General features: G+C 40.2%; 4 protein-coding genes across 7 annotated transcripts; 2 read left to right on the forward strand and 2 right to left on the reverse strand.

Annotated features, from left to right (window-relative positions):
- The first annotated feature begins 14,945 nt into the window (after positions 1 to 14,945).
- LOC134203589 (molybdenum cofactor sulfurase 2-like) lies at positions 14,946 to 34,790 on the forward strand. 3 transcript variants are annotated; one of them, XM_062678467.1, is made up of 3 exons: positions 14,946 to 15,226; positions 32,509 to 33,142; positions 33,205 to 34,790. In XM_062678467.1, exons 2-3 carry the CDS (start codon positions 32,520 to 32,522, stop codon positions 34,775 to 34,777), a joined length of 2,196 nt encoding a protein of 731 aa, XP_062534451.1. In that variant the 5' UTR covers positions 14,946 to 15,226; positions 32,509 to 32,519; the 3' UTR covers positions 34,778 to 34,790. The 3 variants fall into 3 exon arrangements, with proteins under 3 accessions (XP_062534451.1, XP_062534450.1, XP_062534452.1); XM_062678466.1 differs by having other exon boundaries at positions 14,946 to 15,148; XM_062678468.1 differs by having other exon boundaries at positions 15,142 to 15,165.
- A 16,653-nt stretch (positions 34,791 to 51,443) lies between these two features.
- Positions 51,444 to 52,184, reverse strand: LOC134203595 (mannosyl-oligosaccharide alpha-1,2-mannosidase IA-like). The gene is made up of 2 exons (XM_062678476.1): positions 51,567 to 52,184; positions 51,444 to 51,473 (listed from the first exon to the last, which is right to left on the reverse strand). Exons 1-2 carry the CDS (start codon positions 52,182 to 52,184, stop codon positions 51,444 to 51,446), a joined length of 648 nt encoding a protein of 215 aa, XP_062534460.1.
- Positions 52,185 to 56,599: 4,415 nt separating this feature from the next.
- On the forward strand, positions 56,600 to 68,457 carry LOC134203583 (migration and invasion enhancer 1-like). The gene is made up of 2 exons (XM_062678447.1): positions 56,600 to 56,774; positions 68,118 to 68,457. The coding sequence occupies exons 1-2, from the start codon at positions 56,722 to 56,724 to the stop codon at positions 68,377 to 68,379; spliced, it is 315 nt and encodes a 104-aa protein (XP_062534431.1). The 5' UTR covers positions 56,600 to 56,721; the 3' UTR covers positions 68,380 to 68,457.
- On the reverse strand, positions 68,410 to 72,023 carry LOC134203582 (molybdenum cofactor sulfurase 3-like). 2 transcript variants are annotated; one of them, XM_062678445.1, is made up of 4 exons: positions 71,600 to 72,023; positions 71,382 to 71,479; positions 70,107 to 70,719; positions 68,410 to 70,043 (listed from the first exon to the last, which is right to left on the reverse strand). In XM_062678445.1, exons 2-4 carry the CDS (start codon positions 71,449 to 71,451, stop codon positions 68,438 to 68,440), a joined length of 2,289 nt encoding a protein of 762 aa, XP_062534429.1. In that variant the 5' UTR covers positions 71,452 to 71,479; positions 71,600 to 72,023; the 3' UTR covers positions 68,410 to 68,437. The 2 variants fall into 2 exon arrangements, with proteins under 2 accessions (XP_062534429.1, XP_062534430.1); XM_062678446.1 differs by having other exon boundaries at positions 71,562 to 72,023.
- Between the last annotated feature and the right edge of the window lie 66 nt (positions 72,024 to 72,089).

Here is a 72,089-nt window from a genome sequence, read left to right on the forward strand (position 1 = left end):
TTTGCGACCTTACAGCTTCCCGGATTTGAACCAGGCATTGCAATATCATCTGAGCACAGGATATCATCTTTGCTGGTGCAAAGATATTATCCCTAATAAACGAGCACTCTGGAAAGACATTATCATTTGAGCATTTGATGATGATCCTGATAGCGAGCGCGGTTCGGGGTTTGTTCACGTTGCGAGGGCGTTGCTACAACAAAAGCAGTGAAAAAACTTTTCTCCATGGCGAACATTGCACTTTGTTTACTGAGCAGAACTAAGATCGATATCCCAGCATATCATCAGTATCTTTGCTCAGAAGATCGAATGATGGGATAACTTGCAATGCCTGATTTGAACCCTCTTAATTTTCTTGTTTGGTCCTTTATTTATTATGTTAAAGCTGTACGAATACAAGGTCAGTAACTTGGACCAGTTCAAGACGTAATTCTCAAAATCAGGAACGAAATGCCCATGCAGACCGAAGCTTGTGAATAAGTACAAAATAGAGGTCATTCCAAAAGAAATGTTACAAACGTTCCTTATAAACAATACTTCCAATGAAATGGAACCGGGGAAAGAAATAATTTAAACTCAATTTTTAAACATTTTTTGAAAGTGTATTCGAACTTATTGAACACCCTGTACAGCGCTGTCTTGGTTCTTTAGGCCCCTAGGAAATTCCGAAGAATTTCCCAAGGAAATTCCAAAGAATTTTCCAAAGAAATTCCGAAGAATTTCTCAAGGAAATTTCGAAGAATTTCCCAACGAAATTCCGAAGAATTTTCCAACGAAATTCCGAAGAATTCCCCAAGGAAATTCCGAAGAAATTCCCAAGGAAATTCCGAAGAATTTCTCAAGGAAATTCCGAAGAAAACTCCGAAGAATTTCCAAAGAAAATTCCAAAGAATTTCCCAAGGAAATTCCGAAGAAATTCCCAAGGAAATTCCGAAGAATTTCTCAAGGAAATTCCGAAGAAAATTCCGAAGAATTTCCAAAGAAAATTCCAAAGAATTTCCCAAGGAAATTCCGAAGAATTTCCCAAGGAAATTCCGAAGAAAACTGGTGAATAAATTAAACGTTCTGATGAAAGAAAAAACGCCGAAGCTAGGGACAAAAAAGCGTTGGTTACAATTAGCTTTATTATTATCTAGCGAGTACGCTCCACAGCGAAAAGAATCTCGCCCTTACAGAAAATAAATATTTTTATGACATTATGTAATTATAGTAATCGTATTCGGCTCCGTAAAGTTTTCATGGAACATCTGAGCCATAATAAATAAATAAAAAATGGGAAAAATCAAATCAATCAATTGAAATACAAACTTTTAACCCCTTTCTTTGGAATTTCCTAGGGAAATTCTTCGAAACTTCCTTGTGAAATTCTTCGGAATTCCATCGAAAAATTCTCCGAAAATTCCTCAGGAAATTCTCCGGATTTTCTACAAGAAATTATCCGGAATTTCCTCGGGAAATTCTCTGGAATTCTCGGGAAAATGTTTGGAATTTCGTCGGCAAATTCTACGGAATTTCCTCGGGAAATTCTTCGGAATTTCTTTTAGAAATTCTTCTGAATTTCTTCGGAAAATTTCCTTGAGAAATTCTTCAGAATTTCGGTGGGAGATTCTAGAGGGCATTGATTTTATTTGTGCTTCTATCGAACTGGCTTAGGATCACCTCCTGCTTCCAGGCAAAGTTGGTAGAGTTGAGCATCTAGCTTCCAAATTCGGCCAAGATTACATGAATGTAATGCTTTTTAGAAGACTGATCGTGCTGCGTAGATAGGCGTTGTGAATGATTTGGAGTTTCTGGCTGTTGATCTTGGCTCAGGGTGTCCATTCAAAATCGATTTTAAGATTCCCAGTTTTTTCCGGTTGCAGGAACTGATACTAAAATATCATATTAGCGGATATATACAATAAATCAGATAACTTTTATGTTTGTTTCGTTAGAGGGAGGACTAGGAAGCTCTTAGACCCGTTTAATATGAATCAATCCCAATTTTGTCACATGCGGAATTAAAGGAATCAGAATCCACAAGAATTTCTTGTTAATTCTAATCATAGAACAGAGAATCTACAAAGATGACCTAGCGAAGGGTTGCAAGTTCCTTCAATAAAGATAATCAATCAATTAATTTAAGAAATTCTTATAAAACTTTCGATATTTACAATAGAAAAAGCAGAAGCACAATTTCATCTTGAGGTGACTTAGGCTTAGATTAGCCTCTCAATTTAAGAAGACAGGATTAATCTCAAATAATCTTCTAAAAAACTATAGAATCCCTTGGAATTGCTTCAGAATTTCATTGATTTTAAGAACTACAACCCTCTAAGATCCTTTTTTTTGTTTTCACTCCTTAAAAACACTGTCTTAAATCGATGTTACCTAGTGCGATAAAATTTTGAATCTTTAGAATTTCGTTTTTCAAGATTGATTATTCATGTCGATTTTTTACCATATAAAGTTTGAAAATTTTCATCCAATATTGCAATATTAGAACTTTCAAAGTTATGTATAACTTTCTCTTTATTTTCTATGTAAAAGGTTAGAGAAATATTCTGGATTATAAAAAATCGCAAATTAATTTAAAAAAAAAATCAATTACAAAAACATCTTTCAGAACACCAGATGGAAAAATCTGAAATTTTTTGACATAATTTGAAAATTTTAAAGATATTCCTCAACAAGTTACATTATAAACTTTTGAGAATGCCTTGCTCTTCGACTTCTTCATTAATTTCTAGCAACTAGTTCAGGCCGAGGATGAAGATCTTTTAATTTATGGTGTGATTCACTTGAGTATAAAAACCGGGCATTCAAAAATTAACGACAAACAGCTCAATGGAAATAAAATAGATGTTAGAGCAATATAATCCACCTAATCAAATCACAAAACATCGACATGGTTAACAATTAATACTAAGTTTAGAAAACAATTAAAACTTAAATATCAGTTATTTTGAAAAAAAAATCAAAACCTGTCCATGTGGTATAGGGACAGCCCCTAGTAAATTTCATATTCGTGGCGCAATTGGTGATGTGAGTTCTGTTGGTTACTACTCTCCCTTTTCAGGAATGTGAGCTCGATTTCAAAGAAGGGAGAAAATCAAAAAAATCAAACAATAAAGCATCACCTTCATTCAGTGCTGCCGAATATTAACAACCCTGCTCAGGGCACAACAGTATTTCCAGAAGTCAAACGATGGAAGGGGATACGGGTTCCCAATTCCTGCCATTTCGTGCAATCTGCTGTTGACCATCGATTTGATTAGCTTGCGATTGACGTTCACGGGAGCGATGGGGCAGTTTGATCCGGGGTTGAGTGGGTCATAATTATTTTGGGAAATTGGCTTTATTTTCCGAATATTTTCGGAGTTTCTCCGAACCACTGGATAGACACCTTTGCGTGGTGTGTTACGGTGTAAGATCTACCATGGTTACATTATCAGCTACAGGCAAATCCTGACCCAACGAATACCTTCCCTAATATCCAACTCCGTGGTACTTATGAAGGTGTTGCTAAGTCGTGGGCCTTTCATTAATAGATTGAAATCAAGGATCACACCCACTTTGATTTCTGATAGTAATCTGAATGGAGATTTCAAAGGAAAAACATAAGTATCCATTGGGTTTTCCCTAACCTCAATCTACCTGTGCACTGGATTTAAATTTAAGCAATTGGTAAGCGAAAATGCATAGACTAACTAGAATTTGATTCTACCAGTGGCCCTTTATGGACATGAAGCATGCACGCGGTGGAATTGGACCTGGGGATCTTAAACGATCGGGGAAACTGGAGGAACATCGCCCAAGGCCGACGATTATGGAGCTCTACAATAAGCCAGGCAAAGGTGTATCGACGCTGTAGCCAATCAGGTATCCAGGTAGGTAACTACACACTTAACTCATTTCACAGTATTCGGTAAATTTTACCGAAATCTCAACAGCAGATCTGTTCGGTAATTATTTTACAGATTTTTTTAATTTTTTCCATTGTTCAACTGACGAATTTCGCGCCAACCCTTCTATGGGGCTGGCAGCACCATCTCAGAATCAAATGAAACTTGGTAGGCATAAAGATATGGTATTTCTAAGCCACTCTGCATACTTAGTTTTTCAAAAATTGTCAAGAGTAACATTTGATGAGGGCCTATTTTTTTTCATGAATTTTTTATTAATCGATGTAACTCTAAAATGACAAGACCTACAAAAAAGTGTTGTATGGCAGACTGTCGTGAAATTCCCAGAAGTTTTTTGGAAAATATCCAAAAAACTCAAAGGTTTAGCCCAATCGAGTTGTACGCAAAGGTGACGTTGAACTACGTAGCTGTATGTAATGTACAGGTTTTCGACTATTCTGTGCGATGAGACCAAAGCAAGCGTTTTTCAAGCCCAGCCTGAATCTACTTTCGATGTTTATCCTATGCTCCTGAGATTGAGTGAGCATAACTGGTGATGTATATAATTTTTGGACCAACATTTGAAAATGAGGATAAAAATAAAATTTTCAAATAATCGAGGATGAACAACACTCTCAAGCGTTCACATATCCAAATTACCAATTGATAAAAACTCGCTAGAGAGTAAGAATCATTCAATAATTGTATCTCTATTCGAAGCATTGGTAACAATGCCAAACATCCGATTGAACTTCATTGTTGACATTAAATTGGTATTAATTAGGTTTACATTATTTTAAATGATAATCGATTACACAATTTGAAAAGCACAAGCCTGGCTGATAGTGTACAGCTGCAACCATCTCCGACGCAAACTGCTACAGAGACTTACCACTCGTCAGTAAGTCAGTCTAACCCCCTGGTGGCTCATTACAGAAAAACCCATTGCGAAAGCTGGGCTGTCAACGACGTTTTTGATAATAATAATTATTCCTTCACGTGATTTGCGTCGGACTTAGCGTTTACTCCGGCAGACACCTACGAATCAGCAAAAACGAGCCAAAGAAAGTTTACCAGAACGCATTTACTGCAACAGCGAAGAAGATTCCGAGCCCCTCTACTGGCATCAACAGACGTAAGCAAGAAGCTACCGTCAAACGCCTCCAAGCTTTCCAAGGAAAACGCACGTTTAAGTTAGCATAAACGAACTGCACCAGCTAAAAGCCCTGCAATGGCAGACATAAAAAAAACATTCAATGAATAACTAAAGAAATGCTTATAAATTACTAAGTTGGAAAGCAGGCCAAGTTCTAGTTGGAATGTAGTACTATGGAAGATGAAGCTTGCGATGCACTTACGAGATTGACTGATTCACCGAAACCAAGTGCTAAACTATTAGCAAGTTTTTAATAGTAAATATTATCATTCATAGATATTGTAGCACACTAGAGTCAGTTTTTACGCGGAAGATATGGGCCGCGTAAATTAAAACAACGTATAAAACCACGTAAATCCCGAAGTATGTCTGAAGGAACCGCGGAAATCCAGAAAATCACGTGAAAAAAATCGCATAAAAAACGATTCCTGTAAAAATAATCGCGTAACAAACGACTTCAGTGTACAACAGGTATGAAGCGTTGACTCTTCCTTGATCGAATGCTCCAAGAAAATTGAAAATCCATCGAGAAACGGCTGAGATATTAACGATCGAAGTCTATCATATTTTCGTGACGATTTTCAATTTTTTGCAATCGTAAAGTGTACCCCAATATAGAAAAGACAGACGTAGTTCTACGTCAAAATAAAATACCGATTTCTACACTGAAAAAAAAAATAGTTTTAAAAATTAAAATCGATATTACAAAAAAAAACTCATCTCAGAAATCGATGAAATTTTTTCTGCAGATAGTTATTTTAATTATCTAACTTTTCTGGGAATAATGTTCCTGTGACATATTTAAGGAAAAAAACTTTTTCTAACAAAAACTTTTTTCATGACCATATTGAGTGAAAATTTATCAGCGTGTTTTATGCCTACAGCGCCAATTATAGGTTCAGCAGCCTATCATCAACCAACGACACATTTTGGACGTATAAAAATTTGTTTGGGAAACAATTTAGCATAATCTAACATAATTGTGGACCAACATTTGAAAAGGGTTTATGTTTTATTTGCCTTTTTGTACCGAAGTAACTTAAAAAGAATTACAAAAAAATAATTACTTTGAAAACGGGCAATGTTGCCGAAACGAAACTGAAGTGATATTTAATTGTAATAGTGGAAAAGAAGAAGTTGTTTTTCAGCAAAGGCTAACCACTGAACGGTGTAATTTTGAAACCGTTATAAAGCCTGTAGATGATTTTGTATCGTTTTTTATTGAAAAAATAGATAAACTTATAACTTATGACATTATTTGCAAACAGCAATACACTCGTACTGTTAGATTTCTCTAAAAATTATTCATTCATTATCCAAAATGCTGCTCAAGGTTGGAATAACTCCCAGCCAACAATACATCCATTCGAAGTTTACTTTAAAAGAAACAGTTAATTAGAAAACGTTAGCTTTATTAATCAGAAGTAATGACCCATGACACAAAAGCTGTTCACGATCGATATTACAAAAATTACTTTTGTGCCTGGGTGAGCTGCAGCACATTTTAAAAATAAAAGGAACTTTGCAAGTCTGTGTAATTTAAATTCAAAACATGGCTTAGAATCAGAATGGCACTCTCAAACGAATGGCAAAACGAGCAACTCTTGCCAAAGATTATGGAAATACTATCAAGACTCGGAAGTTGTACGAATGGGCGAATGGGTACGTTTTCAATCAAACAAAAATATCACTATATTACATTTCTGTTATATCACGAATGAGCAATACCGCCATCGGGGGTGGCAATGGGTCTGGGGGTGAGAATGGGTCATCGCAATTTAAAAAATGCGGAAAATTTATTATTCTTTAAATGTGCATTTACCGGAAATCCCCCTAAAGAAATTACCTACCGAGCTTCATCGTTTGGAATCAAAATGTTTATCTGATAAAAAAAATCGACCTTAAATTTTTTTTTGCTACACCAATTTAATCTTTACATTCATTAATTTATTTTCTCGGTGAACGAAACGCTCTTTTATGTTTCAGACTTCATAGTTCAGACAAATTTACAATAGTCCATCAAACATCACAATTTTGTGAATCTGGTCATTTGTGTGTAACATTGATATAAGCAATCTAGGAAAATATACGCCCTTTCCAAATGTTGGTCCACAATAATGTTAGATTATGCTAAATTGCTTCCTAAACAATTTTTTATACTTCCAAAATGTGTCGTTGGTTGATGATAGGCAGCTGAACCTATAATTGGCGCTGTAGGCATAAAGCACGCTGATAAATTTTCACTCTATATGGACATAAAAAAAAATTTGTTAGAAAAACTTTTTTTCCTTAAATATGTCACAGGAACATTATTCCCAGAAAAGTTAGATAATTAAAATACCTATCTGCAGAAAAAATTTCATCGATTTCTGAGATGAGGTTTTTTTGTAATATCGATTTTAATTTTTAAAACTAATTTTTTTCAGTGTAGAAATCGGTATTTTATTTTTTGGATATTTTTCCAAAAAACTTCTTGGAATTTCACGACAGTCCGCCATATAACACTTTTTTGTAGGTCTTGTAATTTTAGAGTTACATCGATTTATAAAAAATCCATGAAAAAAAATTAGGCCCTCATCAAATGTTACTCTTGACAATTTTTGAAAAACTAAGTATGCAGAGTGGCTTAGAAATACCATATCTTTGTGCCCACCAAGTTTCATTCGATTCTGAGATGGTGCTGCCAACCGCTGGTCGAGTTGGCGCGAAATTCGTCAACTGTCAAAATTACCGAAAATCAGTAAAATTAGGGTTTCTTACCCCATTCCCGGCCTAACATGCGTACGACTGCATTATTCAATTAATATTTATGACAGGAAGCAACTTTTCCTGAAATTTGTGGGCTGTATAATACTGCATTGGGGTTCACTTCTGCTTAAAAAATAGCTATTCGTGCTAAATATCGTTCAAGAAAGCTTTTATTTGATTTAAATTAACGAGGTGCAGCACTCATTTCAGTCATAGCGATTTCCATTCGGCATATCACAAAAACCAGTTCCCGGCCTAAGCAAAATTTCACTCAATCTCTCAACATTTCTCTCTCATTCTCTCTCGGGACGGTAGAAAATGCGACGTAAACAAAAATATGCACGTTCCACGACAACAAGATGCCAGATGGTATCATTCATAATCATTTTTATTTGGTTGAGAAGATATATTTACTCATCCAATTTTTTTCCAAATACTTAAAAACAATATTTTTTTCACCTTTTGAAATCGAGAAAATTATAAATAACATGATAGCGTCAACATATTAAACAGTTTTCCTATCAACGATGAAGGATCATTTTCATTCTCCTGGCCTTTTGGCAGCACGGCGCGGCTAGAAGTTTTTGGGCCGAGGTGATTTTTTGTTCGGTTTGAGAATACATTTTTAAATGTATTCTAATTATGTTTATATAAGTTCTAGTGATACGTCCTAGTGATTAGATTGAAGTGCGTGTGTGGAGCATTATGGTGTGGTGATTAAAAGCTTGAAGCAATGATTGTAACGAGCACTAGGACGATTTTCAGGTAGGTGTTTCTTTGATGATACCGTTTTGTAAAAGTGGAAAGAATCACTCCGGCTCAGTGGTGTGGCATCGGAGAGTGAGATTTTGAAATCTACATTTTTATTTTCTACAATTGGATCAATTAGGAGTAAAACAAGTGATTGAAAGATATTGAATATTGTGAAAAATAAATGGGAGACTTTTTAAAAATTATCAATCATAAACCTACGGCTTCCAAACAGTATAAATCATTAGTTTTCTGTGTAGTGAGCCGGGAACCGGGTCCATAGGCCCAAGTAGTGATTTACCCTATTTACCGAACAGTTCTGCTGTTGAGTTGAGATTTCGGTAAAATTTTACCGAATTCGGCGATTTATTTTAAGTGTGTAGACTTTGATTAGCTTAAACGACTTTGATAATTTTATTTTCCTTTTGGGGTGTTACGCGACGCCACTGTGAGTGTCACTATTGTCCACTCTACGAAGTACACCGTTTTTCCGAAATAATTTCGGAGACGAAAACTTCTTTGAGAATTTCATAGCTTTTTTTGTATAGTCTGAGGTATTTTGAGATGCCGTACGACATTCTATCTTCTCCCGGATCAGATTCAGCCTTCCTTTTCCCTAGGGCTTCCAGATTTCTTCAACCTGGAGTGCCATTTTATTTTGGGTTTACAGCTTATTATACCCTCTCCACTCACCCCTCATCAACTGCCTCAGAAAGTGCCTAATAGTAAGCTCGTTTTGCCTTCCGTATGTGCAGGGTAGCCCGTGCTTTATGTTTCTTTCTGTCTTTAACGACATAGCTTGAATTCTCGACGAAAATCGTCTACATTTCTCCTAAGTGATAAACTTTGTACTACACTTACAAATCACTATAATAAAGAATAAAAAAAAAGTGTACTGTGTGTGTGAGTGTGAAAAAAAGAGCAATGGGTAATGTTTTCAACATAACCACGAGTAGACGTAGGACTTGTATAAACGTAACGTATTTACATTTAACTTCTAACTTTTGGATCTATGTAGTTTGATTATAGGTATTGATGTTGGAAACGACAACTTCCATGCTATGTAGATTAGTAATTTGTTTATTCAAAACTTCTGGAAATAAAACTAATAATTAAATTCAAAATTAGAATTGCTTTGTTTCTTACTATTAAGCCCTTATTTACTCAAGCAAATGTAGGGCATTTTAAGAATTCTTATTGATGATAGTATTTGAAGTTTAAAAATTCTGTTTATAACATTTTCAGACTTGGGCAAAATGTGCTATTTTAGAGGAACTGTCCCGTTTTCCAAATAAAGAAATACCGCACCAATCATCACAATTATTTAATGTTTTGATTCCAAACTCCGAGTCTACGTCAAGTCATATGACATGACTCGTACCCATCCCGGGATCATGTGGATTATAAATCCAATTAACTGGATGAGCAGACCAAATCTCTCTAGTTTTATTCTTTTTCATCCACAACCGCTACCTCAGCCATCAGCCATCATCTCTAGCCGTGAGCTGCGAGCGATGCGATGGGCGATTGCATCCATCGCAACCGATACCACTGCATCCGACCATCATCAAGCACAGAATGACAAAAAATGCGCCCACTTCTACAGTTCTACCGCTGGTGACTGCATGCTGAAGTCTGAAGTCTGCAAGTCTGAAATCTAGTATATTGTGCAGAAGAATTTTCGCGATCGAGTTTTTCATGAGAACGTAACACAGGCCTGCACAATCTTTTCAAGCCACGGGCCAATATTCAGAATTAACATCTGCTGCCGGGCCAAACAATATTCGGCAATATTTTTAAATGTTTTCAAAATATTCAAACATTGAGTTTTTTTTCTATATTGTCAGAGAAAAACTGAACACGATAGAATTGTGTTCGAAAATTCATTTTTCACGTAACATGCCTTTTGGTTGAAAATTCAATGAGAAACATGAAATTATTGCCTACTTTCGAATAATCAACGCATATTGTTTTAGCAATCGGTGACCAAAATTTGCAAACAGGACTCGTGCTGAGATGAGAGATGATTTCTTTCTGAGGTCGATAATCTCCATATGAAACATTTCTGATACATTTTATAATTCACATAGTAAACGGTGTTAGAAAATGAATAATTCGTTACTTCTTCTTCTTCTCATTGGCATTACATCCCCACACTGGGACAGAGCCGCCTCGCAGCTTAGTGTTCATTCAGCACTTCCACAGTTATTAACTGCGAGGTTTCTAAGCCAAGTTTACCATTTTTGCATTCGTATATCATGAGGCTAACACGATGATACTTTTATGCCCAGGGAAGTCGAGACAATTTCCAATCCGAAAATTGCCTAGACCGGCACCGGGAATCGAACCCAGCCACCCTCAGCATGGTCTTGCTTTGTAGCCGCGCGTCTTACCACACGGCTAAGGAGGGCCCCTATAATTCGTTACTGTGTTCTATAAAATCAACAAGATGAGGGAAATGTAGCAGTTTTCAGCGACAAACTGAGCCAAAATGTTTCCTACCAATTTCGTTTCAAAAGCTTTAATGTTGGATAATAAAAGTTTGACGTGTTGATCCGTGCCTTGCAGCATTATGTTCAAGTCATTGAGATGTTTGTTAATATCTACCAGAAAAGCTAAGTCATTCGCCCATTCAGTGATCTTGTTTATCTTGTAAAAGTAGTGCGATTTCGTTTCGAAGAAAATAAAATCTCTCAAGCCTCAACCTGGAATCGGTGGTTGTGGATCCCTCGCGTTAATAAAGTTTATAACCTCAATGACTAGCGTCAGTACTTCAGGGATAATAATCGTTTTCGACCATAAATTTTCATGGTGAATAATGCAATGTGCGGGGGAGTATAACCGTACCACTGTGATTGCTTACCCTTTCTTCGAAGTGTCACAATAACAGTGTTCTTTCCCGTTATTGCCAGCCCTGGCTCCATCTGTTGTAAGACCACTTATTTTTTTAGAAAAGTATCCAAGCCTCTTCATACAGATCTTAACAGCTCCTCCCAGGTCTGTTCCGCTAGTCATTCCACTCATTGGGATGAAAGGTGCCAATTCCTCTTTGATTTAAAGATGATCATCAACTCCCCTTATGAAGACAGCTACCTGCACCATGTTATCAACATCAGTATTGCCATCGATTGCTAGAGAGTAAAATTTGAAGCAGGCGACTTTTCCACGTAACGTAGTTTTCAATTCGTCTGCAAGGACTGTTTTAATCACCGTGTTCCGTCCGAGGCAAACTAATGCTACTGTACCGTACCTGTACCGTAAAAGCTTCGACTAGTTGTGGAGCAGATGGAATTCCTGCGTACGTCTTGAAGAATTGTTCTAATAGCCTATCCGTACCTCTAGCCAGTCTCTTCAACGTATCGCTTCAAGTCGGAACGTTTCCGGAGCAATGGAAGAAATCTTACCTATTCCCGGTCTTTAAAAAAGGAAATAAGCGTGATGTCAGCAATTACCGTGGTATAGCCGCACTTTGCGCCACCTCAAAGCTGTTTGAGAAAGTAGTCTTTAAGTTCTTATTTCACAATTGTCAAGAATTTATCTCCGAGCATCAACACGGTTTTATGCCAAGGCGTTCAACGAATACGAATCTTACTCTCTACACGTCATTCATCGTCCAATCTTTGCAGAAAAGATATCAAGTTGACTCTATCTACACTGATTTTTCGGCTGCCTTCGATAAGATCAATCACAGGATTACAATTGCCAAGTTTGAACGCCTAGTTTTTTCCGGATCCTTTCTGTTATGGCTTGAATCCTATCTAACTGGTCGGGAAATGGCCATCATCATTGGAGACTCAACCTCGCAATACTTTGGTGTTACGTCAGGTGTGCCACAAGGTAGTCACTTAGGACCTCTGATATTTCTAGTATATCTGAATGATGTGAATCTTGTGCTCGAATCCTTCAAGCTTTCTTTTGCTGATGATTTCAAATTATACTGGACTATTAATGATGATCAGGATGCTCTGTTTCTACAACGTCAACTCGAGATTTTCGTCAAATGGTGCGAGATCAATTGCATGGTCCTCAACGCCAATAAATGCTCTGTAATTTCATTTTCCCGCAAGCGCTCTACTATTGACTTTTGTTACAAAATCGGATCTACAGCTATTAGACGAGAATCTGTTGTTAAGGATCTAGGCGTTTTATTTGACTCTAAGCTGACTTTCAAAGACCACATCGCCTTTATCACATCGAAAGCGTCGAAAACACTTGGATTTATTTTCCGCATTGCGAAGCACTTCGATAACATTCAATGTCTAAAATCGCTCTACTGCGCGTTAGTAAGGTCATTATTAGAATATTCACTAGTTGTATGGGCTCCTTTCTACCAAAACAGCACAATACGAATCGAAGCAATTCAGCGAAAATTCGTTCGTTTTGCTCTACGCCGTCTTCCTTGGAATGATCCAAATAACTTACCAAGTTATGAAGCACGCTGCCAACTTATTGGTTTAGATCTGTTAAGTGAGCGTCGTGACGTTTCCAAGGCGCTTTTCATTGCAGATCTCCTGCAATCTAGAATTGATTGCCCGGCCTTGCTCTCTCAATTGAACTTTAACATCCCCTTTCGTCCACTTCGGTCAACACCTTTCATTTTCTTGAGAGGTGCTCGCACTAACTATGCGCAAAATGAGCCATTCACTAGTATGTGTCGCATCTTCAATCGCTGTTCCACCGCATTTGATTTTCACCTTTCACGGGGTGTTCTTCGGTAACGGTTTTCTACACTCCTCTCAGCTTCCAACAGTACCACACATTAGCATAGGCCATTAGGATATATTATATAATATTAAGTAATTTGAGTCAAACAATTATTGTATTTCTGTTGATATGAAAAGATGAGGAGATTTTGCACCCATTTGAGAAAGATTCCATGGTTCTACTCAAATGGGCTTTTCCCTGCTCCAAATAAATAAATAAACAAATACTGAAGGAGACTTTTTTCTTGGGGCACACGATGCCAACAATAGCCGAAATGCATCCCTTTACAAGGCTCCGTCTTAAAAAGTTTCATTCGTTTTGTCAACATCTTACTAACAGCAAAACTAGCTCGTACTGCAGACTTTGTTGCTTCGATAATCCACTGTTCTACAAATAATTTGAATCAATAAAGCAAATTTAAATTAAATGATCACCTTATCTTTGAAGATCCTTTAACATTTGTTAGCTTCCTAGTTCAGTGTAAATATCGTAGAAGCTTCTCGAGCCACACAGATAAGTTTGGGGGCCGGTTATGAAGAATTTTCTACACCGGTGCGCGGGCCACATAAAATGGAGCCGATGGCCGCATCTGGCCCGCGGGCCGTACGTTGGGCAGCCCTGACGTAACAGAACTCTTCGCGTGTTTCGGCGGGGCGAAAACTTTCGACATTGTGCTTTAAAATTTTGAGCTGATTACACTCCACTTCTTTGTGCAGCTGCTTTTCGATGATCGTTTGATTTTGATTGATCCCAAAAAAGATGGTCCTTTGGACGGATCTTCTGTAGCAAGTCACTTAGGGCTCCTAGTCAGCGATTGTTGCTGTGGTTCACCTTGTTCTTGTTCCCATGTTGGGCACATAACTGCCAAAACGCAACGATTTTTTTTTCTTGACATTAAGTTCCTGGCCTATCTTCGCCATCAAAAAATGTTCCACTAGTGACAATAGCGACAAACTTCCTCTATAATGTATTATCTCTATTATCTCTTATCATTTCGACACCAACATTTAAAAAGGGCGCCATTTAATAATAGAAGAGGATTCGCTGCTTCCATCAGTGATGTTCTACTTGAATATTTGTAACATTCGCCAAATGGTGGCATTCGGCCAAACGGACACGCATTTTTCATTGCCGCTAAAGGCATTATCACCACTGTATGTGAATTAACTTGGGTTTGGAACGATTTCGACCTCACGTTGACGATTTCCAGAGTAACGTGATACTTCCTAATGAGTTGCAGTGCAGGGCAATAATGGAAATGCCACTAAAAGAGTTGATCTGCCCAGCTATACGAAGGAACCTATAATCAACGTTTACTAACACACAAAAGATCATCGCACCAGTTACTTCAGGATTTTATACAAAGATAAACGACGCGTACAATATAAATCATATTGACAACGAACAATCCGGAGATTCCTAATCGAAAACGAGCCGGTTGCCAACCAATAATCCGATCAGATTGTATGCAAATTCGGTACATTATCTGCCGATGTGCGCCGGCTGGTTTCTAAGTGCACAGCATAATGAACGATAAAGGAAAAGTCATATTTAGCAATAAATACCGTTGCGTATTTATCACTGCTGCTGGTGTAGAAGGAGGAGGCTCAGCTGATATTGGTTGGGGAATGATCTTCCCAGATTCCCACAGGGGCTTCGAGAATATAATTGATAAATCGTTCTATCTACGTCATCAGTTCGAATAATAGAAACCACCCTTAGCTCGGATCGATCATTCGGGAGCCGACGTTGGGCGAGTGAAAAGTGTTTCGATTTAAGGATAGATAATTGATGCTAATACACGATCAAGAGTAAAGTGGTGCGAAACCAATGAAGATGGAGTTTGTGCAGGAATATACGGCCGAAGAGGCATACCATATTGAGAAAGAGTTCACGCGATTGAAAGGTACAACGAATCGAGTAGTTCAGTATCCAAAGGGGTTCAGTGCTATTTGGGTGACCGTACAAACAGTTTGTTGAACAAGTTAAGCATGCATTTCTATCGTCATAAGTTTTTTTTTCTGGAAAAAGATGCTTTTTAATGAAGTTGGAAAAACAACTGATCACGTGCTCCTGATTGTTGTGTATCACAATGTAAGATGTTCAGCTGGTGCGTGTTGTAGCAGCTGTGTTGGTAACCCCATTCTCAATCAGTTTCATCGAGCCCTCACGTGCGAGCAAACCCGTTTGCTGTTTCAAAGAAGTGCATCGCACTTTAGTTCTTCACGCACGAATCATTTGGCATGATGGTTTGGGTGATGTGGCTCTTCAAGTTCGATCACGCACCAATTGATTAGATTTTTGACCGCATACAGCAGAACAGAACAGAACAGGGGCCCTCCCTAGCCGTGCGGTAAGACGCGCGGCTACAAAGCAAGACCATGCTGAGGGTGGCTGGGTTCGATTCCCGGTGCCGATCTAGGCAATTTTCGGCTTGGAAATTGTCTCGACTTCCCTGGGCATAAAAGTATCATCGTGTTAGCCTCATGATATACGAATGCAAAAATGGTAACTTGGCTTAGAAACCTCGCAGTTAATAACTGTGGAAGTGCTTAATGAACACTAAGTTGCGAGGCGGCTCTGTCCCAGTGTGTCGGGATGTCATGCCAATAAGAAGAAGCAGAACAGAATAACGCGAGTCCCGAGACCGGGACCCGAGCAGCACAAGTCAGACGAAAATGGTTGCAGCAACTTGATTGTGACTAAATACGGTGACTATAAGTTGCAGTAACCTATGAGGAATTTGTGTGCTGCTTGGGTATCCAAATCGATCGCGCACCTAATCCATTTGATTAATGACGCACAAGAACAATCACTAACTCTTCTACGGGAAATTCTTGTATTAACCACAAGCAGTGGCGTTTTCCTAACCTCGATCTACCTGTGCACATCAACATTGTCATTGTTTGTGTCAGTGCACAGGAAAAAAAGTGAAGGTTACGCAACGCCACTGACCACAAGAAGTTCATCGGAAAATCCACGGAAAATTGTTCAAAAAAAGAGAGAGTCGTTTGGAGGAAAGCCAAGTCGTATATATTACCGTTTGGCTCACAGTCATGTATACACCAGTTCTTTTTTTACACGGTTCGATTTGAGTCGATTATGACCTTTAGCGTTCACTGAGGAAAATGGACGTATGATTTTCAATCAAACGCCTTATGCAAATTTGCCACAAGGAATCGGTATGAATTTCAATATGTTGCCTTATGAATGATGATTTTCATTTGAAAAAAAGTGAAGTGCGGCAGACTGGGTTCGAACCATGGACGTCGGGGTCGGGAGGCCGGTATGTAGACCACACGCCCATCGACGCTTGATTACTCGGGAAGGTAACTGCGTATAAGAAGCACTGTTGGTGGAATAATCAGTCGAAGATTCATAAGGCGCCAGTTATGAATTTCGATAGTCCAGTTCGCTGAGTGTCATAGTTCCAATAAGTTTACCCCACGAAAAAAAATCACAGAAAATCAAAGAAAATTCAATGGGTGGACTTCCGAGCACTCGGAGTATTCGAGAGACAGGTACTTAGGACCATCTCTGGCGGTAAGCTGAAAAATGAAGTAAATGATGAAATAGTGGGGTGAAAATGTTGAAATCCGAGTAATAGTTTTTCTTAGTTTTCACGGAAGGGTTTTAGAAATGCTAAAGGGAAATTGTTTGGAATTTTCAAGGAAATGATTGGTAGGGTAAAAAGCTAAGTAGAAAAACACGCAAAATACAGCCAAAAGTCTAAAATACATTCAGATGTCCAAAATACATCATTTACCCTATTTTTCCAACAAATTCTTTGGAATTTCAACGAAAAATCGTCTACGAAAATTCCACTGAAAAAAATTTCAATGTCTGTTGTCTGTGATTTTTTTCATCAAATGTAGAATAGATTTAATTTACCTATCTAAGGGCAAGAACACTAAATTATAAGAGACTTTATTTTGCCTCATTGGATTCCAATGATCGGGATGAGTAGGTTTTTGAAATTTAACAAGTGATTCTACCCGAAGAATTAGTCTACATTGATCAAATGATGAACTTATTTACAATAAAAAATCACATGAATAAAAATCGATTATTAAAATAATAAATATTTGCTTATTCCAAAAAGCAATCCGATTTTATGTTTATTTTTCTGTACAATACTCATGTAAACTGCTTCTTTGTCTCCTCTACTTAAAAACAAAAATAGACTAGAAAGATGTATTTCAATATTTCAGTTGCATTTCATATTCAATCTAAATCAATTCTTGTATTACCACAATCCTTTTTGGCTGATTTCTGGGTCACTATGCAGTTACAACATATCAGAACCAACGCGAAGTTTGAGAAAAAAGTATCCATTGTTAAGTCAAGAAACACAAAATTCAGATTCTTTTAGTTAAGCTAGTTTTGATTCAACAAACTAAATTGAGAGAGGGAGATTCTTCAATAATTCCTTAGGTATTTTAATATAATATTAGTATCAAAAGGAATTACCGGAGGAATTAACGTAAGAATTCCTAGGAAGGAATTCCTACAGGAATTATTTTTGAATAACTTCTCGGAAGAATTCATGCAGTAATTCCCGGAGGTATTTTCGACTAAAATTCCTGAAGGAATTCTTCTTTTCGAAGCAAGTACCGGAAGAATTCCCGAAACAATGTCCGGAGGAATTTCTGAGACGATTCCCGAATAAATTCCCATGTGAATTTTTAAAGCAAATTCCGAAGCAATTCAGGGTGGAATTCTCGAAACAAGTCCCAGGAAATTCAAGCAGTAATTCCCAGAGACATTTGCAAAAAAAATCCCGTGGGAATTTTCGAAGCATTTCCCGGAGGAGTTCCCGAGGCCAGTGCTGAAAGAATTCTTGAAGCAATTCTCGAGGCAATTTCCGGAAAAATCCCCGAAGCAATTGTTGGAGGAATTTCCAAAACAAATACCGGAGGTATTCTCTAACAATTTCCGGAGGAACTCCCGACGAAAATCCCAGAAGTATTCCTGGAACAAATTCCGGTGAATTCTAGGAAAAAAATCAGAAGAACTCCCGAAAAACATCTTAAAGCAAGCCCAGCAACAAATACCCGAAGCAATTGTCGGATGATTTGCTGCAATTCTCGGGGGAACTCTCAAAGAAATTCCAAGAGGAATTCCCGAAACAAGTTTCGTAGGAATTCCTGGCCCAATTCCCGGAAGAATTCTAGACGCAATTCTCAAAGCATTTTCAGGAGAAATGCTGGAAAGAATTCTCGGAAGAATTTCAGCAGAATTCCAGCAGGAGGAACTGCCGAAGCAATTCTCGAGGAATTCCTAAAGCAAGTCTTGTAGGAATTCCCGAAGTAATTCCCGGATGAATTCCGGAAGTAATTTCCATAAGAATTTCCAAAGCAAGTGCTGGAGAAATTTGCGTGTGAACTCCCGAAGAAATTCCAAAAGCAAATCTTGGAGGAAACCGGAAGTAATTTCCAAAGGAATTCCCAAAGCAAGTCCTGCAGGAGATCCTGAGCCAATTGCCGGAGGAATTTTCAAAGCATTTCTTGAAGCAATTTCCGGGGGGAAATCTTGAACAACTCCCAAAGAAATTCCCAGAGGAATTCTGGAAACAAATTCCAGAGGAATTTTTGGAAGAATTTCAGAAGAACTCCCGATGCAATTTTTGGAGAAAATCTCACAAGAATACCTGGAGGGATTGGTGAACAATTCACTGAGGAATTCTTGAAAGAATCCTTGTAGTACTACCCAAAGGTATTCTAATGAGGATGTTTAATGTTTCCTATATTTCCGAAGGCTTTATTTTGAAGAATTCCAAAGAGCAACTTCCGGAGGAGTTCTTTAACCGATTCAATACGGATGGGTCATATATGACCCAAGACGAAAATCAGCTGTCAAAAATTAGTTTTAAGAGATAGAGCCTTGCTTTCTTCAGCAAAAATGTTCAAAATTAACTGTTCCATCCAGGACAAATATTGCTCAGGTCAGGTTACGGGTACTAGGATGATCTAGAGCATCCGGACTATCCTTGAGCTGTAATTTTGGTGTTCTAAGGAATCAACACCATACTTTAACATATTGTAGATCCAGATGAAAACCGAACTGAGCTCTCGCGACAATCGCATTTTCTCCCGTTTCCGGATGTCGCAACTGCATCGCGAGTGGTGCGCATCTATGTCATAGCTGTGAGCCATTATTCGCACCACTTGCGATGCAGTTGCGACATTTGGAAATGGGAGAAAATGCAATTGTCGCGAGAGCTCAGTTCGGTTTTCAACTGGATCTACAATATTCTGGTTGAATAATTAAAAGTAAAATGCTTTATGATAAAATTCTGCGCCTGTCCAGCGGTATAACAGATATTTTTCAATATTTACGATACTCCAAACTGTCGTTGAGCTCATATCTTAATATTCAAATCGATCAACATGAAGATCTTCCATGTCTCCACCAGTTTTATGAGTTGGAATAGCTCCACGGTACGCCATTACAACATTACAAGCACAATACAGAATTCGTAGAACATCTCCGACACTCCAAACTGTCCTTGAGCTCAGATCTTAATATTCAAATTGATCAACATGAAGATCTTTGATGTCCCCACCAGTTTTATGAGTTGGAATAACTCCACGGTACGTCACTAGAACATTACAAACACAATACAGAATTTGTTGAACACCTACGACACTCCAAATTGTTCTTGAGCTCAGATCTTAATATTCAAATTGATAAACATACAGGTCTTCGATGTACCCACTAGTTTTATGAGTTGGAATAGCTCCACGGTACCTCGTAACACAATTACAGACACACTACAGAATTCGCTGGACAGTTACGACACTCCAAACTGTCCTTGACCTCAGATCCTTATATTCATATCGATCAACATGATGATCTTCGATGTCGCCACTTGTTTTATGAGTTCAAATAGCTTCAAGATACGTCATTACACCAATACAGACACACTACAGAATTCGCTGGACATTTACGACACGCCAAACTATCCTTGAGTACAGATCCTCATAATCAAATTGATGAACATGAAGATCTTCGATGTCCCCACAAGTTTTATGAGTTGGAATAGCTCCACGGGACTTCGTTACACCATTACAGACAAACTACAGAATTCGTTCGACAACTACGACACTCCAAACTATCCTTGAGTACAGATCTGAATATTCAAATCAATCAACATGAAGATCTTCGATGTCTCAACTATGTTTATGAGTCGGAAAAGTTCCATGGGATTTCAGTACACCATTATAGACACATCACAGAATTCGTTCGATATCTACGATACTCCAAACTGTCTTTGAGCGCAGATCCTAATATTCAAAACGATCAACATAAAGATCTTCGATGTCTGAACTATGTTTATGAGTTGGAATAGCTCCACGGGACTTCATTACACCATTACTGACACACTACATAATTCGTTCGATATGTACGACACTCTAAACTACCTTTGAGCTCAGATCCTTTTATTCAAATCGATCAACAATAATCTTCGATGTCCCCACTAGTTCTATGAGTTGGATTAGCTCCACGGTACGTCATTACAATATTACAAACATAATACAGAATTCGTTGAACATCTACGACACTCCAAACTGTCCTTGAGCTCAGATCTTAATATTCAAATCGATCAACTTATAGATCTTCGATGTCCCCACTATTTTTTATAAGTTGAACTAGCTCCACGGGCGTTACGGGGCCCTCCTTAGCCTAGCGGTAAGTTGCGCGGCTATAAAGCAAGACCATGCTGATTTCGACTGGGTTTGATTCCCGGTGCCGGTCTAGGCAATTTTCGGTTTGATCCCCCCCCCTTTCCCAGTAAGAACGCACTTTGTGAATGGCCACCTTACACAAATTTCATCAAAAATAGGAGCTTTTCTCGAAAAAACAGCAGTTACCAGTCTACTAAGTATTTCGATGAAGAAGATTATTAATAAGAAACGTCATCATTGATACTCTGCTTAAAAAAAGTTTACCCCTAGTGTGCTGCATGTTGTCAGCAGTGTAGCAGACTTGACGTGTCGATTCGAATCTGATTGTTTTTGATGATTTCAGAACTAAAATGAAAGTTTTACTGAAGCGCCTTATGTTGACGATTTCTCAGAATCACATCAAATGGTTGCAGAGGAGCTGAGAAATAGATTTTCTTAACAACATGTTTTAGATATTAATTATTATTAGCCTTCGGGGTGCAACTTACTCTTATTCTGATCGATTATGGAGTAGCAACAATTCACATGTACATCCGTTCATCAAGATACGCCGTGGTTCCCGTAGACCAAGCGGAAAGAAAGAACAAAAAATGTGGATGCGATGTTTCTGATCATAACAACATGGTTTTTATTTCGCACGTACGTAAGTACTGTGTAATGATGTCCATTGGAGCAATTCCAACTAACAAGCAAGCTTCAGAACCTATGAATAACTCTGTTGCCATGGTACCGTAGATATTCCTGGAATGTTATGATTTGTATATACTGGTGTAATGATGATTCTTGGGGTTTCTCCAACTAACACACAAGCATCATTCTGTTGGTCTTGTAGACCTCCAATATGTGAGCTCAAGAGTGTTTTGGAGTACCGTAGATATTTTGGGAATGTTGTAATCAGTCTTGCAAAATGTCGTGACCATCACCAGATGATCAGATATGAAAACAAAAACCACCACGCTTTTAAACGATGTTCTTTACTGACAATCACTGCAAGCGCATCGTGACATGTAGAAGCTGACACGTGAGTACCTTCGGTAAGCGTGACACCCAGATTGACAACCACAAGCTGAGAGCCATAAAGAGCATCAGGTCGGTCAGCTGTCAAAAGTGCAGGTGAGCACCGTTATTGATTGATTTTGTTGTTGTTTGATTGGACTGACGTCGTTTTTAATTGATAAATTGGATAAATCAATAGTTAAATTAAGGGTTCATTCACAAATTACATAACGCTAAAATGGACCTGAGGACTGAAAGCCCCCATCCACCCTCTCGTAATGTATTTTGTATGGGAGGGTTCTGAAATTTGTATGGGCCGTATTTGTGAATGGCTCTAACTAAGTTTTTACCAATTTGATCCAGACTATCTTTTGAAAAAGGCCAAATTTTTTTTATTGTTTTTTTCAAATGGATACAATCAAAAAACGACGCATCCTACAAAAAAAATGTTATATGGGTGACTATCGCAAAACCAGTCAAAGTTTCTAATAAAGATATCGGAAACAATTCAAATTGAGCCCTACACTGAAAAAAAATCAGTTTCAAAAATTAAAACTCGATTTGATTTTTTGATTTGTATGAAATTGTGTCTCAAGATAGGTGATTATGTTCCCTACCAACCGTCCATACATCGCAAGCTGGGCACTTTGAAGGAAAAAAAGTTTTTCTAACAAAAACTTTTTCTTGTCGAAATTATTTTCAGTGTATTTTTATCCGTTGCGATTAGTTACGACCTAAATATTGTACTCTGCTTGACTGTACAGGAATATTTAAATATATGTATGTATATGTTAAATCCACTGGCACTCCTTGACACTGAGAAAAAAAATCAATTCCGACAAGAAAAATTTTTGTTAGAAAAACTTTTTTCCCTTAAAAGTGTCAAGCTTGCGATGTATGGACGGTTGGTAGGGAACATAATCACCTATCTTGAGACACAATTTCATACAAATCAAAAAAAGGGTTATTTCGCAAATCGAGTTTTAATTTTTGAAACTGTTGAAACTGATTTTTTTTTCAGTGTAGGGCTCAATTTGAATTGTTTCCGATATCTTTATTAGAAACTTTGACTGATTTTGCGATAGTCACCCATACAACATTTTTTTGTAGGATGCGTCGTTTTTTAATTGTATCCATTTGAAAAAATCAATAAAAAAATTTGGCCTTTTTCAAAAGATAGTCTGGATCAAATTTGGAAAAACTATGTATGTACTTTTCTTTTAATAGCACCTCTTAAAATATTGCACAAAAAGTCAATATAAACAATAAGAACACTTAAATGTTCCCAAAAATTCTATTTTGGCTTCATGCATTTTATCACAGCAAAAATCCATTAATTCCGCTAAGTGGATTATTCCATTGCTGTCGAGCGTTGATTTCGAACCAAACACCGCATAGGTCAAGTGATCATCACGATAGTCAAGATGACATGGATATGACAACCACAACATCAGGAAAGTTTTCCTATCATTCATGCTGGTGATCACAGGCAGAAGAAGTGAAGACATGGTGAGTGACCAAGCGCTAGTTGCTAAAATGTCACTTTCATGGTGATCGTTACACCAAGCATGTGAGATCCACATTGAGCATCACAATTGAGTACTTGACACATGACCTGGATTTTGTTATTGCCACGCTTTGCGTGACTTGTACGGTGACACTTTGCAGCACTGGTTGTAATTTTCATATACTGGTGTAATGATGTCACCTGAAGTTTTTGCAACTAACACATAAGCTCAGTAGCCTTTGAATCACTCTGTTGGTCTTGTAGACCCCCAAGACCTGAATTCAAGAACGGTTTGGAGTACCGTAAATATTCTGAGAAAATTGTATTTTGTATATACTGGTGTAATGATGTCCCATAGGGCTTCACCAACAAGCTCTAAAACATATGGATCACTCTGTTGGTCTTGTAGACCTTCAATATCTGAACTCAAGAATGATTTGGAGTACCGCAGGAACTCTGGGAATGTTGTGATTTGTGTATACTGGTGTAATGATGTCCCATGAGATTGCTCCAACAAACACACAAGCTCAGGACCCTATGAATCCCTCTGTTGATGTTGTACACCTTCGATATCTGAACTCAAGAATGGTTTGGAGTACCGTTGATGTTCTCGAAACACTGAGAATTGATAAAAATAGTTTATTTATGTCTCAAGTACCATTTCCAACTTCATAAGAGGATTGAGGCCCCGTAAAACGCTTTGTTGTTTATGTAGATCATCAAGATCTGAACTCAAGGAAGGTTTGGAAGTCCCAGAAGATCTTTAAAAAATGATTTCACCCCACATTTCAACTTTTTTATGGATAGCATCCGTTTTGAAGCCGTTTGTCCAAAATTTATGTTGAAACAAGGCGAAAAAAAAAATCCGTGTTGAATCGCTTAAGAAAATACTGAAATACAAGAGGATTCTAAGAGAATCTCCAGGAGTAATACCAGGAAGATGTCCTGGAGGAATTGGAGGAGGAATTCCTGACTCCTAGAAGAATTTTGGGTGGAACTCATGTAGAAGGAAAAACTCCAACAAGAGTTCATTATGGAATTCCAAGAAGAATTTCTCCAGGTATTTACTTCAATTCCATTAGGAATCCCTTCTGGAGTTCCTCCTAAAATTCCTCCACGAGTTCTTCCAGTAATTTTTACATCAGTTCTTTCTGGCATTCCACCAGGAGTTCCCATCTAAAATTTATCCAGAAATAATCTTCTTTGGGAATTCTTCCGGGAGTTCTTCCAGAAATTTCCAGAAAAAGGTTTCCAATCCAGCTAGAACAGTTAGATGAATTTTAGGGGAAACTACTGGAGGCACGTCAGAAGAAACTGCTGAAGAAACTCCTGGACTGTTAATGGAACTGCTTAATGAATTTTAAATTGGAACTCCTCACAATCACCATCATATCAGCTGTTAACTGACATTTTGGGACCAATTTTCAATTTGAGCGTTACTTATTTTCTCCAAACCTAATTTCTCTACCTGAGGGAAGCTTATTCTGTTGAATGCATACCGTGGTTTGTCCAGGAAGTGCTTACTTTAGCAGAAATTTGCTTACTAATGTTTGTTTACAAAATACGTTATGATTAAAATTTGTCTAATCGACCAAACGTTGGTTATGATGCGGCTACGCATGGGCAAGTTCGTTAGAACAGTAGCTATTTTAATAAATAAACATTCAGATACAAATCTGTTACTTTGTACTGGTCGGGTAGTCAATACGCAAAGCATAACAGACGCACATAGGGGTATTTTCGCAATCTAGCCGGAATAAATTATTTTATCTCTCAAACTGCTATATTTCACCTTATTTTATGATACTGTGATGATAACTTAGCTGAAATATCAGTTTTCTTAATTTTTACTTTTTGACCCATGTGCTTTACCCTTTAAAACCTTGAAAAACAATGGTAATTCCAATTAATTCATTCTCATCAACGCTGCTTCCGAAATCAGCTCAACTCTTTGTGTTTGCAAGGGGAAATATAGAGCTAAAAGATGGTATCATGGAAATTGCTTTATGACTCTTCCTCTTTTCATAGGGAGGTTGAATGTATGTTATAGGCCATAAATGCCTTAAATACAGTACCAAACTAAAAACATCCGCGTTCAAAATGGCGTAAATTTGCGCAAGATTTTTCTTCGGGATCCTAAAATATGGACATAAATGCGTCCTCTCTATACTGAAATATTACCGAATATCATCGAATAAGTGTTTTATAGCCTATTCAGATTACGCCATTAATGACATAATAATTGGCGTTTCAGGGTAAATACGCTTTATGATGTCATTATTTACGTAATATTCCATACATTTTGCGCTGTCAAAAGATACCCACTAAAAAGAGTCATCAAGAATTTATTACGAACAATTATTACGAGAGAGCTTTCGTTCTAACTGGGATGCAGGGAGAAATTCAACAAAACAAAACTGACAAGCGTCACGCTCTCTTTGCCAGAGAGAAAATTCTCTCTGTTTTCATTTCGTTTCGTAGTTGACAGTCATGCTCTTTCTGTCGCAGCAGGGTCGAATGCATGTTAGATGGAAATCTTCTGAGCGCTGAAGAATAACTCGGATTGTGATGGTTTTGTGGAAAGCATTTTATATGATGAAAAATAATGATGATAATTATTTATTCTCCATTTATTCAACATGAATTGTTTAAAAAACAGATGCTCTCTAGAATTAACATGAAATATTTAACTTAAACCTAGATTTAATAGAACAAATCGAATAAATTTTCAAATTTCAAGGTCCAATGCGGAAGACAATTTAAAACGTAGGAATGGTTGTAAAACGAATATATTTGATGAATAAACATGATTTCATAAATTGTTTCAATTCTGCTCCTTGAATGGCTTAATATACTTTGGATTTCAACATTTTTCACGTGGGACAACTGTACGATTTGAGTGGGATGTATATATAAAGTAGAATAACCTTAAATAAAACATGGATTGGTAATGCATTAATTCATCCAAAATCCAGTTTAAATTATATCACATTCACACGATTCGATTTTGTTAGAAGTTGTATCATTGATTGTCGAGTAAAACGCAATGGTTCAGTTTTCATTTTTGAAATAAATTGCTGAGTTGCCCTTCATACATGGAGATCAGGGTGGCCACTGAAATTCAATTTTCGAATTCCCGGTTTTTTCCCGCTTCTCCCGGTAAATTTTGTCAAAATTTCCCGGTTTTGATTCAATTTGAAAACAAATCAGGGCTAGTGTTTTAAATATAACTAGGTATTTTATTTTTTTATCAAACCGGAGGACAGTTTTATATCGAAGCAACTGATAATTCGTAACGAATCTTTCAAATAGATACATTAAATTACCTACCAACAACTTGTTATGCGAAATGCTTTATGAACAGGAACACTGAAATTGTGCGCTGCGTGGCCATGTAGTTAGTGTCAGCTGGCATTTAAACAACATAGTAATAACCACATTATCAATCGCTCCAAACTTTTCAAAACTGTTTTGGGTTCGGATCCCATCGCAACCCTACATTTTTGTGTATATGCTTGTCAAACTTATCTGAAGAAGTGGCGAGAAGGAGAATTAGGAAGCACACAATTAAATTATCCGGCGCTCGTTCGGTTTATCACGGTTTATCGTTCTATCCGGATAAAATATTGTGTGAAAATACTTGCTCACGGGAGAACATGGAAAAATTTCCCTCCACGATTTAGCATGTTTTTAACTTAGAGAGCAATGAAGTAAGTGAAGTAGTATAAAACCGCACCATAGTTATTGGTATTGCTTTCTAAAAATGCACAAACTTATAGAACAACTTATTCGAATACAGATTCAACCCAAAGACCCAGATCTTTGTTTCCTAATCTAATCTAATCTAATCTAATCGAACACAAACGCAGCCAGTACAATGAAAGCATCCTGAAGAAACATTGAGTTAGATGACGCCCAATAATTTTTTTCTTCGAGATGTATCGTGTTCAAGTAGTCACTTCAACATAATACATATCTCGCTTAACTTTTCAAAAGGTCCTAAGTAACATTTTTTTCATGAATTAATTTGAGTATTGCAATCAAAAGCTTTCATGTTGTTCTGTTGATTGCGCTATTCAAATTAATACATGAAAAAAATGTTACTTAGGACCTTTTGAAAAGTTATGCGAGATATCACGAATCTACAGGGGTTGAAGGATGCGTGGACATACCGTACCATACGCACCGCTTTCTTTTTAAGTGCTTATTTGGTAGTTGTATATAAATATGTAGTGAAATGAATAACATTATAATAAGAAATTATATCAAATTTTATATATACTTGAAGACTATAACATCAACTAGCAGCCAAAGTTAACTCGGCATGTACATCTCTTGTAGAAGAAGCTGGAAATTGTAAAGAATTTAATTATATTATACAGACCCAGGTCTTTGTTTCCGATCAAAATCATTATTTTGCTCCCTAAAACAGATTCAAACATCTTTTGGACATAAAAAAGATTCGATGCGTAATTTTTTCTGTTTTCTATCCATTACAATAAAATTTTGGATTTATTATTCAAAAGTTTATACATCCCTTTCAATAATTAAATATTTCAAAGTATTAGAACTTATTCCTTATTTTTCGTGTAACAAGTTAAAAATATATCTTAAGAGCATTTATATCATTTATATATCTCAGTATCATAACCTTCTATTATATTAGGTTAGTTGTGGGAAACAAATTAAAGATATTATGCTCTTTAAAATATTTTTTTTTTTTTTTTTTTTTTTTTTTTTTTTGGTGGTTACAATGGCAGCTGTCCCTTGCTATTAATCTACACTGTACCCCGCCCATATTGGCTTCTATGAGCCTCCCGTTTTTCATCATCACACAGACGTTCCTAAGCGATGTTGCTCATGTGGTCACTGTTATGGGCCGTGTTGATGAAAACAAGGATTTGTATAACAGCCCACCCCCATCATTATAAGCACTTAGTATTGTCAAACTACCATCACTAATATCAACATCACTCTTTTCTTCTTTTTTACCTTTACAAAAGTATAAGCTCTGCCACTACGAATCATTTCACTCAGTATAAGCAATGAAATCACGCATCATATTCACCTACTATCATTACGTTAATGTTAACATAGTCATCATGATCACCGAAAATTATTGCGGTCACTATCACCGTATCGTTCTTTCTTCACATTCACAACTTCTCCACTATCTTAACTCTCTCAAGCAGGAAACCAGCCTCAGAAACGAGTCACCGAAAAATCACCAAACGGTCAAAACCGAATTACTAAGGGTCTGTCTCATTTGGAGAACCAAACCCAAAATTGACAGTTCGAAAATTAAAAAATCACCCCGTTATAAGAATGGCTGGTGCTACCCAGCAATTCCAATAGGACATCGATGGAAAATGATTCGATATCTGTCAAAAGTAATCTTGCTCTGCGAGCAGGGTTATTCGATAATCATCGAAATGTCACTTTTAAGTCCAATTTCAGTTTAATTATCCAATTGAGACAGACCCTAAATCGTCGGCACCATCTTTGTTCATAATTCCGTTCAACCTTTCCAAATTCACGTCACGACTTATACCATGTTCACACTAGGGCCTTGTAACATGTTATTCGGCTATCTTGATGAGCTTTCTTTTGTCGATAATTTGAATAACATGTTATTCAGGCCGTAGTGCAAACATAGTATTAATAAGTATATAAGTCACGGCTTACGATTTTGTTGAACATATATTGCAGTCGTGTGTTTAATGATGAGTCGATTCACTTAATTCACTTCACCCATGACTGCCAACACCGCTACATCAATTTTTACATCAACTATATTTTGCACTTCTCAGTAACCATCCTAAACAACACTTCAGCATAATTTTCCACCTATTTCCTAAATCAATTTTTAGATTATTATTTTGATATAATATACACACACACTCACAGAAACATATATACGTTTTTCACAAATGTGCATATATATAAACAAAGTACGGTTATCATTTACGAAGTAAACACATATGATATATACATTTACGCAATGGAATAAAAATATTATAAATTTATAAGTTATTTGCACTTACCATGTATGTATTCTTTCTATCTACTTACCACTTATTAGCTTTAATAAGTGTTTACCAGATTTCAGATTCTTCCGATTCCTGACGATATTAGTAGGATCATGTTGCTTTTGGTGTTGGCTCTGAGTTTTCTTAATTTCGAAGCTCCATCATAATTTATTATAGTTGAGATCGGGTTAGATAGTGAGGAAAATAATGAAAAGAATGGATATTAGTAAATGTCATTTTATTATTTATGAGGTTCTTTTAAATGGGATTCTTAAATTAGTGTAGTGTTATATTTAATATCAGTCGGATTTAGTCGGATTTAGCTTGTTTTTTCTAATTTCAGTTAGAGATTTATATAATAAGTGATTAATTTGGTTACAGCATAGCTGGGCCTTTCGACGATAATATCGATTTATTGAATAATTTTTCCTCAATGTGGTCCACGTTGTCTTGTAACTGATCTAGCAGGAAATAATGAGCACTCCATTTTATAACTTATTTTTAACATAAACGTTGACTACGATAAAATTAAAGTCTCTTCTAAAGTAACTCTCTAGTACAGGATGCTAGACTTGGATCAGCTAAATAGTATCTTCAAAACTATGTCGCATAGGACATTAAGCTACGGAGCCAATGTTGAATACATTCAAATGAATTATAGATTGTTGTGAAAGGAGGTGTCTGTATCGATTATCTATTTTGACATTATTCAGTTACAACACAATAGGAGGCTAAGCACAATTGACTGACTATTAAAAGGCTCTTTATTCAATAAATTCAGTCGAATTATACCACACCTCCCTTAGCTTCTATCCGCGACATGTAGCACGCACCCTGTCGGTCATTGAGGAAACCGAATAGGAGTATACGAATTTACAATTCAATTCCCATAATCTACACCACTTTCTTTATGTGTATTCAAATAGATCCCAACCCCCAGTTCGTATACTCCTACCAGCACAGATTACAATTCTCCTAGAATATATCAAAATTTGTGGAGAATTATAATCCAAAGCCCAGGGTTTATGCTCTTTAAAATATTACAGACAAAATCTCAAAGTATCAAAAAATACCATTTTTAATAATGTAGAATGTTTGAATACAATTCCAAACAACTTTTGAACATGTGTTTAAATATATATTTATCACCATATTTTTTTTTAATGATGTGCAATTGAAAATTACAAAAAAAATAGTCGAAGTACCTGATGTAAATGCAAGCTTGAAGAATAAATTGAAGTTTAATACATTCACTCAAAAGAATTAATAATTCGATATTCGATTCTATGCTTGCCCCATAACACAATATTTATGATAAATGTCACTCGAAATTGATTAAAAAATGATCTAGTGACAACACAAACTGGATTTGGGAAAAAATATCTATTTAATATTTGTACTTCTTTCACACCATATACTAAAATCAAATAATTCAGTTCTTATTAAATTGACTGAGTAATAAACATCAAAGATTAAGAGGTGAGCCAGCCTAGGGCTGAAAGGCTCTAAAATAAAGACAATAATAATTATAACATCAAAGATTAAATCTTTTCCTTATAACAACTTCATTAAAAACTTTGAATAATTTTGAATGTAGCTTAACGAAAATATTTTTTCCCGGTACATGTCCTGAATTCCCGGTTTTTCCCGCTTTTTTTCCCGGTGACTTCAATTTCCCGTCTTTTTCCCGCTTTTCCCGTTTTTCCCGGTTCGGTGGCCACCCTGGGAGATACTGGTGGAAATACATTTTAGTTCGATAATATTTCTTGAAAATTGGTCCAATCGTAAGAATTCCCAAAAGTATCTAATTTTTTCTATCAAATCTCCGTTCGATCATAGTACAGAATCAAAATACTTTTTAAACTTAAAAATAAATTGAGGAATAGTCTGATTCCCCGAAGAACAGCACACCCAACTAATGAATGTAGCTTCGCTCATTATCCTTAATGAGAGCTTCAAATATTCTTCGATCATCCCTTTTCATATTTTTTTTTTTATATTTTTTTCGTAGAAACTTTGATCAGAAAAAAATGTTCGATTGTCGCCACACAAATGCTTGATTTCGCAAATTAAATTTTAAAACTCTCCTTGAATTCAACCCTGCATTAGCATGCAAATGAGGAAACATGGAAACGTCAAGATATATTATCTTGCTGCAGTCTGAACACCTCGTAATAATTGGATACCCTCTCACTTAACAAAGTCATAAATAGCCCAATCTGAATAGGCTATTAAGCTTATTGAAAATATGAGTAACATTATCTAGTTTCAGCTCGAAAATGGACTTCGAATTACTCTTTTGTATTTCTGTTCAGAACCATTCATTCTTGTCAAAAATATGTTTACATGATACTATTTTGTCTACTTTTTCATGGTATGTACTGATCTGTGGATTGCTGTGACAAATATTTGACCACAATAGAACATACCGAACGTAATCAAATTCAACAGAAAAAATCATTAATTTTCTCAACGAAAAACCTCTAACTTTCTAGAAGTGTAGTGGTAAAACTTTAAATCTAAATAGAAAACCTAGTACTAGGAGTCGCTCGTCTACTATTCAGAGAAGTTTGAGGCATATTTGGACTGCTCTAGGACAATTTTGAAAATTTAACTTTATTCCGGCTAGAATGGTGAAATACCCCTATGTGAGACGGTAGACATAATTTGAATTTCCCCATTCTGTATTTTATACGAGGTTCTTTGGTATTGTGAAATTCGACGGATAAAATAAGTCCCCGAAAATGACATTTTCTAGGAAATAACATTTCTCCAAAAACGACTATTCTTCGAAAATAACATTCATTTATGTAAAATCGCATTTCCAGAAAATAATATTTCCGTAGAAATAATATGTTCACAAAAAATCTATTTTTTTTCAAAAATTTAACCACCTCAAAATAAAAAAAAATGTTCTATTTGGAGAATAAGTTCAGATAATAAAAACATTAGGTTGAAAAGACATTGAAGACAAGACAAGAAGAAAAAGCCTATGTTGCCTCATATACTTATGCCTAACCACTAATGAACAATTTCAATGTTCCAGGTAAACACTACATGGACCACGCCGGAACTACGCTCTACGCGGAGTCGCAAATCAAAGCCATACAAACCATGCTCGCCGGGAGCCTCTTCTGCAATCCCCATAGCAGCCCATTGACGGGAAAAATGCTCCAACAGGTCCGGCATCGTTTGCTTCAGTTCTTCAACGTTCGAAGTTCCGAGTACAGTTTGGTGTTCACATCCGGTGCCACTGCAAGTCTAAAACTCGTAGCGGAAAGCTTCCAGTTTCGTATGCGGGATAAAACTGAATCCGACGAAGGAACATTCGTTTACCTGCGTGATAATCACACCTCGGTTCTGGGGATGCGAGCCATTGTAGGGACCAATCGGATAAACGTAATTGAACGGAAGGACTTACTGCGTCACATGGACGGGTCGGCCAAACGGATCGGAAAATCCAAACCATCGTTGTTGGTGTTTCCAGCGCAGAGCAACTTCAATGGGACCAAATATCCGCTAGATCTGATCGAAAAGGTGCAGCAAAATGGACTGATCGGATTCGACAACGAACGGTTCTACGTTTGTCTGGATGCTGCCAGTTATGTATCGACCAACTTTTTGGATTTGAGTCGCTACAAACCGGACTTTGTGTGTATGTCATTTTACAAAATTTTCGGGTAAGTTCGAATACGAAATTAAAGCAAAACAAATAATCTCAGTTATTGTCAACTATTTGCAGCTATCCAACGGGTTTAGGGGCACTGTTGATCCGAAAGGGATCTGAGGATGTTTTGGATAAGAAGTACTACGGTGGTGGAACAATTAAGATCCTACTCAGCGGGCAGAATCTGCATCTCAAACATGATGACCTGGTGGAACGGTTCGAGGACGGTACCCAACCGTTTCTTTCGATCCTATCATTGCTGGAGGGCATGAGTACCATCCAAAGATTGATACCGCCGGCCAAGGGATGTCGATCCATGGAGCGCATTTCGAAGCATGTGTTCAATTTGGCGAGATACTGCTATCAGAAGTTGGCAGCATTGCGACATGCTAACGAGAAAAAAGTTATTCTGTTCTACGTGGATACGCATTATGAAACATCCGATCACCAAGGCGGAATCGTCACATTTAATGTGTTGAAAGATGACGGAAGTTATGTAGGTTTCTCGGAGTTTGCGAAAGTTGCAGGTCAGCATGAGATCTATGTACGAACAGGTTGCTTCTGCAACGCTGGAAGTTGTCAGACAAACCTTGGGCTATCCGACGAGACTATACTGATGTTCTACAAAATGGGTAAGATCTGCGGGGATGACACGGACATGATTGAAGGACAACCGACTGGTACAGTTCGTGTCTCGTTCGGCTACATGAACAAAAAGGAAGATGTTGATAAATTAATTGAGATGGTTCAGAACTGTTTTGTTTCCAAAACGGTGGGTAAAATAGTAAGGGTTATCCCTATCATAAACCTGGCCAATAGTGGACTTGTTTTAAAAGCGATCAATGTTTACCCGATACGATCGTGTGGTCCGTACCAAGTAACGAGCACTTGGCCCTTGACAAATCGTGGCTTGAAGTATGATCGTGAATTTACGATTGTCGACAGCAACGGAAATCCACTGTTGCGAAATAAGCAAACCGAGATGTCTATGATCACGCCTAAAATAGATCCAAGTCGTAGCCTTCTTATCTTAACACACCCCGCCATGGAAGATCTGATACTGAAGCTAAACCAGCTCCCAAAGCGATCGATCGTTCTATCAAATGACGAGCATTCGGTCGATTGTGGTGACACGGCAGCCGCTTGGGTCAGCCGAGCATTGCGTTTGCCGAGACTTCGTCTATTGCGTGACCGGAATAAATCCGAACACAAACTTCTGATGATCGATTGGAACGCGTTGAAAAAGTTAGGCGATGAAGAAGCAGACGATCGAACTATCACCTGGCTTATAAACCATCTGCGGGGCAGCTTGATTGTGGAAGGTAACACCCAAGCGGATTGGCAAGCCTGGAAGGAGATCAACGTTGGCATACAGCGATTCAAGATAGCGGGAAATTGTACTCGATATCCGATGATCCATGTTAATCAAACGGGTGATTCCATTTCGACAAATACTTTGAAAGCGATCGCCAACGTGTTCACCAAGAAGATTCCACTGGGGGTTCACCTGACAGCTGTAGATGACAAATCGCCGGACGAAAATCTAGAATGTGGGACATCGGTGGAACCGGTCCAAAAGAGCGATTCTTTGAAAGTCCAAACCCTCGCAGACTGCGTTTCCACAACGTACAATTTTCTCGTTAAGTAAATTGTGATTATTACTGTCCACGTCAGGCCTAGTTTTTATTCCAAGCATCACAGCCATACACCGCAAACAACTTGAACTGGTAGTAAACAAACCCCGCCACGCTGTTTACTATTATGCAAATGCGAATGCTGCAAAACGGAGTCGCACCGGGCAGCAATCATCATTCATATGCAATTTTCCTAACTGGTGAGGGTTTTTTTTTCGCGTGCGATGATAAGTAGTTCACTCTCAAACCGTGTTCTCTATGGTTGAAGTGGCATGTAAAAATTTGCCGGTTATAGACACGCTAGGGCACTATTCGCAACATTTGAAGTGCCATCAGTCCTCCGTTCTGATAAGCGGACAAGCTCACGGGTGTGTCGAACGCGGCCCGGATCGTTCGATTCAGTTGTAAGCTAATTGTTTATTCTAATGGTTGTAATTAGCTCGCCGTCCTAGTTGAACTAACACGTTTTGGCTGTTAGGAAAACAAGTGGGAGCTTCCGTAGCCGGGCTGTAAATAGTGTGATGTAACGAAGCGGTGTGGTGATTTATTTTGACGAAGTTGCTCAGGAGCAAGCATCGTTGAGATTGATCTATCAATTGAGATGATTTACCACCTCGACGGCCTCAAGAGATCCTTCTTCTTTTTCTTCTTATTGGAATTACATCCCCACAATGGGACAGAGCCGCCTCGCAGCTTAGTGTTCATTAAGCACTTCCACAGTTATTAACTGCTAGGTTTCTAAGCCAAGTTACCATTTTTGCATTCGTAAGATATCATGAGGCGATGATACTTTTATGCCAAGGGAAGTCGAGACAATCTCCAATCCGAAAATTGCCTAGACCTGCACCGGGAACCGAACCCAGCCACCCTCAGCAAGATCTTGCTTTGTAGCCGCGCGTCTTACCGCACGGCTAAGGAGGGCCCCGGCTTAAGAGATCCAACTTTTCTAAAACTAAAAACACAAATCCAATGTTTTCTGAAACATAAATGGTTCTTCTGCTCATTGCAAGAAGGTTAGTTTCCGCATACATTTAATTCAGTCAGTGTCAAACGAAGCAGCATGTCTCTTGCGCATATCTAAAACCATATGGTCTGAAATTTGAGGAAAGATGTCTTGATAGATACACTGACGCGATAAATGCGGAGGCTCTTCAACGGAATAATGTTACTATATCGAAAAGCTATCATTTTCGCTGACGTGGATTGTATGGTGCAAAGCAACGAATGTTCGATTGCTTTCCCCCAATACTCGGAATCAGCGGCCCGACAAACAGTCCGGTTGCCATTTTCACCAGATCTCGACAAACCAGTTCTTGAATTAGATAGTGCGAACAACACGACTTTTCGACCAGCAGCTCCACGGACGGCAATATCTTGTCCACGATCACGCCAATGTTCCATTCCGCTATGGGCTAAACCACTTCGTCGGGGTTGGTAGGTATTCAGAAACCCAGCATCTTCCGGATCTGTTGACGAAGACCTGCCATCTTTTACGTTTCAGAGTGCAACTGCTACCGTCGAACGCGACCAGTGGCTTAGAACCTTCTGACGACCCGTACAGACAATGATTCGGAGCCTCGCTATGCTCGTCGGCTAGCGGCTGTTCGGTCAACTCAACGGGCACGAATTGACAATAAGTTCTATCTTTGTCAATACGTTTCGTACGAACTGGACAAGTCGTTTTCAGGCTCCACAGAAGCGCAGAGAAACAGGCGTATTAAACGACCACTTGGTGTAGGCGATGACGAAATATTTCATCAGCTTGTTCTGGTTCCAGAATGTTGGTGCCACCATCACGAACTATTGCTAAGAGTATCTCTTCTTGCGACGTAGATCCGGATGGCGAGGATACACGAGTTTATCCACGTACATCGTCCCAAAGTATCAATGCCAATGTAGAAAAAAAAGCCGACAGAGTACTTTTCAACCGAGCAGGAGAAAGAGCGGACCCGTCGCATCTGGCGTCGCCAGGCGGTTCTTACAAATCGACATCGATTTCTCACATGATTGTATGTTGAACAGAGTTGAAGCACTGGGAATTTTCGTCGATTTCTGTTGAATACTGTCTGGTGATCCATATGATAGCACTGTTGATGGACAGTTGCTATGATCAAGTCAAGTGTGTGGCGCCTGGTTAGCAGTTTTGGATGTTTCCAACTATCATCTACAATTTCGCAGGCGTTTATTCGACGCGCTACGTAAATCCGTCTCCGTATTAGAATGGACTCAGTTTGTATACCGCGCTACTCTACTAGTGAGATGGATTGCTTCATCAATCACTTGCGTAGTTTCACTGGATATCTTCGTACACATTGCATTAGATTTTTACCGACTGAACGGAACAGTTTGGTATCATGGTAGGATACTAATAAAATAGGAGATAATATGACTAACAGGATTTATTTAGTAGTATGCACTTCTTCTTCTTCATTGGCACTACATCCCCCACTGGGACATTGCCGACTCGCAGCTTAGTGTTCATTAAGCACTTCCACAGTTATTAACTGCGAGGTTTCTAAGCCAGGTTACCATTTCTGCATTCGTATATCATGAGGCTAACACGATGATACTTTTATGCCCAGGGAAGTCGAGACAATTTCCAATCCGAAAATTGCCTAGACCGGCACCGGGAATCAAACCCAGCCACCCTCAGCATGGTCTTGCTTTGTAGCCGCGCATCTTACCGCATGGCTAAGGAGGGCCTCATTATGCACGGTAGGGTGAATTTGCTTGGTTAGTTATCACCTTTTAAAAACAAGGTTAATTTCTTTAAAGTATAATTTCTCAGAACGTTGGTGGAATGAATGGTCTAGTGGAAGATTCTCGACTAGCGGTCATGGATCATTGTTAGGATATCATACTGCCGCTAACCGCAAGTCGAGCACATCTGTATATGGGCCTCCATATACATATGTGCTCGACTTGCGGTTAGCGGCAGCATAGTTTTGACCGAGACTTGGCTAGACCCTCGCACAATTTCAAGCTATATTTTTGTAACTGGGTACGAGGTTTTTCGATGTGATCGAAACTCGTATAACAGCGGATCGTAGTGTGCCGCGCTTGCGAGTTGACGCGATTATTTTTTCCTCCACTTTGCTCCCATCACTTTTTTTCGGATTTTGAATGGTTTCCGTATTACAAATGGTTGAAATGTGAATGATAAAGGTGAAGTGCGCGTTCGTGTATCTAGTAATTTATTTATGCAATAGTGTGATTCGTGCTTGGATTCGTGTAAGAGTAGAAAGACCGAAGTGATCCTGATACACGCAGTTCGAGTGTAGGAAACTATAAAAATGAGTTTTTCCTTTTTACCCTTCTTACATCCTAAGAAGGGTATAAAGATCGCTTGAAAAACCGACTTTTTATCCGAGGCTCGGAGACCCAAGTCGTATATACCAATCAACTCAGCTCGACGAACTGAGCACATGTATGTATGTGTGTGTGTGTGTGCGTGTGTGCGTGTGTGCGTGTGTGCGTATGTGTGCGTTACAAAGTCTCACATCAAGATCTCAGCCGTCCGTGGACCGATTTGCACGATTTTAACACTAAACGAAAGCTATGACTTTGTCATTGTACAAGTTCAATTTTTTTTGCAATCGGACATTTGGTTCCAGAGATATGTGAGAAATACGAACATGAAGTGTATTTTCAGAAAACTAACAAAATAATGTCACATAAATATCTCAGCCGTCTGTAAACCAATTTGCATGATTTTATCTTTAAACGAAAGCTATGACTTTGCCATTGAACCCATTGTATTTTGTTTTTGCAATTAGACATTGGGTTCCGGAGATATCTCTGAAATACGAACATAAAGCATTAGACGTATCAACTTCACACATTGGTAAAATATGTCCCATCAAGATCTCAGTCGTCCTTGGACCGATTTGTGCGATTTTATCTTTAAACGAAAGCTATGTTTTTGTCATTGGACCCATTAATTTTTTTTTCTGCAATCGGAAATTCGGTTTCAGAGATATCTGTGAAATACGAATATGAGACATATTTTCAGACTACTAATGAAGAATTGTCACACCAATATCTCAGCCGTCTATGACCCGATTTGAACTCTTTTGGGCTTAAACAGAAGCTGTAATATTGCCATTTAAGGCGGCAAATCAAATCTGCAGTCTTTATGTATTTTTTCAAAATTGTTAAATTTCCAGAAATATCCTTTTTTACCCTTCTTACATTCTAAGAAGGGTATAAAGATCGCTTGAAAAACCGACTTTTTATCTGAGGCTCGGAGACCCAAGTCGTATATACCAATCAACTCAGCTCGACGAACTGAGCACATGTATGTATGTGTGTGTGTGTGCGTGTGTGCGTATGTGCGTATGTGTGTGCGTTACAAAAATCTCACATCAAGATCTCAGCCGTCCGTGGACCGATTTGCACGATTTTAACACTAAACGAAAGCTATGACTTTGTCATTGTACAGGGATTTCTCCGAAAGTCCGGGCAGTAGTAAAATAAACTTAGTTTTGACTCTTGAATCAAGACTTGAAACTTGATATTTGATGGGCTACAGCTCTTCGATGAACCTACGGAGTATCCATCTCCACTGGACTCGATCCTGGGCCAATCGCTTCCAGTTGCCCTGAACATTGAGCGCCCTCAGGTCCTCTTTAACTGCAAAAAGCCATCGTATACGCGGCCTTTATCAAGGATTTATCAAGGATTTGTCCCAGGGTAAACATTTGATCCGTCGTTGATCGGCCCTCACGAAAACCTGCTTGGTATTCGCCGACGAAGGACTGTTGAACAGAATACGGGACATAATTTTGTACGCCGAATTAAGGAGGGTTATTCCTCGGTAATTGGGGCACTCCAGTCTGTGCCCTTTCTTAAAGAGAGGGCAAATGAGGCCGTCCAACCAGCTAGCAGGAATTTCCTTGTCTTCCCATATTTTCGACATAATATGGTGCAGAACTTCATAAAGCTGCTCACTGCCATGTTTGAGAAGTTCAGAGATGCACCTTCACTTCCTCCATTCAACAAAGTCTCGAAGTGTTGCTTCCACCTGGCAGCCACTTCAGTTTTATCTGTCAGCAAATTCCCTTGTTGGTCGTTGCACATGACGGGAGATGGCGCTGTCTTTCTCCGCACGCCATTGACAGACTCATAAAACCTCCGCATATCGTTCTGCTCCATTTTTTCCTGCGCCTCACTAATAACTTGTTCTTCGTACTCTTTTTACCCTTCTTACATCCTAAGAAGGGTATAAAGATCGCTTGAAAAACCGACTTTTTATCTGAGGTTCGGAGACCCAAGTCGTATATACCAATCAACTCAGCTCGACGAACTGAGCACATGTATGTATGAGTGTGTGTGTGTGTGCGTGTGTGCGTATGTGTGTGCGTTACAAAAATCTCACATCAAGATCTCAGCCGTCCGTGGACCGATTTGCACGATTTTAACACTAAACGAAAGCTATGACTTTGTCATTGTACAAGTTCATTTTTTTGCAATCGGACATTTGGTTCCAGAGATATGTGAGAAATACGAACATGAAGTGTATTTTCAGAAAACTAACAAAATAATGTCACATAAATATCTCAGCCGTCTGTAAACCAATTTGCATGATTTTATCTTTAAACGAAAGCTATGACTTTGCCATTGAACCCATTGTATTTTGATTTTGCAATTAGACATTGGGTTCCGGAGATATCTCTGAAATACGAACATAAAGCATTAGACGTATCAACTTCACACATTGGTAAAATATGTCCCATCAAGATCTCAGTCGTCCTTGGACCGATTTGTGCGATTTTATCTTTAAACGAAAGCTATGTTTTTGTCATTGGACCCATTAATTTTTTTCTGCAATCGGAAATTCGGTTTCAGAGATATCTGTGAAATACGAATATGAGACATATTTTCAGACTACTAATGAAGAATTGTCAAACCAATATCTCAGCCGTCTATGACCCGATTTGAACTCTTTTGGGCTTAAACAGAAGCTGTAATATTGCCATTTAAGGCGGCAAATCAAATCTGCAGTCTTTATGTATTTTTTCAAAATTGTTAAATTTCCAGAAATATCCTTTTTTACCCTTCTTACATTCTAAGAAGGGTATAAAGATCGCTTGAAAAACCGACTTTTTATCTGAGGCTCGGAGACCCAAGTCGTATATACCAATCAACTCAGCTCGACGAACTGAGCACATGTATGTATGTGTGTGTGTGTGCGTGTGTGCGTATGTGCGTATGTGTGTGCGTTACAAAAATCTCACATCAAGATCTCAGCCGTCCGTGGACCGATTTGCACGATTTTAACACTAAACGAAAGCTATGACTTTGTCATTGTACAGGGATTTCTCCGAAAGTCCGGGCAGTAGTAAAATAAACTTAGTTTTGACTCTTGAATCAAGACTTGAAACTTGATATTTGATGGGCTACAGCTCTTCGATGAACCTACGGAGTATCCATCTCCACTGGACTCGATCCTGGGCCAATCGCTTCCAGTTGCCCTGAACATTGAGCGCCCTCAGGTCCTCTTTAACTGCAAAAAGCCATCGTATACGCGGCCTTTATCAAGGGATTTATCAAGGATTTGTCCCAGGGTAAACATTTGATCCGTCGTTGATCGGCCCTCACGAAAACCTGCTTGGTATTCGCCGACGAAGGACTGTTGAACAGAATACGGGACATAATTTTGTACGCCGAATTAAGGAGGGTTATTCCTCGGTAATTGGGGCACTCCAGTCTGTGCCCTTTCTTAAAGAGAGGGCAAATGAGGCCGTCCAACCAGCTAGCAGGAATTTCCTTGTCTTCCCATATTTTCGACATAATATGGTGCAGAACTTCATAAAGCTGCTCACTGCCATGTTTGAGAAGTTCAGAGATGCACCTTCACTTCCTCCATTCAACAAAGTCTCGAAGTGTTGCTTCCACCTGGCAGCCACTTCAGTTTTATCTGTCAGCAAATTCCCTTGTTGGTCGTTGCACATGACGGGAGATGGCGCTGTCTTTCTCCGCACGCCATTGACAGACTCATAAAACCTCCGCATATCGTTCTGCTCCATTTTTCCTGCGCCTCACTAAGAACGTGTTCTTCGTACTCTTTTTACCCTTCTTACATCCTAAGAAGGGTATAAAGATCGCTTGAAAAACCGACTTTTTATCTGAGGCTCGGAGACCCAAGTCGTATATACCAATCAACTCAGCTCGACGAACTGAGCACATGTATGTATGTGTGTGTGTGTGTGTGTGCGTGTGTGCGTATGTGTGTGCGTTACAAAAATCTCACATCAAGATCTCAGCCGTCCGTGGACCGATTTGCACGATTTTAACACTAAACGAAAGCTATGACTTTGTCATTGTACAAGTTCATTTTTTTTGCAATCGGACATTTGGTTCCAGAGATATGTGAGAAATACGAACATGAAGTGTATTTTCAGAAAACTAACAAAATAATGTCACATAAATATCTCAGCCGTCTGTAAACCAATTTGCATGATTTTATCTTTAAACGAAAGCTATGACTTTGCCATTGAACCCATTGTATTTTGGTTTTGCAATTAGACATTGGGTTCCGGAGATATCTCTGAAATACGAACATAAAGCATTAGACGTATCAACTTCACACATTGGTAAAATATGTCCCATCAAGATCTCAGTCGTCCTTGGACCGATTTGTGCGATTTTATCTTTAAACGAAAGCTATGTTTTTGTCATTGGACCCATTAATTTTTTTCTGCAATCGGAAATTCGGTTTCAGAGATATCTGTGAAATACGAATATGAGACATATTTTCAGACTACTAATGAAGAATTGTCACACCAATATCTCAGCCGTCTATGACCCGATTTGAACTCTTTTGGGCTGAAACAGAAGCTATAATATTGCCATTTAAGGCGGCAAATCAAATCTGCAGTCTTTTTGTATTTTTTAAAAAATTGTTAAATTTCCAGAAATATCCCTTTTTTCATTTTGAAATCGTTAAAAGCATGATAATATCAGTTATTTTACATTCAATTGAAGGTCATATGCATAGAAATTGTAATATGCACTGGACACACACAACCATTCAAAAGTGTAAGAAGGGTTGCGTTCACTGTAAGTGGATTAAGTCGGGTTTTTTTCTAATAATTAGAGTAAAACTAAAAAGAACGTCCGGTTTCAAGCATGCTTATCTATTCTGTATTTATAAATTCTTTGAATAGTTCGTTATTATAAATGACGACATACGTTAGCATTAATATCTTGATCAAAATTATTAAAAGCATGTTTTTTATCTTTTCAAAGTTGCATGAATCGCATCACTTACCAAGGTGAATCCTGATCTGTGCAACTACTTACCCCATCCAACTAGCATAAATCCATCCTGTGACAACTGTGGAGATGCAGAGGTGATCTCGGTCTCTAGTAACAACAGATGTCACACCAACTTTTCCTTCCTATCCCAGATGACCGTAAGGACGTGGCCGGCGCCGTTATTGATCTATTAATTACTGAGCTCTCGACCTGTGCACATTGAGGTTGGTGAGCTAATCCCAAGCCCCAACTGTTGATTCCCTGTGCAATTTCGATTGCTCTGATCAATCACGGAGTAGCAGCTACGAATTGTGCGGTCATCAAGCTCAAGCTCAAGCTCAAGTGATCGAAACTCGAATAACAGCAGGAAATCGACAGGAGGTGGCATCATAATCGCTGTAAGTTCCAGGCTGAAGGCAGCAGGTTTGGGTATCTATTCAGCTCGGAGGCCGTAAACTATTTGTTTGTGTGGTGTACATTCCTCCAAACCAAACTCGAGACTTGGAACTCATCGACACGCACTGCCGATCAGTCTTCTTTGCGTCGGAAATAACGTTTCCCAACGATGAAATCAACGTTCTGGGCGACTTCAACCTTGCAGGAGTCGCCTGGGTTCTAACTCACAACGGTTTCCTATGCCCTGATCAGGAGCATTCTTCGTTTCACCCGGGAGCTCTCAGATTTCTGGATAATCACAGTACTGCAATTTTATCTCAAGTTAATTGCATCGTGCATGAGAATAATCGCTTGCTGAATCTGTGCTTCGTCGGCGGTCGTTACACCGCTCCATTTATTTCCACTACAGCTGTTCCTTTGGTCAAGGCTGCCCCTCACCATTTATCTCTAGTAATTGGAGTTGAGAATGATGACGTCCGTGACTCGTATCCTTGACCCGGCCGATGCAAATGGCTGCACAAACTTTGTCTCATGTCTTGGCATATGTCATTGACAGACATGTTCCAAAGAAGGTTGCCCATACCGACTCTAGGGTTCCGAGAATGACAAATGACCTTCGTTCGTTGAAAAGGACAAAAAAAATGCCGTCCTGAAAAGGTTCACAAAGTTCCGCACTCTTCCCTTGAAACACCATTATGCTAGGCTGAACCACGAATACAAACGGTTAAGTCGTTCCTATTATAAGTAGGTCTTCCATCGTCCTTCCTAAGTAGGTCTTCAATCGTCCATGGTCTAAAATGGAGTAATGACGTCAACTCAACAAGAGATTTGTAACATATTCTCGGCCAAGTTTGCTAGCGTGTTTGTCAATGAGCACCTCTTTAATGACTCCATAACCAGCGCAGCGGGTAATGTACCCTTAACCCTTATGCGGCCAACAAAAAAAAACACACGTGCATGGCCGACAGGGTACCCGTGTTCCCATAAATTGATATTCTCATAACTTCAACCATTTTCAACCGATTTAGATAATTTTGACAGTTTTGGAAACAGAAACTCATATACTTTTTGCCAATTGTCAAGGTGTACGGCTTATGCCTATGGGTATACAAGACATTTTTGAAGTAAGACTTAAGAGTCTACACGCGTAATCAAAGGCCATTCAACCAGTTTCAAATATGATACAAGCTCTTTGCACTTCTTAGAATTGAAGGTGTTCACATTATATGCTTCGGGTAATGCAAAAATTTCTGAAATGAGGTCTTAGTCATGCATCCGAGAAAACTCTGGAGTAAAGCCTAAAGATCTACTCGCGTAACCAAATGCCTATTATGGAAATTCAAATACAGTGCATGCTCTTTGTGGTACTTAGCTTAGAATGCGTTTACAGTATATGTTCCGAGTCATCCAAGAAATCTCTAGAGTAAGGCCTTAAGATCTACATTCGTAACCATCGGTCTATGGACTTTGTGATACATAGAATAGAGCGCCTTCATTGAATATGTCCATGGTCATCCAAGAAAACCCTGAAAAAGGCCTTAAGATCTACACGCGTAACCAAAGATCTTTCAGATTGTTTCAAAAGTGTTACATGCCCTATGTGGTACATAGAATAGATTGCGTCCATTGCATATGTAATCTGCCTGTGGACGCATAATTGTCCCATGTGTATAGGGAATCCCAGCAAACATGGGACAATTATGCTTCCACCGGCAGTAATGGTCTTCCAAGAAAATGCTAGAATAGGCCTCAGGATCTTCACACGTAACCAGAATTGGCAGATACCTTTCGGATTGTTTCAAAAGTGGCATATGCCCTTTGCGGTACATAGAATATACCGCTTTCATTGCATATGTTCATGGGTATCCAAGAGAACACTTGAACTTCACGCGTAACCAGTGTTCTTTCGGCCTATTTGAATAGTTATACAGTAAAACCTCCATGAGCCGATATTGAAAGGACCATCGGCTTATGGAAATATCGAGATGAGGGTTAACAAATCTTTGGAAAGCTGTTTGAACGGCCCATCACAGTAACCCAGAACTTTTTTTATTAATATGGCATATAATTTGCTTCCATGAGTCGATATCGAGTCATAGAACATCGACTCATGGAGGTTTGACTGTACATGCCCTTTATGGCACGTAGAATAGAATGCACCCATTTCAAATGTTCATGGTCGTCCAAGAAAACCCTGAAGTAAGGCATTAGGATCTACACCAGAGATACATCAGCCTGTTTTAAATTTGGTACATTTAAATTTGGGGTTCATGAATAAAATGCGTTCATGGCATATGCTAATGGTCATCCTAGAAATTTATGGAGTAGACTTCTAGGCTTACACGAATATCTAGAGGGTCTTTAATCTAATTTCAGATCTTTGCGTTATTAGCCCGTTTTTTCCCTCACGTTCTCGGCGTGAAGTTGTATCGTTCCAATTTATTCACATTTTGCATTTCCAAAGAAAAGACAACTTCATATTTATTAGTGATATGAATGAAGTTACTACCTGGAACCAACAATAACAAGACAACAATAACTACTTGGAATGCAAATATATTAAGATGAGGTTTCACATCTTGTTTATTCTTCAATAACTGCCTAGAGCTAATGACAACAACTTGAACTACTTGAAATGCAAACATATACCAATAGCCTTCCGTTCGTGGGTTGATCTGCAGATCATTCCTGTATGGAGTTCATATACTACCTAGTACCATGGCAAAAACAAAAACAACTAGGAATGCATACATTAACTCAGATGATATTGACCCGATTTTGTTCCGCTCCCCGATTTTGTCTACCCCTGATTTTGCCTAACCCGACGTTTTGGACCCAATTCGTCGCAAACAACAATGACTTTCATGAAATAACTTTCACTGCCTGTAGCTTATTATGAATCATTTATGAGTACCTGTTAAGAAGTTTGTAAGTCTCTTCGACAATGAATTACGGATTCCATTCACGTATTTTGCCTTCATTACGGAGCCCACGACAATTCCGCACACCAATTCCTCAAATTTAAAGCTAGTGCACAGGTAGATTGAGGTTAGGGAAACGCCACTGCTTGGAATACAAAAATATACCAAGATGGGGTCACAGAGTCGAACAGAGTCACGTAGTCGAACTCTCGCAATACATTCTCAGAACTAACTCTCTTATATGTGTTTTTGCACAATGCCAACTAAGTAGGATGAGTATTTAGTATTATCTGGCTCCTACACACTTGCTTCATCACCAACGCCACTCGATGAAGTAGGGTTGTGTGAGACTGTACCAGTTGGTCGTCAGATCCCAATCCGACCACTGCCTCCATTACGGAGATTGATCCGAAGATCTTGACTATATGGAGTTCGTAGACTACCTGGAACTCACGACAACAACAAGAACTACATGGAATACAAACATATACCAAGAAGGGGTCACACAACTTGTTTATTCCTCAATAACTGCCTCTATTACGGAGGTTGATCCACAGACCTTGAATCTATGGAGTTCGTAGTCTACCTGGAGCCCACGACAACAACAAGAACTACTTGGAATACAAACATATACCAAGAAGGGATCACAAAATTTGTTTATTCTTCGATAACTCCCTCCATTACGGATATTGATCCGAAGACCTTAACTGTATGGAGCTCGTAGATTACCTGGAACTAACGACAATAACAGGAACTACTTGGAATATAAACATATACCAAGAAGGGGTCACGCAATTTGTTTATTCTTCGATAACTGCCCCCATTACGGAGATTGATCCGAAGACATTGACTGTATGGAGTTCGTAGACTACCTGGAACTCACGAAAACAACAAGAACTACATAAAAAAACAAACATATGCCAAGAAGGGGTCACACAACTTGTTTATTCTTCAATAACTATCTCCATTACGGAGATTGATCCACAGACCATGAATCTATGGAGTTCGTAGACTACTTGGAGCCTACGACAACAACAAGAACTAGTTGGAATACAAATATACACTAAGAAGGGGTCACGCAACTTGTTTATTCTTCGATAACTGCCTCCATTACGGAGATTGATCCACGGACCTTGAATCTATGGAGTTTGTAGACTAGCTGGAACCAATGACAACAACAAGAATTACTTGGAATACAAACAAATACCAATAAGGCGTCACACAACTTGTTTAATCTTCATTAACTGCAACCGTTACAGAGATTGATCGACAGATCTCGACTCAATGGAGTTCGTAGACTACCTGGAGCCCACGACAACAACAAGAACTACTTGGAATACAAACATATGCCAAGAAGGGGTCACACAACTTGTTTATTCTTCAATAACTACCTCCATTACGGAGGTTGATCCACAGACCTTGAATCTATGGAGTTCGTAGACTATTTGGAGCCCACGACAACAACAAGAACTACTTGGAATACAAACATATACCAAGAAGGGGTCACACAACTTGTTTATTTTTCAATAGCTACCTCCATTACGGAAGTTGATCCACAGACCTTGAATCTATGGAGTTCGTAGACTACCTGGAGCTCACGACAACAACAAGAACTACATGGAATACAAACATATACCAAGAAGGGGTCGCAAAACTTGTTTATTCTTCGATAACTGCCTCCATGACGGAGCTTGATCCACAGACCTTGACTCTATGGAGTTTGTAGACTACCTGGAACCAATGACAACAACAATAACTATTTGGAATATAAACAAATACCAAGAAGGCGTCACACAACTTGTTTATTCTTCAATAATTGCCTCCGTTACTGAGGTTGATCCACAGATCTTGACTCTATGGAGTTCGTAGACTACCTGGAGCCCACGACAACAACAAGAACTACTTGGAATACAAACATATACCAATTTTTTTTTGTTTTTATTCTTTATTAGAGTGATTTTTAAGTTTAACAAAGTTCATCACTTAAACATATACCAAGAAGGGGTCACGTAACTTGTTCATTCTTCGATAACTGCCTCCATTACGGAGATTGATCCGAAGACCTTGATTGTATGGAGTTCGTAGACTACCTGGAGCCCACGACAACAACAAGAGCTACTTGTAATACCATCATACCATCTTCAATAACTCATTTCATTACTGAGGTTGAAGACCTTGATTATATGGAGTTCGTAGACTACCTGGAATCAATGACAGCAACAAGAACTACTTGAAATGCAAACATGTTTAAAGAAAAGGTCATTGGATGAGATTTATTGGATGACCTGGAACATATACTGTGTACGCATTATTTGCTAAGCACCATAAAGAGCATGTACCGTTTTTGAATTTGCACGATAAACCTTTAGTTACGTAAGCAGACCATAAGATCTTATTCCATGGATTTTTTGGATGACTTAGGCCTTACTCCAGGGTTTTTTTTGAGACCCAGAATATATACTGTGAACACCGACTATTCTAAGAAGCGCAATGGGCATGTAATGTATTTGAAACTGGTTGATAGTCCTTTGGTTACGTTTGTAGACTCTTAAGCCTTACTTCAAAAATTTCTTGTATAACCATAGACAAAAGCTGTAAACCTTAACAATTGGCAAAAAGTATATGAGTTTCTGTTTCCAAAACTGTCAAAATTATATAAATCGGTTGAAAATAGTTAAAGTTATGAAAATATCAATTTGGTGGAACACGGGTACCCTGTCGGCCATCCACGTGGTAAACAAAATCAGATGCCCCTCCCCACGCCCCTCCTCACTGTATCAACGTGATTTTCTCACAGATGCTACATTTTATGGAGTTCTTAGATGTCACCGAGTTTCAGCTTTCAGCTATAATAAAAAGTCATTGAAATATCACCACTTGAAGTTGAAAAAGGAACACGGGTACCCCGTCGGCCGCATAAGGGTTAACGAATCAAACACTAAACGCTGTCGATGTAAATACAGATACCATAGCGAGAGCTGCCACGCGGCTAAAAATGTCGTACAAATAGGGACCTGACGGTGTTCTGTCGGTTTTCCTAAAAACGAACATTTCCGCCTTCTGGCTCCACTTCATCTTCCAGCTTTCCTTTTCTAATGATGTATTTCCGTCCTGCTGGAAGATAGCTGAAATGTTTCCTGTGTACAAAAAGGGAAACTAGCGCGATATAAATAATTATCGAGGAATCATGTCGCTATGCGCTGTATCGAAGTTGTTCGAGCTGGTCGTCATGGATTCTCTAAATGGTCACTGTAAACATTATATCAGTACCGATCAACATGGCTTTATGGAAAAACGTTCCACAGGTACGAATCTACTGTGTCTTACATCATACGTTACAGACAGTATGCTTGCTTGTGATCAAACAGATGTAATTTATACGGATCTAACTGCAGCATTTGATAAGTTGAACCACAGCATTGCGATCGCCAAGCTTGATAGATTGGGAATTGGAGGCAGCCTGCTTGCAAGGTTTGATTCGTACCTTACTGAGCTCCAGCTGACAGTTGCTCTAGGTCTAGGCGATTGTCGCTCGGAAAGCTTCTTTGCGATGTCTGGCATACCGCAGGGTAGCCATCTGGGACCGTTGATATTCCTTCTCTACTTCAACGACGTACATCTAGTTCTAAAAGGATCGCGATTACCATTTGCAGATGATCTTAAAATGTTTTTGCGCATCTGCTCAATAGCCGATTGTCACTTACTACAAGACCAGATCGATGCTTTCGCTCATTGGTGCGATCTAAATCGACTTGTAGTTAACCCGAAAAAATGCTCGATCATAACTTTTTCTCGAAAGAAACAACCGATTACCTTCAACTACTGCCTGTTCGGAACGACTATTGAAAGAGTGTACTGTGTGAAAGATCTCGGTGTGCTATTGGACTCCAAACTGACATACTCGGATCACATTTCATATGTTGTTGATAAAGCATCCAGGTCTCTTGGGTTTGTGATCAAAGTGACACAGACTTTTACAGACATCTACTGTTTGAAAACACTGTATTGGTCTCTTGTGCGATCTACGTTAGAATACCGCTCTGCGGTCTGGAGTCCAAACTATAAATAATAATGGTGTCGAACGCATCGAATCCGTTCAACATCGATTCATACGGTACGCACTCCGCAACCTTCCCTGGAGAGATCCGCTACGAAAGCCGTTACCAGCTGATCAGCTTAGAACCTCTGTGTACCCGAAGGGATGTATGCAGAGCATTAACCGTCGCCGCTATTTTGAAAAAAAGAATAGATTGTGACACTCATCTGCGACAAATAAACATCAACGCACAACCCCGACAACTGCGGAGTAACCTAATGCTAAGACTTCCTTTTCGTCGCACAAACTATGGACTGCGCAGTGCTCTCCATGGTTTGTAGCGTGTTTTCAATAGAGTGGCGTCGGTGTTTGATTTCCACTTGACGCGAGATGTCCTCAGCCGGTTCTTCACATCATTTTTCACCGACCAGAACAATTGACGCACATAGACTATATGTGCTTAATGTATTTGTGATTGAATTGTATTTTAATCCTTGACAATGTTTTTAATTTATTTTATTTTCATTATTTAACACAATCACCTCTTCAGTGATGAACTCTATGAAGGATGGAAAAATCATTTTAATAAAGATAAAAAACAACACCCCATAACTGAAAAAAATTCAAATGTTCAACATCTATTTTTTCAATTGCTTCGAATGATTGTATATATTTATGCATTACACCATAGAACTATTGTGTATGTTGAATGCGGTACTTTTTTCCCATGTTTGTAAACACTGTTTGCATATGAATATATTTTTTTAGCAAACAATGAAATGAATGGATATGTTTAATTTAAGACGCTTAGCCTATTTTACAATGCATTGATTGTAACCCGCCTTAAAAAGAATTCAATATCTTCATTGTTGGCAACAAATAAGCGCTCTGTCATAACCACGTTGCAACATCTCCACGCAATTGATTCTTTTCCACGTAGCCAACACTCACCGAAATTGCCAAATACTCTCTAGCAACAATCACCGAAACACATAACAAGCGGTTATCGCTTAAACTGATAAGATAATACGCGCTCTTATAAAAGTATGCAATAACACCGTCATTCGCTCACGCGAACTTCATACACATCTTGTTCAACTGTTCAATCAAAGAAAATAATGATCGTTGACACAATTGCTAGGATTCTGAATTCAAACAAATAAAACAAAGCTTTATTATCATCGGACTTACCTCTTTTACTTTGTTGCGCTTCTCGCGAACCGCCGGATCAACATCTTCTCCCACAGACGTATTGAAAGTCTGGAACGCGCCACTGCCGGCCGTTGATCCCCTCGACGACGACGATGCGCCTCCCTTGAGATCGGGTTCCTCCAAAATTTGCGGTGGCGCTACCACCCCTTCCGGACCACCCGCTACCGGACCGGGTGCATCCCCCGCAGGCACTCCCGAATCAAGAGCATTGTCAAATTCGGGCCCTCCGGTGCGGCCCTCGTCAAGATCTGGCTTCTCCAGAAAGTCATCCGGCAGTTCCTTCTGAATTTTCTCCTGCAGCTTCTCGCGGTCGTTCTGCTTGTGGAGGTCCTCGTCGCCGTCCATGCCGTGGGCCGGTGGCGGTGGTGGGATGAATATCTCCGGCCCCGCCCTCTGGAACTGTTTGTACACCTTGAGGACCCGGTCGGCGCCGAAATTATCCGGCAGGAAGAAAAAGCCACCGAAACACACGAACCCGAACGTCAGCAGCACCAGCAGGATGAGACACTTTTCGCTCGAGCGAAACGAGCGCCGCACCGAGAGCAGCGGATTCGACGGTTGGCTGGTGCCGCCTATTCGCTGGTACGTGGGAAGCATGGTCGGCGGGGGCGGGGTTCACGGTTGTTTGATTCTGCACGATTTAACGGCGGTTTACGCGCGCGCGCAAGCACACACAGGCGGGCGGGGGTCACTTATTGTGTGGCACTTGTTCTGGTGTTTGGCCTCCGGGCGAGCGGATGGGTGATTACGACTGGCGGTGGCGGTCAGTTCCGTCGCGGTGAACTATTCATGAAGCTGACGCTGCGGGCAGTGCACAGAGGAATGGCTCTGATGGGCGATCACTTTCAGTTTCACTTCCGGGAGCGCGAGTGATGTGCGAAAAAAAAGCAACTTGATTTCCGGATCTAACGGAACGAAAATTATTAGGAGAAAGGTGGTTGCTGAAATGGATCGCCGATCGATTGTGGGTTTCTGGAGGCTCGAATGTTTCGGGAGTTAAACGACGGTGATTGGGCTGATGGTGATTGGAGTGAATTAGTTAGCAAATATTTTGCCAAAATATCTTACACAAGTTTCTTTTTGAGAAATTGGGAACTGTACTGAGTTATCCACAATTTGCGTAATCTCTATACAAAAAAATAATTTCTGTCTTTCTGTACGACATTTGTAGACTCCAAACTACCTAATCGATCGGTCTTAAAATTTGTATGCAAAGGTTTTTAGGGCTAGGGATTTGAGACCTCTCCCCGCTTTGGAATGGTTGGCTCCCATACAAATGAAACACTAATTTCTGCCTAACTCGCAAGATAATCAAAAAAACGGGAGGTTTCTCTTCCAAATGATACACAAATTTCTTTTTGACTCGCAAAAAGGTTTGTGGAGATTTTTGCAGGAAAAAAATGTTTCTGTAGTGGCTCCAGACGCCTTCCTCCTGTGGGGAACTAACAAAACAAATGGAACCAAATTTAGCTTGTGGACTCTTGCTGGTAAGAAAAGATTCTTTGGTGTTTCGAGACCCCTCCCTCATCTGAAAGGGGAAGCTCCCATACAAATGACAAATTTCGGGAATGATTTACGATTTGGGTGAAACTTATTTTGTAATTTTGTAATTGGAAGACAAACTCCTGCTAAAGCAAATATTTCCTGAGAAAACCAAGGCACGTATCCGACAGAATAGGCAAGCCTATTCGGGAAGGGAAATTAGTTGTGGAAAATAATAATTGCATTCTACGGAATCAATAAAATAATGTTTATTTACAAAATAAATTACGCCCTAATCACAATTCGGTTGCGATTTCTGTCTAGCTCGCAAAATAATCAAACAAATAGAACCAAATTTGTCTTGTGCAGATTTTTGAAGGCAAGAAAATCTTTCTGTGTGGTGGTTAAAGACCCTTCACTCATTCGGAAGAACTGACCAAATTTGGCTTGTGAAGATTTTTGCAAGCAAGAAATGTTGCTGTTGTAGTTTGAGACCCCTCCCTCTTCTGGAAGGAAGAAGAAGAGCTCCCACACAAACGAAACACAAATGTCTGCCTAACTTGCGAACGAATCGAACAAATGGAACCAAATTTAGCATGTGAAGTTTTTTTGAAGGAAGAAATGGGTTTGTTGTGGTTTGAAAGCCCTTCCTTCTCTGGGGGAGGGGGGGGGGGATGAGTGGGGTGGAGCTTGTAATGGCCTCTCATACAACTGAAACACAAATTTTTGTCAACTCGCGAACAAATCAGACAAGTTGAACCAAATTTGACTTGTAGAGATTTGTGGTTGGAGACTCCTCCCTATTCTGGAAGGGAAGGCTATGAATCATAGCCTATGATACACAAATTACTTGTGGTGGAGATTTTTGAAAATATATCTGCAGTGGTTGGAGACCCCTCCCTCTGCTGGAAATGGGGGTTCAATTGCGCCAAGTATTCAAAGAAATTAAACCAAATTTGGTTTGTAGAGATTTTTGGAGGCAAGAAATGTTTCTATGGTGGTTCGAGACCCTTTCTGGAAGGGGAGGGGGAGACTCTCATTCAAATGATACACAAATTTCTATCCAACTCGCAAACTAATCAAACAAATGGAACCAAATTTGGCAGCTATGGAGATTTTTTAATAGAAGTGGACTCGAAAGTAAGCAAAAGGATAACAAAAATAATTTTAAAAAATATACCATCGCGTTTGGAAAGAGTTTCTATCGACGAGCACTGGATCCAAGTTCTAATATCTAATATGACATCAGCTCCTAGTTGAATTATTGGATTTTATTTCACAGTACATATTTTTTGCGTTCTTCTCGTCATAACCAACTTAGTTACCTATTAGTTAAAACACCGCTGCTATACTGTCAACCAACAACAGTATTTGAGCAAATCAAACCAGTGTCCGTGAAGAGATATCAATTTTCAATATTCTTATTTTTTTTCTGGTAAACTGTTGGGTCGCTTGCAGAGTCTTGAACTCAAATCAGACACAACGACGATCAGTTATGTATGAATTAAATTGGACTTTGGTTTAATTCTCAAAATATCGGAGAAGGGACCGCAATGCAAAATGTTGCAAAGGTCACCCGCAATCAGGGACTGTAGCAAGATAATGTGAGTTTCGCCATCACCCATAATCCGAATCACCGTCGTCATTGTTCACAAACACCACCAGTCCGAAAGGGGGACGGTCGAGCAACCGAACCAACATTTATTCTGTGCATTGATTTCTCTCGTGAGACACTACGCGACAGAAGCAGTTAAGAGTCTGGAGGGCGAAGCTCCTTTTTCTGGGTCACCACTAATAGGTTGCACTTCCTCATCCGTCATGCACAACATTTTGATTCATATTCACAGCTTCCTCGCGAGCAACATTATTGACCTTCTGTGTTCAGTTTGCTTCTCGCGATGATTATCCATTCACCTTCCTATTGACAAACACACTTCACTCAAAGGTGCAGCGATGATTGTCAGAAATCCCTGCGACCACTTCGATTGAAGTGCATCCAGTGCTTCGGGTTTTTACTTATTTTTTTCTTGATGTTTACACTAATCAAATTTCGACCTAATCAGATTAATCCGCGCTCACACCAATACTTTAGCGCTAGCACTGCACAAGGTGAGGACCATGGGAATCCCAAAGGACTGACGGGCCGTGCGTATGCACCACACAGTCCAATAATTATTCGGCTTCCTACCTTTGGAACGGAAATTTCCAAAATCTTTCCACTGCTTTCTTTGTACACACCTTCTTCTCCAGAATGCTATCCAAAAGATAATCCGATCGATTCAAGCAGAAAACCTTCCTCGCAAAATCACGCACATTTTTTTTCGCTAATTTTCTTCCGTTCTGTTTGTCAGTCACACTCACACTCGCGTCGTCGACTCGCACGGTTTGCGATCCGCCCCACGCAAAGAAATTTTGTCACTCACGCAGCGAGGAAAATCGCGAACGTTGCAGGCAGATAGTCACAAACCAATTTGTTAAAATTTTCAACGAACAAGCAATGAGCCCCGCGTTAACCTAACTGCACCAGCTTTAGATTTTAGTAAAATTTTGTCCTGGGGAAGGAAAGTTCTCAGGACGATGGGTATTTTTATGTTTTCGATTTTTCACTTCACAGACTCTCCACCTGCAACAAAATCGCCTTCACGACTGAGAAGAAGAACTGACAAACGCGACTTGCAACCGCGACGCGACGAACGGCAGAATAATGCTGTGTTGCCAGAAACGTTGTTTTCACAAAATTGTTTGTGCAGTCTTTTCAATAAGTAACGATATCGATAATATTATTTATTTATAAATATATTCATATGTATATTTATAAATGTATACATGTCAGCGAGGGAGCTCCATTCATTTTACTTGCATGAAAAGAAAGTTGAACATGTGCAACTTTTGGTAATTAATATAACTGACTGTCGATTCGCAGCATCATAAATTCAGGAATTCTTATAATACAACTCATACATTAATAAAAAATATTCTTCGTGTGAAGAAAAAACCTTATTCTTCTTCTTCAAGAAAAGCTCCTAAGTTATGGCAAAATGTTATTCTAAAATATCAATACACTTCATTATGCCATCTAATGAATGATCTTATACCAAAAAGCTAAATACCTAACATTCATAAATTAATGAAAAGTATAAGTTTTGGAATGTATGTGGCTAATGTGATGTATAAGTTTTTTTCTTCTTATATACATATATCATTAAGCGCCTGCTTTGGCAAAAAAGTTATAGAAATCTTAATAATAAATAACAATAATTTTTTTTTACATGTTGACCACGTTAAAATTTTGGCAAGACAATTGAATTCAATTGAGTTGATTAATTTACTTATCCTATTTAAATTGGCAGAGTACATAGCCAAAGACGGTGTTTTTGGAATAATATTTGAAATATAACAAACTTTTCAAGCAATATAACGAACTGTTTTCTGTCTGGCAATGCTGCTAGCTTGAGCGGAGGAAAGAAAGGAAAACAAAAAACGCGATAACTGTCAAAACTGAGAGTTGAAAGGGAAAAAAGCGAGAAAAGTTGAGATCCAGCTACGTCCCAGTGGTGACAAAATCTTGCGAAAGAACACTGCAAAAGTTACGTGAAAAATGTAAACAAGGAACGTTTGCGCACAAAATTTAGGTAAAATCAATCGGAAAGTCATGGAAAAGAGCAGCGAGAAGCTAAATGAAGTACGCGTGGACATTGAATATTGGTAAGTAGCTTAAAATGTATTAAGGTTTGATTGTAATCTACCTGCTCAGTCTTTCAATCGAAACATTCGCGCTCCAACTGAACTGTACATGCCCAGTGGTGTGCTTAGCCAGGCAGCGGTTTTTTCGTAAGGGTACATGCTTCAATTAGAAGCCGTGTACCATATTTTGGAAAAAGTTTTGCCTTTCCCGTTCAATAAAAGTATAACAAAATGACTATAATATGTTTACTTCAAACATGATTTAAGGATAAAGTGTAGATGATTATTAGTGTTATACACCAATCAACACACCTCAATGAATTAAGATGATGTCTGTATGTACGCTCGAGTTTTTTAGCTAGTTAAATGTAGTGGTGGACGGGGTAAAATCGCCACCCGGAGCAAAAAGAGCACCTCTTTATTTTACCGCTATTATGCCGCTTTCTCTCCAAATAACCCCGCACATGGTTAAACTATAGTCCAACAGAAGATTTGACACTCTTTTATAAGAAATCAGCATTAGAAAATAAACATGAACATTTTTGTCTTTCTCGCACAACAAAGCTGTACCAAAAGGCTGTCATATTACTCGAAAAACGAACTTTATATAGAAGCCTCGGAAACCCATAATGTTATATACCAATCGACTCAGCTCGACGAACTAAGCACATGTCTGTCTGTCCGTGTGTATGTATGTGTATATGTTTTTTTTTTATAGAGGGATGAAGGCAAATCTGCACACAGACACCCGAAATAATCACTCAGGGAGTGGAATTGGTGCGTAAGGCAGAAGGCCGGCCCGCCGGACCCACTAAACCCACCTAAGCAACAGAAGGTTACTTGAGTTACCCTCTCTACTAGTACCCTGGTTCCCCCAAGAACTGCCTCCCAGCATTACTTCTGGGGGATAGGCCGTACTTAATGTACTCGCTCATTCACGCTCACACAGGTACTCATCTCGTATGAGTCTTACTTGGGTGCTCTCTCTAACACACCCTCTGACACACCTTGACACTCTTTCTGACGCACCATATGAGTCTTACTTGGATGCTCACTATTGACATACCATGTGAGTCTAACTTGGGTGCTCACCATTTACGCACCATGTGAAACTAAGGCTCGATGCCCACGTAGCGTCATTTCAACGCAGAGTGCACGTGGCGTCAAAAGGACGCAGGTGTGCACCGGGAAAAAGCGGTAACGCAGCGTCACCACGCCGATGCACACCAGCGTTATTTTAAGGCTACGTGCACGTGGCGTTGAAAAACCGCTACGTGGGCATCGGCCCTAACTCGGATGCTCACCCTACCACCTGATTCACGCTCTATAGCACACAAATCTGATACTTAGACCCGATGCCCACGTAGCGTCTTTTCAACGCAGCGTGCACACAGCGTTAAAATAACGCAGGTGTGCATCGGCGCGGTGACGCTGCGGTAACGCTTTTTTTCCGATACACATTCATTTATTTAGTTAACATCTAAACAGATAACACTGAATCAACAATTTGACGCCACAATGCACGGTTCGAGGCCGCATCTCTCCATCCTCGGATACGCCCCACGCTCGCCAAGTCGTTTTGCACCTGGTCTGCCCATCTCGCTCGCTGCGCTCCACGCCGTCTCGTACCTGCCGGATCGGAAGCGAACACCATCTTTGCAGGGTTGCTATCCGGCATTCTTGCAACATGTCCTGCCCATCGTACCCTTCCGGCTTTAGCTACCTTCTGGATACTGGGTTCGCCGTAGAGTTGGGCGAGCTCATGGTTCATTCTTCGCCGCCACACACCGTCTTCTTGCACACCGCCAAAGATGGTCCTAAGCACTCGTCTCTCGAATACTCCGAGTGCTTGCAAGTCCTCCTCGAGCATTGTCCATGTTTCATGTCCGTAGAGGACCACCGGTCTTATAAGCGTCTTGTACATGACACATTTGGTGCGGTGGCGAATCTTTTTCGACCGCAGTTTCTTCTGGAGCCCGTAGTAGGCCCGACTTCCACAGATGATGCGCCTTCGTATTTCACGGCTAACGTTGTTGTCAGCCGTTAGCAAGGATCCGAGGTAGACGAATTCCTCGACCACCTCGAAGGTATCCCCGTCTATCGTAACACTGCTTCCCAGGAGGGCCCTGTCGCGCTCGGTTCCGCCCACAAGCATGTACTTTGTCTTTGACGCATTCACCACCAGTCCAACTTTTGTTGCACCTTTGCAAATGTTCTGCCGACAATGTCCATGTCATCCGCGAAGTAAATAAATTGACTGGATCTGTTGAAAATCGTACCCCGGCTGTTACACCCGGATCTCCGCATGACACCTTCTAGCGCAATGTTGAACAACAGGCACGAAAGTCTATCACCTTGTCTTAGTCCCCGACGCGATTCGAACGAACTGGAGTGTTCGCCCGAAATCTTCACACAGTTTTGCACACCATTCACCGTTGCTTTGATCAGTCTGATAAGCTTCCCAGGGAAGCTGTTCTCGTCCATAATTTTCCATAGCTCTACGCGGTCTATACTGTCGCATGCCGCCTTGAAATCAACGAACAGATGCGTTGGGACCTGGTATTCACGGCACTTTTGGAGGATTTGCCGTACAGTAAAGATCTGGTCCGTTGTCGAGCGGCCGTCAACCAAGCCGGCTTGATAACTTCCCACGAACTCGTTCACTAATGGTGACAGACGACGGAAGATGATCTGGGATATCACTTTGTTGGCGGCATTAAGGATGGTGATCGCTCGAAAGTTCTCACACTCCAGTTTGTCGCCTTTCTTGTAGATGGGGCATATAACCCCTTCCTTCCACTCCTCCGGTAGCTGTTCGGTTTCCCAGATTCTGATTATCAGTTTGTGCAGGCAAGTGGCCAGCTTTTCTGGGCCCATCTTGATGAGCTCAGCTCTGATACCATCCTTACCAGCTGCTTTATTGGTCTTTAGCTGTTGAATGGCATCCTTAACTTCCCTCAAGGTGGGGGCTGGTTGGCTTCCATCGTCCGCTGAACTGACGTAGTCATCTCCTCCGCTGCCTTGACTTTCACTGCCTGTACTCTCAGCGCCATTCAGATGTTCCTCGTAGTGCTGCTTCCACCTTTCGATCACCACACGTTCGTCCGTCAAGATGCTCCCATCCTTATCCCGGCACATTTCGGCTCGCGGCACGAAGCCTTTGCGGGATGCGTTGAGCTTCTGATAGAACTTGCGTGTATCTTGAGAACGGCACAGCTGTTCCATCTCCTCGCACTCCGCTTCTTCCAGGCGGCGTTTCTTCTCCTGAAAAGGCGGGTCTGCTGTCTCCGCTTCCGTCTATAACGTTCCACGTTCTGCCGGGTACCTTGCTGCAGCGCGACCGCCCGCGCTGCGTCCTTCTCCTCCAGAATCTGTCTGTACTCTTCGTCGAACCAATCGTTCCGTCGACTTCGACCCATATACCCGACGTTGTTCTCCGCTGCGTCGTTAATGGCTGCTTTGACTGTATTCCAGCAGTCCTCAAGAGGGGCCCCATCGAGCTCACCCTCTTCCGGAAACGCTGCCTCGAGATGCTGCGCGTATGCAGTGGCGACATCAGGTTGCTTCAGTCGCTCTAGGTCGTACCGCGGTACCGCGGTCGTCGGTACCGAACATTGTTGATGACGGATAGTTTTGGGCGCAGTTTAACCATCACCTGATAGTGGTCAGAGTCGATGTTAGCGCCACGATATGTCCTGACGTCGATAATGTCGGATAAGTGCCGTCCATCAATCAGAACGTGGTCGATTTGTGATTCTGTCTGCAGTGGTGATCTCCAGGTGTACCGATACGGGAGGCTGTGTTGGAAGTAGGTGCTGCGAATGGCCATATTCTTGGAGGCGGCGAAATAAATTAGTCGTAGGCCGTTTTCGTTCGTCAGCCGGTGAGCGCCGAACTTTCCAATAGTCGGTCTAAACTCCTCCTCTTGGCCAACCTGAGCGTTCAAATCTCCTATGATGATTTTGACGTCGTGGCTTGGGCAGCTGTCGTACTCACGTTCCAGCTGCGCGTAGAATGCGTCCTTATCATCATCAGTGCTTCCGGAGTGTGGGCTATGGACGTTGATTATGCTGAAGTTGAAGAACCGACCTTTGATCCCCAACCTGCACATTCTTTCATTGTTCGGCCACCACCCGATCTCGCGCCTTTGCATATCGCCCATTACTATGAAAGCTGTTCCCAGCTCGTGTGTGTTGCCGCAGCTCTGGTAGATGGTATGATTACCTCTAAACGTTCGCACCATTGATCCCTTCCAACAAACCTCCTGCAGCGCTACGATGCCGAATCCACGGTCCTTGAGCACATCGGCGAGTATGCGTGTGCTCCCGATGAAGTTGAGAGATTTGCAGTTCCACGAACCGAGTTTCCAATCGCTAGTCCCTTTTCGTCGCAGTGGTCTTCACCGATGGTTCCGGTCCGTACTCTCTTGTTGATTGTTCGTTGCTTGAGTTTTTGTTTTTTGGCTGGCTTGCAGGGCCTGGCACCAAACCCCCTAAATTTCCGGAGGACCATTCCTCCTTATTTCCGGTGGACCATGGTGCACAGTTTCACTTAGAGTCCCTCGCTGGCACTCGGACGATGATCAGCCGCCCCTAACATGGAGAACAGACGCTGTTGTGAGCCGATCCTGACATGGAGAACAGACGCTCAATAAGATTTGCACCTCCGGAGAGGAGCAAACCCCCCCTTCCCTGTCAGCATACGACCATAGTTCCCACCGGGGTTGGTTACCCGATCTTCCCTAAGGTTGCTCGTATCCCGGCCAGCACCGCGGGGAGGTAGGGATAGGAGTTACTGGGTAAGAGGCTAAGGACCGCGAGATGGGGTCTATTTTATTCCTATAGGTACGCGAAGTACCAATGGTACGCTTTACCCAGCATTTGCCGTGCCTGATCCAACGAGTACCATCCTCAATTTCCAACTCTGTGGTACCTATGAAAGTGTCGGAGTCGCTGTCCTTTTGCATCCATCCTCCCCCTTCGTACAATGAAGGTGGGGTTGGCCAATAGGAAGTAATCCTCATGCTTTTGTTGTTTTTGTTTTTTCTAGATAAGGATTTCAAAATTAAAACACAAATTTGCAATCTACGAATTGAACCGTAACAATGCTAATGCAACTTTTAGCTCTATACCCGGTTCAAAACTTCATACAAAAGTCACTATTTGGTCACTTTTTCTGCAATTGAAAGTCACTATTTAGTCACTTTTTCGTCATCGCTGGTCACTAAAGTCACTATTTTGAACGGCATTCATCGCTACCAGCCCTGCCATCAGGCCCTGGAGCTTTGTTCGTTACCAGGGATATTTGGCCACCGCGAGTAACTCTTCGATCGTCACCGTAGCCACCATTTCGGCCGCACCCATAAGAGACCAGGGACTTGTGGCTCGGGACGGGAAGAGTACCTCGATAATCCTCGCCAACCTATCCGGAGACTGCGGGGGGGGGGGGTTGGTTGAAGAGCCATTGGTCTTGGTCTTGGCCATCACTATCATGTAGGCGTCACCCCACGGATTCACGTTGGCACCTTCGCATAGGCTGTCGAAACACGCTCTCTTGCTGCTCTTGATGGTCTTGTTAAAGGCCAGTTGCGCAGCTCGAAACACTTCACGGCGGTCCGCTCTTCCATCCTCGGTGCGGATACGTTGCATCCTTCGTTTAGCCTTAGAGCAGGTTGATCTAAGGGCCACAATCTCGGCACTTCACCGGGCGTTTGCCATTTCTCGGCATGCACACTTAGTTTTTATTTCTGCAGCTCGGCAAAAATACGCACAGCCGTTTGTCAGCAAAATAAAAAACTGATATTTCAGCAAAAATGGCGTTTGTTAGCTGATTTTCAGCACAATATTTACTGATTTTCAGCAATTTTGACAGAAATCTCGGCAAAAAACATGTTTGCTGGGGCACGGCTGTGCGAATCTCGGTAAAAGTTCAACATTTTGCTGATATCCCGGTAAAAAAAATTAAGTGTGTGGTGTTGCCGCATGCGTGTGATAGGACACATACCAACACATCCCCGCTTAGTCCTTCAGTGATGGCTTCCAGTCCTAGGGCCGCGGTGAAAAAACTTCGCTGTCGAAGTGATTGGTCATCCACCCACGGACCTGACAGGGGTCCTCGGATGTTGCACGCCATAGTTGATCTTAAAGCGAATTGCTAGATGATCATTATGGGTGTAAACTTCGTCTTCTCGACCTCTGTACCGCAATGGTCTCTGGACGGCAGAGACGACGTCGTCCACGTTCGTGACCTCGTCCAGTTGCTTACACTGGAGGGTCACTTTTGCCCCCAACGACCTCACCTCGGCGTCGTCACCCAAGACCTCTTGGGCCAGCTTCGTCTAGTCAGTCCCACTAGCCTGCGCTCCGCGTTTCAGAACCAAAATCATTTCACCGGTTTTGGTGCGTCTAACGCTTCGCATGTCCTGACCCAGCGGTACTTTGCCTTATCTGTTTTCACCAACAAAGCCTCGCCTCTGTCCTTAGCTTTCTTTGCGGAGTGAGATGCGTTCGACTTTCGCTTCGCCCTACTGACCAGCTGCCAGGGATTTTCGGTCCCTTGTCCCGATGGCACAGGCCGGCTGATACCCTATTGCCTTTCGCCTTTTTGGGCCTAGAAGTCACCATCTCGTGTCGACGCTCTCTGCACCCCGATCCGCTCCGTCCAGACGACGTTTGGCCTTTATGGTCGACACAAACCCCACATTTCCCTTCTTCTCTCATTAAAAAAGGTAAAAAAAAATCCTCTAGCATAGAACGCATTGATTTTTTTTAAAGTTACTTGCGCGAGACGAAGATGAACATATTGCTTTTGAGAAACCGATGATTTCCTTTAAAAACTGAACTCCAAAATAAACTTCATTGTGGTTTTCAATCGCAGAACAACGAAATGCAAGTCAATAGGTTGTATCATTTAAATGTAGAACTAAATTGGTGATTGATCTCACAAAAACATTTTGTATTGTAATCTAAATATCTTATACCGTCCAACTAGGGGAAAGTAGGGCAAGATGGCCATCCTAAGCGGTAACCCTTGTAAAATAGTGACACTCCTTCAAATTCTGCTAATTTGTCCATGAAACACCTTTATGATGACCCGACTTTGACATAAGTATCAATAAACACTGATTAATAATGTAAATAAAAACTGCGAACCGAGATCGGCAATTACCGTAGGGCTTTCGGAATAATGAACAACCCGGCTGGCGTGAATGCTAGCTAAGAACTAATTTATTTTGCTACCTTCTAAGCTATATATAATAGTATATACAAACATAATACCTTAACACTACGATGCGATGTGTACCTGGCTATCATAAAACTCCAGGAAAATCTCTCATTGCCATTATCTTGTTGGCTCCGCAAATGTTTATTTCAGCATTTCTCCATGCTTCTAACTTATTTTCTTAAGCAGATTGTCTCGAGGTAGAACAATCATAATGAGCCCTGCATGTCGTATAGAAGAATGCGTCATATGCATATCGTAAAAACAGGCAGAGACCAGTCAGTGAAGCGACCCAATGAATCATGCTTGATAATCAATCTATGAATCAATGTAAAATAATAATCGCGTTCGTAACAAATAACGTTTCAGTACTTTATAAACTGGTTTTAAAAAAGGTGTTTTTATGTTGCCTATATTTACCATATGGGGCAATATGACCACCCCTTCGGGGCAAGAAGAGCATGGACCAAAAACTATATCAAAAGTGTGCTAAACTTATTTAGAATAGGGGACACATTTCTTGCACTTCTATGGATCATGTTCAAATGATGCATCGTTTAAAAATGTCGTATTTCATGTTGATTTCTTGACAACTGGCACTACGACAATATCAGAGTTTGCCTAAAACTAATATTTACTGTTAAAAACCATATCCTTTGTTTTAAATCATCTCTGATTCACGCAGAAACTATTTTGATCATTTTTTAAATGCATTTAATGGTTATGCGACTCTTAATCCTGGAGATGACCTTGTTCCTATACAGTTGGCAATACCGCCCCATGCCGACGTATATCCAAAGATTTATATCCTATCGAACATAATTACTGTGAATCTCCTCATATTATTATTGTATGTAAGGTATAGTTATATAAAAGCTTCGGTAAATATCATTTTTTTCTGAAAAATGAGTAAATTAGGCTTCAATTGTTAAATTATGTAACTAGAAATTTATAAGAAAATTCGAATTTCAACTAAACCATCTTCAAAACAATATTCCAAGAACAAGCGAGCTTGTGAAAGTGCATTTTTCAGTTGTATAGCCCTTTTACATTATTGTGGACCATCCCTTGTAATAATTATGTGAATATAATGCTAACTTAAGGCATAATTAACGTTGGCTGTCTTGCCCCATATGGCCATCTTACCCCACTTTCCCCTATCAGCTTTATATATAGTAATACCAGCATGCTGTCATTCAACATATCGATGTTGAACTTGCTAACAACCGCTTAGAACATGGGTTCCCAAACGCTACTCCCAGGGAGGTCGTGGGCTGATCTATGATGGGTTGCGAAAGACGAATCTTGATTCATTCTTTTGTCCCTATTTTGTCCCACAAATCTAACACAGCCATTAGATTGGATCTATGTAGTGAATGGAGAAAAATAAATTTTGAGATTTTGTCAAATACAATCGAATCCAAACAATTCAAATCCAAGCCACATTCCAATCTAAATCCGTTTCAAATCCCAAATCCAATCAAGTGAAATTCTAATCCAAATTTAAATCAAATCCAATCCAAATCCAGTCCAAATCCAATTCAAATTCAGTCCAAATCCAATCCAAATCCAATCCAAATCTAATCCAAATCTAACCAAAATCTAATCCAAATCCAATCCATATCCAATTCAAATCCATTCCAATCAAATCCAACCAAAATCTAATCCAAATCCGTTCGAATTCCAATTCATTTCCAATCCATTCAAAGTAATATAATGATGGGGTATGAAGCAATTCATAATGGTTTGTTCATTCTAACGCAAACTTATTTTTTTATCCAAATTCTAAAAACCAATGTGGGAGGGTCGCAAGAAATATGCGATTCTCCTAGGTGGGTCGCATGTACAAGTAGTTTGGGAATATGTGGCCTAGGATATGATATTTATCTAACATTTCGCAGAGATATCATACTTAAATGAGATAGCATAAGTATATACCTAAATTTTAGACTTATGTTAACCAGTACTATTAGCCAATAAGTCCAAACTTATGACTTTGTGAATACTGGTAACATTTTCGGAGCTTCGTGAATGTTGGACATCTCATCCGACGGATAATTCCGCTACGACTACTAAGTCAGTAAATTCCAAAATAAACCTCAAGATAATATATTAAGCCTTCTAAACAACTTTGTAGCATACGATAGGTCTCCATATCTCTCAGATTTCGATAGAACTAGCTTAACTGGTAGTCTGCTTATGTACACTAAAGTTGCTAAGTTATACATTTCAAACTAAATTTATTTTAACCAAAATAAATGCTTCCGTGACCCACCTTGAGATTTTTTAGATTGTCAACTTTTTTTCTCGGCGGTCTTCCAGACGCGCTTTGTGATTTTCAAACCACAATCCATTTTCCAGCGGTCTTCTAGACGCGCTTTGTAGCAATAAAAAACCATTGCATTGTGTTTTTTAATCATCAGATATTTTGACATATTATCAAATTACCAATTGAATTCAACTCACCTTTTGAAATAAGCGTCAGGATCCAACAAATAACCTAGCAGGATCAGAAAAATATATTAAGCTCGTTTAGTGGAATGATTAAACCGTCTAAGACGAATTAAGTACTGTCCATTTAATTCCACCAGTTAACTGGTGGAATTAAATGAACAGTACTTAATTCGTCTTAGACGGTCTAGCAGGATCGCCAAAATGTGTGGCCCCAAATGGCTGGAGCGAAATGCAATGACGGCAGCTCTCCGTGGGTGCGTGTGCACGCTACGGAGGTCTGACCAGAAGAGGCCGAGTCATTGCTGGCACTGATTGACACGCTGAGGTGTTAATGTATAATCACTCGCTGATGGTAATATACTCAAACCCCACAGATAGGACTATACTCCGTCACTACTGGGGAGACTCCGGTGCTGCTAGTTGCAGCCTTCGGCACTCACCTCGCCAAACCTCCCTTGGCAAAGGGATATATCACCTGCTTGCCTAGCTCATCGTCAAAAGAATTGTTTTTTACTTCACTCATTGTAATTGGGTCCACCTTGTGGCTGCCATCGAATGTCACTGGAGAATTCGCCTTTAATGATCCCATGGTTATCTTTGCATGCCTTACGTCATGCAGGGAGGCTATGTAAGGGTTGACACTTACGTGTTAATAGCCAGATCAGCGGGAAAGGACATCTGAGCCTACTCCCACCCAGCAGGCAAAGCTTGGTGGCAGGATTGGACAGCGTGTTACAAGGCCCGCCACGGTTTCAGGGGACGGAAGACAGCCTAGCCATTAGCCCACCCGCCGTTTCGAGTCAGTATCTCCCAGATCTACTACGAGAGTAGAATGTCAGACTGCCAGCCCTCGCTTTCACAATATTACGATATCCAAGACAAGGTTCGTTAACACGCGGCCAGAATGCCATTATCTGGATCTCTGTGGTAATGATCCTGATGTGCCAATCCCTGGGCTCCTGTGCGCTTTGAGCGGCACACGGTCGCTTTAATAGCGCCTGCTTGGGGACACGTGCAGATTTTAAAAGCCTTTGGACATAGTCCCAATTCGAAGATCTGGGGTGCAATAAAAGGAACCATCATCAACAAGTCACGTGCTCCTTGGTTCTGCGAATGACATCAACATCATTGGTGTAGATCGCAAACCAGTGGAAGATGCTTTAAAGCCTTTTAAACGGGAGACTGAAAGAATAGGACTGATCATAAACTCTGTCAAAACTAAGTACCTGGTGGCTGGCAGAGAACGGGGCAGCCCAAACGGTGTTGGACGTTAGCTGCTAGGTGAAAAGACGTTTAAGGCGGCAAATTACAGTGGGCTGAACATGTAGTGCATATGCCTCCGGCAGACCAGCAAAAGTAAAGTTTAGCAGAGAACCTGGAAGAGGACGTCGGTTTCGGGGTAAACGTCAAAATATAGTCTCAAAATGCGTCGACGTTTCGTTGTCGTTTTGGTGGAATTGATAAATTTTGGCTTTAAAAAAACGGATTAGTTGGTTAACCATGATTCAGTTAAAGAATCGATTTCTGAAATTATTTCTTCTATGTAAAATAATTGAACTATTCTCAGCTGAAAGTTTATTCAAAACTTGTAAAACTTAAAAAAAAATTGAATTGAATATACTTTAAAATTTAGTGTAAATTAGATTATTGATTTTCATTGCTTATGACATCCAAATTTCCTCATTCCAGCAACATATGTAACTCGAAACCGCAGTGCCTAGAACTGAGCAAATTGATCAAAGAACGCCTCCCAGAGGCCCGGGTTGCCTGCAAGGTTGGCCGCCGAGGCTCGTTCGAAGTTCAAATCAATGACACCCTGGTTCACTCCAAAATCAACTCTCTAGCTTTCCCGGATTATGAGGCAGTGATCAGCAATGCGATAGCCGCCCAGGAAGGTCGTTCGCTAACCAAAGTGAAAGAACAACCCATAACGGAGTGTGTGCTCCAATAATGTAGTTCGGATCGATTCAAAACTAGGAAATCTCACTGTGTATATAAATAGAGCTTTATTATTCGACCAACCCTTCAACCACGCTGTTACAAAACAGCCAATGTTCATCCGAACTGTCCCTGAGTTGGTTCATATGTGACAAGTAGATCCCGAATCGCATTTTACCCTTAAACTCCCGTGCGATCGTTCTTAGCGGTTCGGTTGTCTTCGCCCCACTTGACTGGTCGATGCAAATCATCTGACACCGAGAACACGGTCCATCGACCGTGAACGCCTGCTGCCCAACTCTCACCTCTTTCCAGTCGCACTCTTCCATAGCCTGCGGCGTCTCAATGATCAAATTCCCCCGAAAACGATCTACCAACGAGCCCAGCGTTGGTTCCTCGTACAGGTTGTCCCAGTCCGATACCTTATCGGCCAACCAGCGCACCGATGCTTGATTGATGAGCAAGAATTGCGCCTGGTTGGCAAGAGCGATTTCCTTTTCCGATTGTTGAAAAGTTCGTACCTCCTCGTCCGATTGTTTCAGCAGCCGTAGACCCGAAATCTGCAGCGCCATGCTGATCCACTCAGCAACGGCGTCACCGCAGTCGATCGCCTGGACATTGTCCTGACACACTTTGGTTTGGCAGAGCTTAATTCCCTGGGATTCACCGAATAGGTCCATATCGAGGACAAAGTCAACCATGCCGGGATGTCTGAGGGTCAGCTCGTTGGTTTTCAGGTTGATCCGTGGTCGAATAAGGCACATTTCCGTAAGCTTCTTCTGTGTTAGGGCAACTCCATTTTCGTCTACGATGACAAATTCGCGATCGTGCTTGAGCCCTCGGCGATTAAGTGGCCAGCGCGTCGTTACTTTAAAAGCACCGCATGATTTGATTGGAAAGAGGCAGATCATCTTGAGGCGAGGTTGATCGTGACTTTTGTATTTGGAAACAATCTGCGCTCGCGTTAAGCCATTGGCAAGAGCTTTTCTAATGTAGCACTTCTCGATCATGTCGATCAGGCGATTGACATCATCTTCGCGGGACATGTAGCCGAACGAGACCCGAACGGATCCGGTGGGGTGACCTTCGATGAGATCGTTTGCGTCGCCGCATATATGCCCGGCGTCGAATTGTTTTAGGACGTCGTCGTCCGACAGCTGAAGATGTCGCTGGCATGCACCAGGATTGCAAAAACAACCGGTTCTGAGTACGATGTTATGGATACTGGCCATGTAGGAGACTTCCGCGAATCCAACATAGCTGCCGTTTTCATGGAGGATGTTGAAGTTCACAATTCCGCCTTGGAGTCGCTTGTCGCTGAAGTCCGTATCGTGGTAGAGTTTGACAACATCGGTCCCGTTCAAATGTCGGAGAGCTTTTAATCGCTGATAGCAGTATCTTGCTAGATGGAACGTTTGTCGCGATACACGTTCGATCGACCGCAGTCCAGCGGTGAACGGAATCAATCGTTCAAAAGTTTGGAAGCCGTTCAGTAGCGCAATGATGGATGTGAACGCGATTGTTCCATCTTCGAAGCGCTCTACGAGGGAATCTCGTTTAACGTGATAATTTTTTCCCGCCATGGCAATCTTCACAGTTCCGCCTCCGTAGTATTTTTTAAGCAAATGATCCCTGGCAGTATGATGAACAAGTAGAGCCCCCAATCCAGTCGGATATCTGATGAAGTTTTGATAGTTTAAGCTATGTACATAGATTCAGTGTATTTGTTTAAAGACTTACCCAAAGATTTTGTAGAACGAAAGACATACGAAGTCAGGTTTGTACTTGGACAGATCCAGAAAACAAGTCGACACGAAACTTGCGGCATCCAAACATACCCGGAAACGATCCTTTTCATAGCCTGATATACCGTCCGTCTGAATCTTCCGAATCAACTCCAAGGGGTACTTCCCGCCATTGAAGTTGCATTGTGCTGGAAAGACTAGGAGGGACGACTGCTCACCGCTGGACTGAGTATTCGCGCGAAGCTGTGCCAGAAGTTCTGCTCGCTCGATTGGGAAAATTCTTTCGGTGTTAACGAGTTCTCGCATCCCCAGCACCGAGGTGTGGCTGTCCCTCAAGTAGACGAACGATCCCTTGGTTTCCGCGAAATCATAACTCTCAGCCACCAGCTTTAAACTGGCCGTGGTGCCGGCCGTGAAAACAAGACTGTACTCTGACGATCGGGTGTTGAAGTGACGCAGGACCCGATAGCGGACCTGATCCAGTAGGTCCTCCGTTGTGCGGCTCGTGTGCGGGTTGCAGTACAGATTTTGGGTGAGGTTTTCGCAAACGGATCGCACCTGCGATTCCGCATACAGAGTCGTTCCGGCGTGGTCGAGGTAGCATTTTTCTGTTTGCGAATAAAGTAACGAGGATATGTACATAGCGAAAATATAGGCAACATAACTCAGATACGAACTTAAGGCAGCACAGCATTGCGACTATAAAGTAAGGTTAGCCTGAGATGTATATTTTACACTATCCTAAAAGACCTACGTGGATACGATACAGTCTCAAAAAGCTCTTTTTTGTGTCCAGAAAAAGTATTCAAATTAATTATTTGATCTTAGCCAACAGTTGATATGCGGCAAATAATAAAATAATTTCATAAAAAATTCCAATCTTTCCTCACATAAAATTTCGTAACTCAAGTTAATTACATGAAGTATATTTTAGGAACTGGCTAGGCTAGGACTATCTTTCGTAAAATTAAAATAGATTCTACACTATTGGCAGCATGACTCAGCTCTGTACATTTTTCAAACTATTTTCACAGATATTTTACAGTTATAATATGTATGGTTATTGGTTTTCATATTGATGACTTGGGCCTCCAAGCAATAATTCGATAAGTTTTTTAAACTCCAGCTATAACCAGCACCAGCTCCAGGTATAACATTCCTATAATTAGTTAATAATGCTGTATCATGCTGCTGATATTCTCTATGCAGCAAATATGCCGTTTCTACACGTTATCCATATGGCAGAAAAAAAAACTTTAAAATAACTTACCCCTCAATCTGCTGAATTCCTTTTCAATTTCAACCGCTTCTTCGGTTGTATATTGACTGTTGAAGCTCATCGCAACTTCTACTATTTACAGCAAGGACCTTGGAAGTCAGAAATCATCTAATTAGAGACACCACTTTTCGCAAGCTGATTTCAATCTAACTCAATATCATGAATTCTAACCGAAGGAGCATCTGCTGCACCCTGCTACCTATACCTACTATCTGATAACACAGAACTGAGCGGACAAATAGCGTAAAACAGATTGCATGAATATCGTCATCGTCAGAAACGAATACTCATCATAAAATAGGCTGGCAATTATTTCAGCGGCGGCAGAGGAACTTGTTTGTACTCGACTCTAAAGGCTCTTGGTGATCACTGCTGATAGCGCTAGCGCAGTGCATGTATTGCGTGAGCGACGATGGAGAGGAAACTGACTAGCTGTTGATGATGGTGGTCAAGAAAAAATCACATGTTTGCCGAATCGTTTATTATGGCTGCATAAACACATGGTAACAGACACACGCAGAGAGAGAAAACGAAAATGAATGAGTAATGGAGAGACGCCCTTGATGGGAGTTGAAAGTATCATGTATACAAAATAATAACAAGACCGTCTACCCAGCGATAAACAGACTCTAACTTGTTGCTTCGAAAATTTCTATGAAAGAATTGAGCTTATTTATCATATTTATGCAGTGTCTGCCT

This window comes from Armigeres subalbatus, unplaced genomic scaffold (genome assembly GCF_024139115.2).
Source record: "Armigeres subalbatus isolate Guangzhou_Male unplaced genomic scaffold, GZ_Asu_2 Contig1981, whole genome shotgun sequence".
Taxonomy (NCBI): Eukaryota; Metazoa; Arthropoda; class Insecta; order Diptera; family Culicidae; genus Armigeres; species Armigeres subalbatus.

Bases quoted from the DNA above. Each gene is read 5' to 3' on its own strand.
- LOC134203589 (XM_062678466.1), top strand. From the start codon at position 15,073: ATGAAGATGGAGTTTGTGCAGGAATATACGGCCGAAGAGGCATACCAT. The intron at 15,149-32,508 runs GTACAACGAATC...TCAATGTTCCAG, and splicing joins AGAGTTCACGCGATTGAAAG to GTAAACACTACATGGACCAC. The intron at 33,143-33,204 runs GTAAGTTCGAAT...AACTATTTGCAG, and splicing joins TCATTTTACAAAATTTTCGG to CTATCCAACGGGTTTAGGGG.
- LOC134203582 (XM_062678445.1), bottom strand. From the start codon at position 71,451: ATGAGCTTCAACAGTCAATATACAACCGAAGAAGCGGTTGAAATTGAA. The intron at 70,720-71,381 runs GTAAGTTATTTT...ATTCGCAAACAG, and splicing joins GGAATTCAGCAGATTGAGGG to AAAAATGCTACCTCGACCAC. The intron at 70,044-70,106 runs GTAAGTCTTTAA...AAACTTCATCAG, and splicing joins TCGTTCTACAAAATCTTTGG to ATATCCGACTGGATTGGGGG.
- LOC134203583 (XM_062678447.1), top strand. From the start codon at position 56,722: ATGGAAAAGAGCAGCGAGAAGCTAAATGAAGTACGCGTGGACATTGAA. The intron at 56,775-68,117 runs GTAAGTAGCTTA...TCCTCATTCCAG, and splicing joins CGCGTGGACATTGAATATTG to CAACATATGTAACTCGAAAC.
- LOC134203595 (XM_062678476.1), bottom strand. From the start codon at position 52,184: ATGCTTCCCACGTACCAGCGAATAGGCGGCACCAGCCAACCGTCGAAT. The intron at 51,474-51,566 runs GTAAGTCCGATG...TTGATTGAACAG, and splicing joins AGCGCAACAAAGTAAAAGAG to TTGAACAAGATGTGTATGAA.